Here is a 72,089-nt window from a genome sequence, read left to right as displayed (position 1 = left end):
GTTTTCTCTCCTCGATGAATGACGATCGGCGGGATCCGAGGCTGATATTACACGCTAAGCAACACCGAGTAAGTTTAGAGTACATCTCTATAACTGTACGTCTTCGCCGGCTGCGTGGGGCGATGTTCGTGGCCGCTTAGTGGGGCTAAACTTCGCCGTCTTAGTGGGGCGATGTACAAAACCGCTCAATGAAGTTGTTGTACAGAAGCATTAAGTCGCAGAGTTGCGCAGTTCGAACTTTTTTTTGGTTCGCCGTCTTAGTGGGGCGAAATGCAGACCGCTTTGTGGGGTCCACCGCTTTGTGGGGTCCGCCGCTTTGTGGGGCATTGAGAAGTTCCGCGGGGTCCAGATGTGCTGGACAATAGGCCTATTCTTTATTGTTGTTCATAGTGTTTGTGTGAGTGAGTGTGGAGTAGAACACGTGGTCTGTGACACCAGCTGTTGTTGTTATCATGGGTTCTTAAGCAACCAAGAGTGCGTCAGAGGGTGACGAGAAGTTTATGATGGAATTCGCTCCTGGCAGCGCGAGGTATTTATATTCTCATACAAAACTGTGATTTTTGAGGGTAAATTGGTTGCTGTAAAATGTTTAGATTCAAATCTTAGAAATTTTCAGAAAACACAGCAGCTTTGAAGAGCATGTGGAGAAGACCAGCCCACATCAGCAGCATTTAAGCTATGCTCTGGTGAATGGCTTCCCCCACCCCTTGCTGACACAAAATGTTTAGATGATTCTTTAGATTGCCCCGATCAACAACAGCCTGTGCTCCAGACCATTAATTTAACCAGTTGTTAACAGTAATCTGCATTAAGCTTAGGGTTGCTCAAATTCAGTACGATCACATATGAGATGAAGTAAAATAGGTAAATATTTAAACTAATAAAGTGCATAGAGGCACTTGACCTGTTTGAAAGACTATTGTCTTATTATGAGCCATTGTTGAGATATAGAGCACACCTATGAATACAACTAATATGTTGAACCCTGTATGAAGTAGCTGAAAACTACATGATGGAGAAGCTGAATTGAATATAAAAGTGTAAGTCTTTGCCACTGTGGGCAAAGCACGCAACCACTGTGTGAGGTTGCGTTGCGTCTCTTCTGAGCTGATGAGCAAGCTACACATTATCAGATCAGGAGCTGGCTGAGAACTCATCAAAGAGAGGGAAACCGAACTATGATAACTCGAGTATGTAGCGTATCCGTGAGTTCAGCGTCTTCTTTCAGATGCGCAGCAGTTTTCCTGTATCTGGACTCATGTGTGTAGAGTGTTCATAGCATCAGCATCATGTTTTTGTTTATTTGTTTTGTTGGGTTGAAAACTAACTAAATAAACTTGTGATCATACTTATGGATCACCATGGCACATATCATCAGCCATATGATTTATTTACGCAGATGAAAAAAGTGAGTGTGAATGTGCCTGACGTCGCAGTGTGTGTGTGCGCTGTGTAAAAGTAATTGTCTCCAATTGTGAGAGCGGTGATTCTGCAGGTCACCAGCTAGTGTAAAGAAAAAAAAAGAGAGTAAAAAAGAGACAAAATTTACATTGTAGATAAAAAATAATAATAGGAAAAAGGTTTTGTGTTTATCAGCCAAGAACAACTACAATCTCATTTTCTGCTTTTAAGAAAGGAGAGTTCACGAAAGACAGAGAGAGAGTTCTGTGTGTCGGTTAAGCAGTGATGATAATAATGAAAATGTCTTAGTTTGTCACTTTCAGATGAAAAGCAGACCTGAATCAATTTTCCACATGTAGCAGTCGGAAGAAAGTTATAGTTTAACATCATTGGAAACGTTCAGGCCAAGTTTCTGGCTAACTTATTTACAGCACCATGTGTCCCTCATCCTCACAAGCGAGCTCTCACTCCTCCCTGAAGACAAGGAATGCAGTTCCAAAGAGCAATAACATGGCAGATAAAGAGACAGCAGCAAAGTCCTGAGCAAAGAGTCCCAGCAAGCAGCAGAAGTGTGGACAAACAGCATCGGAGAAGAAAAACAAAACCACCATCCTGACTGATGGTGTGTTTCCAACAAGCTGCAAATTCACTGTGCTTGTGAAAAGAAGTTTAAGGAGAACTGAGGAGACTGTTGGAGTTTGACATTTGCCACTTTCTGAGTAAAATGGCAAGAAGAGACAGTGGAACACAGGACAAAGCTGAAGAAGAACTGCCGGCTGTTGGACTGTTGAAGTGGGACAACAGAGTGAGAGGAGGTAAGAACACAGAGAGTGCTGTTGTTTAATGTGGGAAATCCAAATTTGGGTTAGCCAACCTGGGGAAAAGAAAACTGGCTGCTTAAGTTGGAAAATTGTGAAGGAATCTGAAACACTGCAAGGAGAAACATATACAAAACTAGAAAGTGCATTTTCTGAAGAAACTGCAGTGTGAATGCTTGAATCTGAATGTATGCACTGAAGTGAATTAATTGCTGAATTTTAAGTTAAAAATGTTGAATGAGCTGGAAAATATAGAAATTTGCACCTGAAAACAAAAGTGCTGAACTGCTAAAAGCTGACAACCACACAGAAGAAGTTGGAAAATAGCTGAAAATGTTTTAAATGTAAATTAGAAAAACCTAAGAAATGAGAAAATAAAATTTAGAGTCAGAAAACCTCTGAATGAATATTAAAAGTTCATATTCTTTGAATCACTGAATGACTAAAATGTGATCCCTCCACTTGGATCCACACAGTTTAAAAACTTTACATATCTGCGCTTTCAAAGACACTCTGTTGGAAAGAGAACAACAATGGCTACGTTTTGAGGGTAAAATGATGGCTGTAGAGCAAACACTGTGGACACAGCAGCAGTTGAAAGAGAAGTGTTTAAGATGAATCTTGGCACAGTGAGACAGAGCTCGTTAGGCAGGCAGGTGTGAGCCTGGTTGCTATAGTGACTGCACCCAGTGGCTCCATACACACGCACAGACATGCACCTCACTTTTGCTGCTTAAAATGAAAAGAAAAGTCAGCCCGAAACAAATCATTCCCAAATGAAAAGTACAAGTCGTATTGACAAAATTCTTTCACCGTGAGCGGCAGCAATGTCTAGTCTACTGAATTCTCAGTTTTCATGCCTGTGGAGTTTATTATATAGACGTGGTGACAGTGTAAAGACAGCATGCTCTTCTGATTTTCAAACGAACCTTCTGAGCCATTTTAACATTGGAGTCTATGGAGGAGTTAGAGGGAGAAGGCTGCGCATTGGTGACATTTATGAAAGAACCATAACACCTAGTACAATAATAAACACATTGGGTGAAAGAGGACAGTGATGGCTACGTTTTGAGTTTAAAATCATACCTGTAGAGCAAACGCTGCGGACACAGCAGCAGTTTTAAGAAAAGATTTTAAGATTAATTTTTGACCTGCTTCCACTCTAGCAGTTGAGCTGTCTCACTCTAGCCCCAACATTCCGTCCCATACACACCCATTATAAACTCTGAAACGGGTGAAAAAACATCATGAAACTTAAACTGGAACTGAAGAAAAAGTATAATAGATATTGAAAAGATAAATACAAGTTGAATAGTTGAATGTCTTGTCTTCGTTTTAAAGTTTGAATGGTTGCTCAATGTCAACGTATGTGGAAGTAGTAGGAGTTTAAAAATGAGTGAGTTGAAGGAGAATTTGAAGGGTCTCCCCATTGAAATACATGGGAAATTTTTGTTGAAAAAAGTTGAATAATTTTAAAAATATAAATGTTAAAAATGAGAAAAATAGAAGCAGTCATGTCCTAAAGAAGAGGAATCTAACGGTCTTTGAATGGTTTTTCTAAGTTGAACGGTTTTGAAGGAGTAGGACTTCAAAAAACGTACGGAAGATGATATAAAAATAACTAGAAAAATTTGCATTTCCTGCGAAAATGCTGTGTGGATGCCTTAACGCCGAAGCTGTCTGCTGAAAATAGCTTAAAAAGCTGAAAAGTTGCAAAAAATTGTATGGCGGTAGAGAGCTGAAAATTCTGCTGAAAACAGGTGAAGAAGCACAACTTTTTGCTGAAAAGTGGGGAAAAGCCAAATATTCTACTGAAAAGGGGTAAAGACGGAGAAATTTTTGCTGAAAAGTGGTGAAAAGAAATTTTACAATGAGCAGGATTCAAACCTGGCCCTCCTGGTCTTAAGGCAGCTACTCATCTCACTGAGCCAAACTCATTCTCTCAAAGAAGAGGTGGATAGACTGACAATTCTGCTGAAATTAGCAGAAGCTGCTGGGAATTGTGCTGATGAGGGGCGAAAAGGATGAAAATTTTGCAGAAAAGAGGTGAATCAGCAGAATTTCTGCAGAAAAGAGGCAAAGAAGCAGAACGTTGCGCTGAAAAGAGGTGAATCAGCAGAGTTTCTGCTGAAAAGAGTTTTTTTTCTGAAAACAGCCAAAAAAAGCTGGAATTTGTGCTGAAAAGGGGTGAAAAAATGAAAATTTTGCTGAAAAGGGGTGAAGAAGCTAAAGTATACCAAATCAAAGTATTTGTGCCAAAACATAGTATTTCTGCCATATTGTGGTATTTGTGCCACAAAAGTTACTACATTACAACATTAATACAGATTAAAGATGAAAGAAACTGGCAACAAATTCCTCGACTACAAACCAGTCTGATACCACTTCTTTGCAGTGTTCACGTTTACTAAGGCACTACCCAAAGGGCGCCACAAGAGGGCACTCCAACACAAGAGATGACCTATGTACACTGATGCACTTAGTAACAGTCAGCCTCCTACTTAGCCACTACGTAATACAGCGATAACATAGCAGAAATACTGTGATTTTGTTGAAATACTATGTTTTAGGACAAATACTATGATTTGGCAGAAATACTATGATATAGCAGCAATACTATGTTTTGGTACAAATGCTGCGCTTAGGCACAAATATTATGATTTGGCAGACACTATGATTTAGCAGAGATAATATGATTTGGCAGAAATACTAAACTTTGGCACAAATACTATAATTGAGTGCAAGTACTTTAAGATAACAGAAAAACTATGATTTAGCAGAAATACAATGTTTTTGCAAAAACACTGTAATTTCACTCAAATACTTTGAAATAGCCGTAATACTATGATTTGGCAGAACATAACAGAAATTCTACGACTAAGTAGTAATACTATAACATAACAGAAATATTAATTGGGCACAAATACTATAATTTGGCACAAGTACCATGTTTTGGCAAAATCCCATAATTTGGCACAAATACTATGATTTGGCAGACACTATGATTTAGCAGAGATAATATGATTTGGCAGAAATACTAAACTTTGGCACAAATACTATAATTGAGTACTGTAAGATGAGAGAAATACTATGATTAAGCAGAAGTACAATGTTTCTGCAAAAATACTATGATTTTGCAGAAATACTATGCCTTAGTAGTAATACTATAACATCACAGATATATGATGATTTTGCAGACATTTTGGTTTTACACAAATACTATAATGTGGCAGAAATACTGTGTTTTAGCACAAATACTATGATTTGCTATAAATACTATGATTTGGCACATATACTATATTCAGCACATATACTATAACAAAACAGAAAGTCTACGACTTAGTAGTAATACTATAACATAATAGATATACTATGATATGCAGACAGTCTATGTTTTTGCACAACTAGCACAATATGGCAGAAATACTATGATTTGGCACAAGTACTATGATTTAGTACAAATACGATGATTTGGCAATAATACTGGGTTTTAGCACAAGTACTGAGATTTGGGTGAAATACTATTATTTAGAAGAAATACTATGACTTCGTTCAAATACAATGTTTTGGTTCGAATAATATGATTTACAAAAAGTACTATGATTTGGCACAAGTACCATGATTTAGTACAAATACTACGATTTCGCTCAAATACTATGAAATTGCAGTAATACTATGATTTTGAAGGAATACTGTGATTTGGTAGAAATACTATGCCTTAGTAGTAATACTATAACATAGCAGATATACTGTGATTTTGCAGACATTGTATGTTTTTGCACAAATACAACGATTTGGCTCAAATACTATGAAATTGTAGTAATAATATGATTTTGAAGGAATACTGTGATTTGGTAGAAATACTATGCCTTAGTAGTAATACTATAACATAGCAGATATAATGTGATTTCTGCAGACATACTATGTTTTTGCAGGAATACTACAATTTCGCTCAAATACTATGAAATTGCAGTAATACTATGATTTTGAAGGAATACTATGATTTGGTAGAAATACTATGCCTTAGTAGTAATACTATAACATAACAGATATACTGTGATTTTGCAGAGATAGCATGTTTTTGCACAAATACTACGATTTCGCTCAAATACTATGAAATTGCAGTAATACTATGAGTTTGAAGGAATACTATGATTTGGTAGAAATACTATGCCTTAGTAGTAATACTATAACATAAGAGATATACTGTGATTTGCAGACATAGTATGTTTTTGCACAAATACTACAATTTGGCAAGAAATACTATGTTTGGGCACAAATACTGTGATTTGCTATAAATACTATGATTTGGCACATATACTATAATCAGCAGATATACTATAACATAACAGAAATTCTACGACTTAGTAGTAATACTATAACATAACAGAAATTTTAATTGGGCACAAATAACATGATCTGGCACAAATACCATGATTTGGCAAAAAAATACAATGATTTGGCACAAATACAATCATATGGCAGAAATACTATGATTGGGTACAAATACTGTGATTTGGCACAAGTACTATGACTTAGTACAAATACTATGATTTGGCACAAATACTATGATTTAGCAGAAATACTATGTTTTAACATAAATAATATCTTTTGACAGAAATATCTGCTAAAAGGTACTATTTCTGCTTTTTAGCAGAAATACTGCAATTTTGCATAAATACTATGATTTGGGATAAATACTATGAATTGGCAGATATACTATATTCAGCACATATACTATAACATAACAGAAATACCTCCACCTACTAGTAATACTATAACATATCAGAAATGTCATGATTTGACACAAAAACCATGATTTGGCAAAAATACTATGATTACCCAGAATTACTATGATTGAGCAGGAGTACTAAGATGTAGTAGAAGTACTTTGATTTAGCACAAATTCTATTATAGAGGAGTAATACTTTAACATGGGAGAAATATTGATACACACACATATACACAGAGCCTAAAGGGAGCAGTGGCTGTTAAGAGTCTGGGCTTGGTATATCTAGGTCAGCTAAATTGGCTGCACCTGCTGTAATCAGCCCTTACACACACAGACACAGAGAGAAGTATGAGTCTTCTTCAGTGTATTTCTCACATTCAGGACTCCCCTTGAACAAATGGCCATAATTTCCTAACCGTAGGGGCTACAACGCTCATTCTGACACCGTTTTGTTCAGAAGAGATGGGGGAATCTGCAGGTCTTCATAATTCAGAGATAAAACATAAAGTATTGAAGATATATGACTTGTAATACACTGTAACTGAGTAGAGACGAAGCAAAACTGCCTTGACTTGCCCTCAAACAACGTTTTGTAACTCTAAATCTATATGGAGCATCAAAATCATTCTTTCACCGTACGAAACAGCAGGCTTTGGCGAACAGTCATGGAAATTTTCAGGTCTGTGTGGAAATCCATCAAAAAGATATGATGAGAGAAAAAAGTGCCGCATTTCCAGAGTTTGAAATCTGAACAGATCTGAGCGAATGATGAATTTCCTACCCTCAAACAAGTGTAACTCATCTCAGAACGGTAATAGGTGAGAAATAACTTCTTGAATTGTGAGCATCAGGAGTGTCTGAAGATATATTTGCACAAGCCTCATGTCTCAACTTTGTTTCGTTAAGGAGATATGACAATTTGAAAATGCCTCTCATTAGAGAATTCCAGCGCTGATTTTGAAGAAACTCTCCATTGAGCTTCTATGGAGAGTTTTGAGACTTTGTGTTACTCTGAGGAGATTTGCAAAAAATCTATAAATCCCACAACAATGATAGTGACATTTTCTGAAAGCCAGCAAGAATACCTACGTTTTGATGTATAATTTGTGGGGGTTGAGTGGAAATTGAGCGAGTAGTAAGAAGTTGTTCAGACATGAAGAGAAAATTCAGAAAGGACAAGTGCACACTCTGAGTTAATTGCATAGCAACCATAACAACGCATGTATTTTCTGAAAAATCCCAATTTTGCAACTGAAAACTTAAAGAGGTATAAAATTAAAACGGTAGAAGATCTGAAAAAGCTGAATCATACAGGAATAGCCCAATAATCTGAGAACATTTTAAAGCTTGAATGGAGTTTCTAGGTGAAAGTATGAGGAAGTAGTTAAGTTTCAAAAACAAGCAAGTTTTAGCAGAATTTCTGAAGAATTTTAGAACTTTCCCATTCATTCCAATGGGACAAAAAATTGCATAAAAAGCTTAATATTTTAAAAAGTGTAATAGTTAAAAGTACAAAAAGATATAGCACAAATGAGCACAAATAGCTGAATATTGTGAAATTTGAACTGAGAAAATAGCACAAAAACTGCAGAAGTAGTTAAGCGGCGAAGAACGGAGCAACTTGAAGAATAAAGTATAAAGAATAAAGAGAAACAGGAACTCAATAGTGTGGAAGCCCTTTTAGGGCATCCACACAACTAGAAAATTTGCATTTCCTGTGAAAATGCTATGTGGATGCCTTAACGCTGAAGCTGTCTGCTGAAAAGCTGAAAAAGATGAAAAGTTGCAAAAAGTTGTATGGTGGTGGAAAAAAAAACAAAAGTCGCCCTGAGCAGGATTTGAACCTCACACTGCTAGTTTAAAGGCAGCTATTCATCTCACTGAACCAAACTCATTCACACGAAGAAGAGGTGGAGAGACTGACAATTCTGCTGAAATTAGCAGAAGCTGCTGAGAATTGTGCTGATAAGAGGTGAAAAGGCTGAAAATTTTGCAGAAAACAGATGAATCAGCAGAATTTTTGCAGAAAAGAGGCAAAGAAGCAGAACGTTGCACTGAAAAGAGGTAATTGAGCAGAATTTCTGCTGAAAAGAGGCAGAACAACCTGGTTCTGCTGAAATTCACCAATCAGAGGTACTGCCTCTGTCTGCTTCATCAGGCTGTGTACTTGTCTGTATTTCTGCCATGGAGCGTTAAGAAGAATCTGAGGTCCATATTAGAAAAACTGCTAAAATGGGTTGAAAAAAATGACAATTTTGCTGAAAAGGGGTGAAGAAGCTAAAGTATACCAAATCAAAATATTTGTGCCAAAACATAGTATTTCTGCCATATTGTCATATTTGTGCCACAAAACTTACTACATAACAACATGAATACTGATTAAAGATGAAAGAAACTGGCAACAAATTCCTCCACTACAAACCAGTCTGATACCACTTCTTTGCAGTGTTCACTCTTTACTAAGGCACTACCCCAAAGGCACCACAAGAGGGCACTCCAACACAAGAGATGACCTATGTACACTGATGCACTTAGTAACAGTCAGCCTCCTACTTAGCCAAAATGGCAAAATCCCATAATTTGGCACAAATATTATGATTGGGCAGACACTATGATTTAGCAGAAATACAATGTTTTTGCAGAAACACTGTAATTTCACTCAAATACTATGAAATAGCAGTAATACTATGATTTGGCAGAAATACTATGTTTCAGTACAAATACTATGAAAAAGCAGAAATACTATGACTTAGAAGTAATACTATAACAAAAGGGATTCCTCAAAATTACTATGAAATTGCAGTAATTCTATGATTTGGCAGAAATACTGTACTTCGTACAAATACAATGCTTTGGTAAAAATACTATATTTTGATTTGAACTCTATGATTTGAAAAAGATGAAAGCATTGAAAAAGGTGAAAAGGCTGAAAATTTTGCAGAAAAGAGATGAATCAGCAGAATTTCTGCAGAAAAGAGGCAAAGAAGCAGAACGCTGCGCTGAAAAGAGGTGAATGAGCAGAATTTCTGCTGAAAAGAGGCAAAGAAGCAGAACGCTGCGCTGAAAAGAGGTGAATGAGCAGAATTTCTGCTGAAAAGAGGCAGAATTTCTGCTGAAAAGAGGTAGAAGGTTCTGTATGTAGAAAAAGAAACACGATGAACCATGTGTGAAATAAATAAAGAAATGAAATGAAAGAACAACCTGATTCTGCTCAGATTCACCAATCAGAGCTACTGCCTCTGTGTGCTTCATTAGGCTGGGTACTTGTATGTATTTCGGTCCATATTAGAAAAGCTGCTAAAATTATAAAACTTTGCAGAATTGTAATAAATGATCAATATAAATTACAGGTCTGTGATAGTGTATAAATTTGTAGTGAAAAAAAAAAGTTGAACAAGGTGGGATTGAACCCACAACCTTTGAGGTGCAAAGCCGTGTCATTACTGATTGTGCCACCTGGGAAGGGGGCGGGCGGCCGAAAAACAAAGAGATCAGCAATCAGAAATAGATCGCGTGAGAGGCAAAAAGCGCCGTTTTTTGGAGTTACAAAACGTCATGTAACTCAAAAACTAGGAGGGCTAGCAGCATGTACTGGGTGAATCAGCGGACTTTGGTGTATTTTGACTGCGATTTTCATAGCTCTTTGTACCTCCGTCGCGGAGATATGACGAGAGAAGAAACGGCTTCATTTTCAGAGTTTGAAGACTGAGAGAAGGACAGATTTTCATTAGAAAAGCTGCTAAAATCATAAAGCTTTGCAGAATTGTAATAAACGAACAATAGGAATTACTTGTCTGTGATAGTGTATTAATTTGTAGGGGGAAGAAACTGTCGACCAAGGTGGAATTGAACCCGTGTTCTTCAGGCTGCCGACCGGCGTCATTACCAACTGCGTCACTGGGAAACAGAGCAGTGGCTTGGAAAACAGGGACATGAACTGTCAGATTTAGATAGCGGTGAGAGGCGTAAAACGCCGATTTTTGGAGTTACAAAACGTCGTGTAACTCAAAAACTAGGTGAAATAGAAGCATCATTCTTCTACTGGGTGAATCAGCAGACTTTGGTGTACTTTGACTGCGATTTTCATTGCTCTTTGTACCTCAGTCGCGGAGATATGACGAGAGAAGAAACGGCTTCATTTTCAGAGTTTGAAAAGTGAGAGGAGGGCAGATTTCCACCCCTCAAACAAAGGTAATTCATGGCTCAACAGTAAGATGACTGTAAAAACTGCTCCACTTTGATTCAACAGAAATACTATTATGGAGGAGTAATACTTTAACATGGGAGAAATATTGATACAGACACACAAACATACACATACACAGAGCCTAAAGGGAGCAGTGGCTGTTGAGAGTCTGGGCTTGGTATATCTAGGTCAGTTAAATTGGCTGCACCTGCTGTAATCAGCCCTTACACACACAGACACAGAGACATGTATAAGCTTTCTGCAGTGTATTTCTCACATTCAGGATTCCCCTCGAACAAATGGCCATAATTTCCTAACTGTAGGAGCTAGAACGGTCATTCTGACACCGTTTTGTTCAGAAGAGATGGGGGAATCTGCAGGTCTTCTTAATTCAGCGATAGAATATAAATTATTGAAGATATATGACTTGTAATACACTGTAACTGAGTAGAGGCAAAGCAAAACTGCTTTGACTTGCCCTCAAACAACGTTTTGTAACTCTAAATCTATATGGAGCATCAAAATCATTCTTTCACCGTAAGAAACAGCAGGCTTTGGTGAACAGTCATAGGAATTTTCAGGTCTCTGTGGAAATCCATCAAAAAGATATGACGAGAGAAAAAAAATGCCTCATTTCCAGAGTTTGAAATCTAAAGAGATCTGAGCGAGGGACAAATTTCCTACCCTCAAACAAACCCAATTCATGGCCAAATGGTAATAGTTGAGAAAAAGATTCTTGAATTGTGAGCATCAGGGATGTCTGAAGATATATTGGCACAAGCCTCATGTCTCAACTTTGTTTCCTTAAGGAGATATGACGATTTGCAAATGCCTCTCATTAGAGAAATCCAGCGCTGATTTTGAACAAACTCTCCTATGACTTTCTATAGAGAGTTTTGAGACTTTGTGTTGCTCTGAGGAGATTTGCAAAATATGTGTAAATCCCACAAGAATGATAGTCAGCAGAATTTCTGCTAAAAAAGAGATTTCTGTTGAAAACACCTGAAAAAGCTGGGATTTGTGCTGAAAAGGGGTGAAAAAACTCACAATTCTGCTGAAACGGGGTGAAGAAGAGGTGTTGGGCTGTTGAGAAGAGTTAAATAAGTTGAACTCATATGTTTGGGTACAAATACGATGATTTGGCAATAATACTGCATTTTAGCACAACTACTGAGATTTGATTGAAATACTATGATTTAGAAGAAATATTATGACTTTGCACAAATACAATGTTTTGGCACAAATACTATGATTTGGTTCGAATGCTATGATTTGAAACAAATAATATGATCTGGCAGAAATACTATTATTTAGTAGAAATACTATGATTTACCAGGAGTACTATGTTTCTGCAAAAATACTATGATTTTGCAGAAATATTATGCATTAGTAGTAAAACCATAACATCACAGTTATATGATGATTTTGCAGACATTCTGGTTTTACACAAATACTATAATGTGGCAGAAATACTATGTTTTAGCACAAATACAATGATTTGCTATAAATACTATGATTTGGCACATATACTATATTCAGCAGATATACTATAACAAAACAGAAAGTCTACGACTTAGTAGAAATACTATAACATAATAGATATACTATGATTTTGCAGACAGCCTGTTTTTGCACAACTAGCACAATATGGCAGAAATACTATGATTTGGGACAAGTACTATGATTTAGTACAAATACTCTTATTGGCAGAAATACTATGTTTCAGTACAAATACTACGATTTGGCAATAATACTGGGTTTTAGCACAACTACTGAGATTTGGGTGAAATGCTATGATTTAGAAGAAATACTATGACTTCGTACAAATACAATGTTTTGGTTCTAATAATATGATTTGCAAAAAACACTATGATTTGGCACAAATACCATGATTTAGTACAAATACTACGATTTCGCTCAAATACTATGAAATTGCAGTAATACTATGATTTAGAAGGAATACTATGATTTGGTAGAAATACTATGCCTTATTAGTAATACTATAACATAACAGATATACTGTGATTTTGCAGACATAGTATGTTTTTGCACAAATACTACGATTTTGCTCAAATACTATGAAATTGCAGTAATACTATGATTTTGAAGGAATACTATGATTAGGTAGAAATGCTATGCCTTAGTAGTAATACTATAGCATAACAGATAAACTGTGATTTTGCAGACACAGTATGTTTTTGCACAAATACTACGATTTCGCTCAAATACTATGAAATTGCAGTAATACTATGATATTGAAGGAATACTATGATTTGGCACAAATACCATGCCTTAGTAGTAATACTATAACATAACAGACATACTTTGATTTTGCATGCATAGTATGTTTTTGCACAAATACTACAATTTTGCTCAAATACTATGGAATTGCAGTAATACTATGATTTTGAAGGAATACTATGTTTAGGTAGAAATACTATGCCTTAGTAGTAAAACTATAACATAACAGACATGCTGTGATTTTGCAGACATAGTATGTTTTTGCACGAATACTACGATTTCGCTCAAATACTATGAAATTGCAGTAATACTATGATTTTGAAGGAATACTATGATTTGGTAGAAATACCATGCCTTAGTAGTAATACTATAACATAAGAGATATACTGTGATTTTGCAGACATATGTTTTTGCACAAATACTACGATTTCGCTCAAATACTATGAAACTGCAGTAATACTATGATATTGAAGGAATACTATGATTTGGCACAAATACCATGCCTTAGTAGTAATACTATAACATAACAGATATACTGTGATTTTGCAGACATAGTATGTTTTTGCACAAATACTACAATTTTGCTCAAATACTATGAAATTGCAGTAATACTATGATTTTGAAGGAATACTATGTTTAGGTAGAAATACTATGCCTTAGTAGTAAAACTATAACATAACAGATATACTGTGATTTTGCAGACATAGTATGTTTTTGCACGAATACTACGGTTTTGCTCAAATACTATGAAATTGCAGTAATACTATGATATTGAAGGAATACTATGATTTGGTAGAAATACCATGCCTTAGTAGTAATACTATAACATAACAGATATACTGTGATTTTGCAGACATAGTATGTTTTTGCACAAATTCTACGGTTTCGCTCAAATACTATGAAATTGTAGTAATACTATGATATTGAAGGAATACTATGATTTGGTAGAAATACTATGCCTTAGTAGTAATACTATAACATAACAGATATACTGTGATTTTGCAGACATATGTTTTTGCACAAATACTACAATTTGGCAGAAATACTATGTTTGGGCACCTATACTATGATTTGGCACATATACTATAATCAGCAGATATACTATAACATAACAGAAATTCTACGACCTAGTAGTAACACTATAACATAACAGACAATTTAATTGGGCACAAATACTCTAATTTGGCACAAATACCATGATTTGGCAGAAATACTATGATTGGGTACAAATATTATGATTTGGCACAAGTACTATGACTTAGTACAAATACTATGATTTGGCACTAATACTATGATTTAGCAGAAACACTATGTTTTAACATAAATAATATCTTTTGATATAAATTTCTGCTAAAAGGTACTATTTCTGCTTTTAGGAGAAATACTGTAATTTTGCATAAATATTATGATTTGGGATAAATACTATGATTTGCTATAAATACTATGATTTGGCACATATACTATAATCAGCAGATATACTATAACATAACAGAAATTCTACGATTTAGTAGTAATACTATAACATAACAGAAATTTTAATTGGGCACAAATAACATGATTTGGCACAAGTACTATGACTTAGTACAAATACTATGATTTGTCACAAATACTATGATTTGGCAAAAAAAATACCATGATTTGGCACAAATACGATGATATGGCAGAAATACTATGATTGGGTACAAATACTATGATTTGGCACAAGTACTATGACTTAGTACAAATACTATGATTTGGCACAAATAGTATGATTTAGCAGAAATACTATGTTTTAATATAAATGATATCTTTTGACAGAAATTTCTGCTAAAAGGTACTATTTCTGATTTTTAGCAGAAATACTGTAATTTTGCATAAATACTATAATTTGGGATAAATACTATGATTTGGCAGATATACTATATTCAGCACATATACTATAATCAGCAGACATTCCCCCACTTAGTAGTAATCTCATAACATGAAATAAATATTATTGGTTTGGCCCCAAAACCATGATTTGGCACAAATACCATGATTTTTCAAAAATACTATGATTTAGCAGAAATACTGTGATTGAGCAGAAGTACTAAGATGTAGTAGAAGTACTTTGATTTAGCACAAATACTATTATGGAGGAGTAATACTTTAACATGGGAGAAATATTGATACACACACACACATACACAGAGAGCAAAGTGTACAGGGGCTGTTAAGAGTCTGGGCTTGGTATATCTAGGTCAGCTAAATTGGCTGCACCTGCTGTAATCAGCACTTACACACAGAGACACAGAGAGAGCTATGGGTTTTCTGCAGTGTATTTCTCACATTCAGGATTCCCCTCGAACAAATGGCCATAATTTCCTAACCGTAGGGGATAGAACGCTCATTCTGACACCGTTTTGCTCAGAAGAGATGGGGGAATCAGCAGGTCTTCTTAATTCAGAGATAAAATATAAATTATTGAAGATATATGACTTGTAATACACTGTAACTGAGTAGAGGCGAAGCAAAACTGCCTTGACTTGCCCTCAAACAACGTTTTGTAACTCTAAATCTATTTGGAGCATCAAAATCATTCTTTCACCGTAAGAAACAGCAGGCTTTGGTGAACAGTCATGGAAATTGTCAGGTCTCTGTTGAAATCCATCAAAAAGATCTGACGAGAGAAAAAAGTGCCTCAATTCCAGAGTTTGAAATCTGAAGAAATCTGAGCGAGGTACAAATTTCCTACACTCAAACAAGTGTAATTCATGGCCAAACGGTAATAGGTGAGGAAAAAATTCTTGAATTGTGAGCATCAGGGATGTCTGAAGATATATTGGCACAAGCGTCATGTCTCAACTTTGTTTCGTTAAGGAGATATGACGATTTGAAAATGCCTCTCATTAGAGAAATCCAGCGCTGATTTTGAACAAGCTCTCCATTGACTTTCTATGGAGAGTTTTCAAACTTTGCGTTACTCTGAGGAGATTTGCCAAAATTCTATAAATCCCACAAGAATGATAGTGACATTTTCTGAAAGCCAGCAAAAATACCTATGTTTTGATGCATAATTTGTGGGGGTTGAGTGGAAATTGAGCGAGTAGCAAGAAGTTGTTCAGACATGAAGAGAAAATTCAGAACGGACAAGTGCACACTCTGAGTTAATTGCATAGCAACCATAACAACGCATGAAAACGCTGAAAAATCACAATTTTGCAACTGAAGACTTAAAGAGGTATAAAATTAAAACGGTAGAAGATCTGAAAAAGCTGAATCAGACAGGAATAGCCCAATAATCTGAGAACATTTTAAAGTTTGAATGGAGTTTCTAGGTGAAAGTATGAGGAAGTAGTTAAGTTTCAAAAACAAGCAAGTTTTAGCAGAATTGTGGAAGTTTTCCATTCATTTCAATGGGACAAATTAAAGGAAAAAAGTGTAATATTTTAAAACGTATAATAGTAATAAACACCAAAAGTCATAGCACCCATAAGCAGAAAGAGCAGAACAGTATAGAGTTTGAACGGAGAAAATCGGCTGAAAACTGAGGGAGTAGTTAAAGTCCAAAAAACGTACGGAAGCAACTTGAAAAAGAAAAATAAAGAATAAAGAGAAACAGGAACTCAATAGTGTGGAAGCCCTTTTAGGGCATCCACACAATAATAAAGATTAGAAGAACAATACTGTGAATGCTTTTACAAGCATTCACACTAATAACACACACAAGCAGAACATGCATTAACTCTACTAACACAAACACAAGAGAGCTCATGAAGATTAGACAACATCTTGAGCATGTGAGTCTGTTCATCATCTTGTCCAAGTCACCTTGTGTGATGCAAAGACCAGTGGACTCATAGTATATTAGTTAAAAAATGATCAAATAATAGCAGAGAAGTGTGTAGGAAAGGCAGCTTTAAGAACATGCCCTGCTGGAGATGCAGCTCCACAGACATTGATTAAACCTGCCTAATAACACAAACACACATGCAATGAAAATCAGCTTGTTATCTCTCATCAGTGTTAAAATAGTGTAAATTTAACAGACACTTGTTATCAAATGCTGAATTTATCCAATGCTGACAGTTAACTCTCTAGGTTGCAGGACAACAGTTTAATTTTTGTGAAAAAAAAGAAAAGATTCTGGTTTGAACAACCAGTGATCAGACAATAAATTTAGTTGTTAATATAGTAAATTGGGAGATGCTTTCTGCCTGATTGATGCAGCACAACTAATTTACTGTATGAGGAAATTCTGTTTTTGTGATAATATTTTGAACATGCATTTCTGTTGTCCTGTCATCTTAGTGGGTTAATAGCTGATATGCAAATTAGTTGATGGTTCTTCGATTAAGGAAAGGTGATTGAATTCTAGCACGAGTGAAGGGGAAGTGTTGGAGTTTATTAGAGTGGAGACTCTAAAACACTGAGTTTGCTGTTGTGATGTGCGAGTGAATCCTTCACCCAGATACACAACTCTGAATACATAAGAACAAACTTCTTTTGTGAAATGCATGACAACATGTCACATGTTTTATGATGACGAGGAAAGAGAAAAACTGAATAAGATGGGTCTGTGGCCTAAATGAGTAAAAAGTACAGATTAAATTCATAGCTAATAAGACATTAGGCTTATGTTGTGTGTTGTGCGGCTGATGGTTGGTTTTGAATTAATCTAGCTGATGATTTTTCTTTTGTTGTGAAGTTGAGCCTGCCAATTAGTATGATGGTATGATAAACCATGCTAGTGGTATGATTTACCCTCCTGAGATGAGGAGCGTGTGTCATGACTTAACGAGGCCTTTTTATTTTGATACTTTCACAGTGCACTGAAAGTTTTGTTTGATGATCTCTATTTGAGCAGATCTGCACAATTAGAACAGAAGCGCTATACGACACGTCGTCGAGAAAATTGTTGCAAGTGGGCTTCTCCATTAAAATGGGCTCAGGAGAAAGTCACTTATCTGGGACAATTAGAAAATAGGTCCCTGCCCAAAAAAGGATTAAGCGAGGTAATCCGATCAAAAATTCTTTTCTTTTTGAAATGACGTCATTTTGCTGAGGAGTGGAAACTAAATGCGACGATAGGTTCCACTATCAGCAAAGAAAGAATGAATGAAAGAATGAATGAACAATGAGTGAGAGAAAATAAAATTGACTAACTGGTAAAAGCGGACAGAAACTGACAGACTGACTGACATCACTGTGTGAAGTTAACCCCCACCTGACAAAGGTGCAGATGAATCTATGTGTGTTTCTTTTTACAGGAGCAGGAAGATGACAGCAACATTCGAGGTTGCGTGAGCTTTGGCCATACCGATTTAACCTTTTAAATGCCACTTTCTGTGTCTGTGCATCTACCAGGGGTGTTATTCACTACCTTGTGTTACTCACAGAGGTAACAAAGTGTGTATACACCTGCGCAGCGCTAACATTTCTAAAGCATTACAGTTCTTCATGTGAGTTGATCATGTGATTTTTCCAGGATAGCTGGTTGATGTTTTTCTACGACAGGATTTCTGGGTTTATCTGTGAAGAAAACGGTGTTTACACGTTATGAGTCGGTGATGGTGTTACACTGTGTTGTTGGGAAAATGTTAAAGGTTACTTTGACGATGTGAATAACATGTGAAACATTCCCTGTGTTGAAACTAGTGTCACTTCTTTCCACAGCTATGGATGGCTAACTTTATGGTCTCTTTATAGCACCTCTGGAACCTGTCAACTTGTACCTGACCACCAGGATTGTCCATGTGTGTTGTTAATGTTTGTTTTTTCTAAGAGTGCATGCAGAGGATTCAGCGGAGACGGACAAGTAACATGAGAAAGCAAATAAGAGATGCAGTGTTTATGGAATAGTTTAATATGGGGCTCATTAGCTGGCCACTACTGAGCTCCTAGTGTTAAATACATGGAGTGACTTTGCTTAAGGGAAGTCACCGATTACATTAATGTTAACTGAGTACATGGGATAATCCGTGTCTGAGGCAAATTATGCCAATTATTGTATTTTTCTAATTTGAGAAAACCTGCACATGATACTTGTCCTGTTGATGCTGAATGCTTTATTACTCTTATGATACGATTGTTTATAAGTGTGAAGTTTGATTTCACTTCTAGATCTTGTTTTCCAGGCCATGATGGTGTGTATGCAGGCTCCTGGCAGAGACAGGTTTTAAGCAAACTTAATATGCAAAACACACTAACATCTTTTGTTGCAGGGTTACGGAGCTGCTCCAGAGGGGGAGACGCCCTGATGTTGCCTGGGACGTGATCTAGCTAACCTTTTTCTTTAAGACAGGACTCTAGGTTTGATGAGTTGACTCATGGGAGTGTCCATGCGTCAAGAGGAGGGGTCCAGAATTACATGAAACTATGTTTTCTATGTTTTCTAAACAATGCTTTTATGATTTTTGCAGTGATTTGTGTGATTAACAGTTCATTTACGGGTATTAAACCTATGCAAAGTGGTGCATCCATGTTCAGATGAGGCTTTAATGGTCCATAAATGAAGCTCACTGAACTAAAGAATGTGGTTTGATGATGATTGACATGCTTTCCAGATAGAGGTTTTTCCTCCTAGCAAGGAAATACAGGTGCAACAGTCAGAGTATTGCTGAAAGGAATCTCCTGAGAAATCTTCAGAGGCCCAGTGAGAAGCAACTCATTCCAGGCATAGCTGACAGCCCAGGCAGTGGTTGAGGTCAAAGGTCGAGCTGTTTGGGGCCCATCATGAGATCAGATTCCACAGCCACAGCAAGGACCACGAAGCTGCGTTGGAATGAGAGCTGTGCCAAGGGGGCTCTCCAGAGGCCAACAGAGGAGATTGTGGACAACAGACGGGCACCTGAAGGATGAAGGGAGCGTGCCAAGCTCCAAACGTGACAGCGCAGGCGGAGTCCAAGGATGGCATCATGATTCTGTGAAAAGCACAGGAACCAGAAGCTATGGTGGTGATGACAGCAGTTTCCTATGAACATCACCTAATGCTGTGTCACTGTACTGTGCATACGATGACACTCTGAAGACTGCTGGGATCATAACAGCAGTAAGATAACTGGATCCAACACCCTTTCCACAGAGGGTTTTCCTGCAGAGGATGGACAATGGAGGAGTCATAAATATCCCCCACAGGACAGAGGCCATAAAACTAGAGTGCTGAAGAGGTCTGCAGCTTTCACGATAGCTGAGACCCATGTTGACAAACAACAAACTCAACTGGTATGTTTGAATGTCTATTCTACATACATTTGGACTCTGGTCCTATGGACGGTGATGGAAACAACTGGAAGAGACATTTATGATGCCCTGCAGAACTCAAACCACTCTGCAGAGAGATGTGTGATTTACATGTCTTGCAGAGGAGCACCACCAAGCTGGAGTGTTTTTGAAAATGTTAATTTCTCTTTTGACCTTTAACAATTCATTTCTTCACTTGTAGGATGCAGTTTACCATTGAATGAGATCAATGAGAACTTGGATAACTGCTAATATATTTGTCAGACTGTGTACGTTGACATATGCTGAGTATAAAAATGTTTGTCTTGACACTGTCAGATATGAGGTGATCATAACTGAGTACTTTTCTAGCATAACTGCCAAAAAGGGGGGAATGTTAGGTTTTGTATCATGATTGTCATTTATGCTTAGAAATATTTACTCATATATGCTTAGAAGTATATACATATTTGTAGATTGAAAGAATGTCTCATCCTAGGAGGTCTGTAACAACTCTGTGTAGCACGAAGAGGGGAGTGCGTTCACTCCTCCTCAGAGTGTTCTGGTATAGATCACACGTCTCCTAGGAGAGGTCGTATCTTCTCTTGCTGATATATGGTATAGCAAACACACGTATATCTGTTTGAGCCTAAGAGCCTTTTGTTTAGATGGACCGCTAGACTCCTGGCACCAGCTTTGGGGAACCACACACACACACACACACACGGTATTCTTTGTTCACATGTATACCTATGTAAGATGTCATATGTTAATGAACCTATGCATATTCATGTAACCTCAATAAAAGGAGTGCTATGGGGAACCTGGCTGAGAGTCTGACGGAGGTCAAATGGGTGGAACGACACTTGGCTCCAGACAGGCCTCCCCGTGCACGGAAACATAAAGAACTTTGCCTACTCGTGTCTTGCTTGCTGTGTAATTACATTGTCTTCAACGTTCCAGCGAATAGGGTTAAGCTATAAACCTATCAGTGACCATGGTGGCCAATTAGAAGTCGGCCATCTTGGATACAACTGTTGTTTTTTCAATAGGAAGAGGGTCATGTGACACATCAAACTTATTGGTAATGTCACAAGAAAAACAATGGTGTGCTTGGTTTCAACGTAACTTTATTTTTTCATGAGTTATTTACAAGTTTCTCTTTGTTCACAGCCATTGACATGTCGAAGAGGTTAACACGTGAGGAGCGGATCAAAATTGTGTTGATATCTGGTGAACGCAGTAACCGGGTCATTGCAGCAGATTTCAATGCAAGACACCCTACAAGACCACCCATCTCCCATGCTACAGTTAGCAAACTGCTTGCTAAGTTTCACGAAACTGTTTCAGTGTTGGATTTGCCAAAATGTGGACGCAAGAAAACTGTCACTAAGAAACATCAGTGGCTGTCCTAGCTTCATTCAGCAAGAGCCCACAGCGTAGTGTAACAGCAGTCTGGCGAGGAAGGAGCGGCTAGCAGGTCCAGCGAGCGTGTGGTGTGGGGGGTTAGCCGAATAACCCGAAGCCAGTCGGTTAAATCCAATAACAGACCTTTATTCGCTGTCAGCAACATTACACCATACAAGCCAGGTCTCCACGGCTCTACTCTGTCCGTACATACATGTGTGGGGATCGGTAGTCGCCGGCGCCAGGCCGTTACAACAGTAAGGTGTTTCTTGGAGAATGGAACATGAGCAGCATGGAATGGCTGCCGCTAACAACACACACCCACTAGGAGACTCCCAAAGCTGCTACAATAGTAGGGCAACCCCCCCTAGTGGTGCTATAACCCAAAAGGGTTGTTACAGTAGCACTCGCCACATGTCACTGGAGAGTGGCATTAGTCGAACATCCCTTCGGCGGATATTAGCTACTCACAAATGGCACCCTTACAAACTCCAGCTACTGCAGCATCTCAACGAGGATGACCCAGATCGGCGCACAGAATTTGCAGAATGGGCAAAACAAAAATTGGAACAGGACCCTCAGTTCACGCAGAAGATTTTGTTCAGTGATGAGGCAAACTTTTATGTGAATGGTGAAGTTAACAAACAAAACCACCGCTATTGGTCCGACACTAACCCACATTGGATGGATCCCTCCAAGACTGTTGGAACAACAAAAGTGATGGTTTGGTGTGGTATATGGGGTACAACGATAGTGGGTCCATTCTTCATCAATGGAAACCTCAAGGCCACTGGATATTTGAAATTGCTACATGATGATGTGTTTCCCTCTTTATGCACTGAAGCTGGCACGTTCCCTGAGTTTTTCCAGCAAGATGGTGCACCACCACATTATGGGTGCCAGGTCCGAGCATTCCTACATGAACAGTTTCCTGGAAAGTGGATTGGTCGTCGTGGGCCAGTTGAATGGCCCCCAAGGTCTCCCGATCTGACCCCCTTAGACTTTTATCTTTGGGGTCATCTGAAGGCAATTGTCTATGGTGTGAAGATACGAGATGTGCAGCACCTGAAACTACGGATACTGGATGCCTGTGCTGGCATTTCTCCTGCGGTGTTGCTATCAGTATGTAAAGAGTTGGAGAAGAGGGTTGCACTGACAATCCAACACAATGGGCAGCACATTGAACACATTTTATAAGTGGTCAGAAACTTGTAAATAACTCATGAAAGAATAAAGTTACGTTGAAACCAAGCACACCATTGTTTTTCTTGTGACATTACCAATAAGTTTGATGTGTCACATGGCCCTCTTCCTATTGAAAAAACAAAAGTTGTATCCAAGATGGCCGACTTCTAAATGGCCACCATGGCCACCACCCATCTTGAGGAGTTTGCCCCCTCACATATATTAATGTGCCACATACAGGACTTTAATATCACCAACCATTCCCTTGTTATTACGGTGTATCCATATAAATGGCCCACCCTGTAGTAATGGGAACCACACCCACCAAGAATCAGCAGCTATGAAACGGACAGCAGCAAGGAGAGAATTAGAGGAGAAATGAAGGGTTTAAGAGCACATAAAATTGGGTTGAAATTTGGGGCCAACGGACTTGTGGAGGTTCGGAAAGCATCCAGAGCATCGCAACAAAAGGTGAAACAAAAACACACACACAAGCAGAGAAATGTGAGAGAAAAGGCCCCTTTTAAGGAAACGCCTTGTTTGAAAAAAAAAAAAAAAGAAAAGCTAAGGAAGAGAGAAGCTTTGCTGGATCTGCAGCTCCACTGAACACACATACAATTAACCTGCCTACAAAAAGTACACACATGCAATGAAAAGCAGCTTACACTCATGAACACGTGAAGATTTTTCAGCAAGGTTAAAGCAGGGAAACTTAACATACACCTGTTGTTAAATGGTGAAGTATATCCACTAGTAACAAATAAACTCTCTGGGTTGCAGGACAACAACTTAACTTTAAAAAAAGAAAGAAAGAAAATAAAGAGACTGGTATGACCAACCAGTGATGAAACAACAAATTTAGTGGTTAAGAGTCAAATTGTGAGATGTTTTCTGCTGATTGAACAACACAAGTGACTTACTGAAGGAAGGAAAATTCCCTTTTGTGAGTTTAAACATGATCTTCAGAATTTAAACATGTACCTGTGTTGTCCTGTCAACTTGGTGGGCTATGAGTTGATTATATCGTGAGAAATTAAAAAAAAAAAAAAAAAGACAAAAGGGGGAGAGAAGGCTGACACAGGGCTTGGCCCGGTGTTTCTCCCCTCTCCTTGTAACACAGCCAACACAACATCATTTTCTTGTTCGTCTGTTTTTGTTTTGTTTTTTTCTCTTTATGCTTGATTACAGGCTGCTTTGTCGGCTCTGGAAGCCGAGGCTGACCTAGACTACTGCTCTCCCCTCTACAATCTTTGACGTGGCCCTGACCAAACGCTGCAGCAGCTGGACCTACAACAACAACCTGAAAATGTCAACAGTGCTGCAGGAAAGGGATCTCATGCGGCGGAGACGGAGAGCGCTAAACCTAAGGCCCGTTTCACTACACGGGGGAAAATTGCCAGACAGCTTCAGCTGACAGAGCTGTGATGAGACGCCCGCCAAGCCCGAATGAAAAGTGAGGCCGAGCAACATAATGCTGACCTTGATATCTCTGCATTAACACTGTGCAGGGCAGTGATGGACCAACACGGATGATCGGGCAGCAGAGACAGGGCGTGACAGAGACAGAAGGAGCTACTGAAGTCAAAAGCCACCTCAGAATGGAAAAAACACAGAAGAAGATGCAGGTTTCACCTGCGGTAAGCATGGACATTGGAGAAAGGACTGCCCCAATTGGGGTCAGAACCAGGATGGACAGAATTTTGAGCAGCAGCAGCAATGGTCGCAAACAGACTGAAAAGGAGGAGGGCAGGACCCCAGGGCATGCTTCAGGCCGTGGTTTACCCAAAACACCAGAACAGGAAAGTGATTAACACACACACACAACTCTACACACACATTGACTCAGCATGAAGTGAAACACACAAATGAACACATGTGCACTCGTTGATTGAGTGAGAAATGACACACACACCTAAATCGAAACGCTGATTCACTGAGAAGTGACACACACAATTATACATGCGCACGCTTGTGCAATGAAGAGTGATGCATACACATATGCTCATGCAATGAAGAATGCTTTGCTAACAAATGCTTATGCTGATACGCAAAATGCTGCACACAAACACCCAAAAACAGAATCTGTTACGAGAAGCCATTGATTGCACAGAACGCATTTTATGTCACCCAGAGGGCACATATGTACATTTCAGGAACAAGGTCTAAAATTCTCTGCTTATGAAAACAATGTCTGTGTTTAGTGATAGGGTGAAAATGATGACGTGACTGCATGCTGCAGGATGTCTGTGTATGGTTGCTCAAGGCCTCGACTGAATTGTTTACTGTGCTTCCCATAGCCCTGATGAGGAGCAGTGGTACAGAGTGAAAATGATGAACTGACGGTGTAAGTTTTATTTTGGAGCGCTGCATTTTCTGTGATTGAGACTTAATTCAAGGAGGAACAAAAGGTGCTACAGTACCTGAGGTTCTTATTCCTACACAATATTGTCCCAGGAGGAAGCAAAAAAAACGTTTCTGTGAATTTCTGGTTGATTTTTGGGTTTTGCTTAGCACTAGGTTGATTTTATGAGTAAGGTTTATGTGGCTTTCTCTCTCTAAGAGAGAGAGAGAGAGACGGTTTTATGCTTGGACATGTCTGCAACGGGCCCTAGTATGTGTTATTTTATTAGTATTTTATTGGTTACGCTTGTGTTTGCTTTTGTTACAGTGCACTGAGATAAGAAATCTGAGAGGTGTGATCCACCGGTGGTGATATTTTGTGAGTTCATGATTTAAGAATCACCTCTTTAAACCAGGCCTGAAAGATTGAAATTTAAAGTGCTATGAAATATTCTTACTGAAAACAGTCGCAAAGTGTGCTTCTCCATGATTATAATGGGCTTTGGAGAAATTCACTTATATGGGACACTGATCACGTGAGATGGTAAGTCCTGAGTCTAAAAGGATTGCAGCGAGTCAATCCAGAACAAAATAATAAGGAATTGTTTTCCTTTAAAATGATAGCGTCATCTTGCTGGTGATGGATACTCGAATAGGTTGTGCGTGAGATATCAGCAATACCTGGTATGAACATGTGTGAATGAATGCATGTGACTCGACTGGGATGGACTGACGATGTAGACTAAAAGTTTTGACTGACTCGATACTAAGACAAAAACTGCACCGAGCTTAGGATTAGTAAATGTTGAGAAACAATTCACCCAGTTGGTAAGAGAAGGGTGGATACTTTGTTCTGTTTTGTTTTGTTTTTTTCAGGAGCAGGAGGACAAGAGAGACCAGAGGGGGAGACTGTAGCTTCACATGAGAATGTGGAACTGCAGACTGAACCCTTTGGCTCCTAATTTTGAGTTACTGATGTTTGCATTAAGAAAGTTGTGTTTTATTGGCTGTGTTTTGATTAGGGTATCACACTATTTTGTTGGGAATGTCAAATGCTACAGTGGAGAAAGCTTTTGATATCACTCATGACTGGAATATGTTACTTTTAACCATAGCAGGCCACTGTAAAAAGTCAATTAAATTTTATAGAGGAAAATAGCCACAACTTTAACAATATCTATGAATAATAGGGGAAGGGTAGATTTATCATGTTCAAAATAGAGTCATGTAATAACAAACACTGGTCTGCGTGATTTAGGTTCCCTCTTAAAATAGTCAATTATTAAAACTAGAATACAACCAACAAGGACACGTGCTAGGATGTGGTACTGCAAAGAAGAAGAGCAAAGCAATGAAGGAAAAACCATTGTGGTTAGTTTTGATAAATTCAAATTAAAATGTGCCATTACACTCAGAGGATCAATATGAAATCAAAATATATGCAAATTTTGTATGAAGCACATGACTGATAATTGTTCTGTCCTGAGCTTTTGTTTTTCTATAGTAACCACTTGACCACACCAACAGTTTTTCGCCACCAAAGGAGGGTAATTGCAAAGGAATATCACCAAAGTGGGAAAGGTAAGCCCCCATGGGGGTGATAACACCGTAAATGTTGCTTATGGTCAATTTTTTCAAATTTGACACTAAGTATAAAATTCTCAAAAAATTTAGAGACAGAGTGGAGCACTAGATAAACAAAATTTAGCAAACCACATAGGGATGGAGGTTTGGAATCTATAATATTGTGAAATAACACTCAATAAAACGTTGACCATGTTGATTATGTTTGTACTAGCGTGCAGAGATTGGCTAATCTGACCAGGGAATGTAATAAACAGGAATGTCAGAACAGTCGGTGTTAAAGTCACCTTTGACAGTCCAGACTAGGATGGTGTTGGACATCCTCAGGGTGGAGAAAGGGTTGGTGTGACCAAGGTGTGGTTTAGCTTGTTGTATGTATATTTCAAAATGATACAGCTCTGGATGGGCCAGTTACCAGGACATGGAAGGATGACAGTCTTTATTAAATGAGGAGAAGGAATTTTCTGGGATTGAAGATCCTCTGGGTGAGTGGTTGACTAAAGCATACATAAAACAAAAGCTATCATTTTGTTATTAATTGGTAATAGATTGATAATTGGCCATATTTACAGCTGTATTGACTTATTGTGGATGCAGTCTACTTCATGTTTAAGGACTCTAATTAACAGATTGAAAAACAGTGACATTAAGAAAAGAATATGCAGTGCCACACTATCAGATGCCAGTGACGGTTGGGCTCAGTGATGAATCAGGTGAGCTGGATTCATGGCTGAATTAAGACAGATTCCCCTGCTGTGGTCAGTGAGGGAAAGACAGGGGGGTGGGGGAGGGGGGGGGGGGGAACGAAGTTACAAATGTGAAGTTCATAATAACACACAGGTTTTGTTTCTAGGTAGTTCTGCGGATGCAGGCTCTGGGCGGAGCCAGGAGTTCAACAGATCTAACATGATAATTAAACTGATTTCATCCCCTAACACAGGATGGCAGGGGTGGAGCAAAGCTACGCTAGAGGAGAGTTTCTGATGTTTTCTAAGATATGATGTCACTAACCTTTTCTTTTAATTTCTAGCTCCAATGAATTGACACATGGGAGTGTGTCAAAAGGGGGAAGTTGAGTTTTAACATGAAACAATGGTTTCTATGATCATATTTACGACTTTATTTGTGTGTTTAATAATTTAGGTATGGCAAAACTTGAGATTATAATGACTCAAAAGTTCCCAGACTTTTTCTAGAGAACTAGTGAGAAGCATAAATCATTATTTTCATGTTTAAGTGTTAATGATTGAAATAAACTGAATCGCGTTTAGAAGATAAAATGCCTGTGTTCATGAGAAGCTGAGTATCACGCTTGAGGGGAAAATGCGGGACAGCACGCTGAATGAAACACATGGTTTTTGTGAAAGGAAGGAAAATGTTAAGATGGAAAATGTTTTAGAATTAATTTCATGCACACATTGCAAATGTGCTCATAATGAGTTGGCACTCAGTCTTTAGAAGGTCATAAGCATCGTTCAGCGTGACTGTCCGGACTGATAAATTGTAGGAAATGACTTTGAGTGGAGAGGGGTAAATGCAAACATGCTTACACACATAGATTATGATTAGAATAAGTCTCTGGGTCAGAGTCCTGAACATGATCTTCTGAAAAACTTTGAATCACTAGAAGAACAATGGATAACAACATTAGATTATCAAGGCTAGGCAGAGAGGTGTTTTGGTTTTCTGCCTTACAGAGGAAGGAAAAGACACCAGACGAGGTCACGGAGATACGAGGATCCTTCGCAGCAGAGACAGACATAGAGACTGCCAAGACAGCAACTGGGGTCAAGTGTCATGCCGTTTGTGCTCCGGCTAGTCACCTCGAGAGGATGGATCCCATAAGCACAGCAATAACCACGAAGGGGTTGGCGGAAATCCAGGAATACCAGAACAAAGAGGTTCGAGAGGCTCTTGGTAAAAAGGGAGGACACGGCTGTGACCCCAGAACACATAGATTTTTTAAATAGGGGCAGGATAATCCCCTGATCTGTGCGCCAGCTGAAGGGTAGTCCAACCCCTGAGGCCGAAGAAAGAAGAGGAGCAGAGAATCACCCGACTGGAAGACAATGGTAGCTGCAGAAATAAAATAAAGATTAAAAGCTCCTTGGACAGAGGTTGTACTCTGAGTGCGTGTGAAAGGTACAAGGTAGCACCAAGATGAGGTTGGGGAAAACTGGAGCACCAAAATAAAGCTGTGGGAGAACTGGAGAGTGATGGGAGTGTCATCTGTAACTACTGTTATTGTTGTAACCATTGTTTTCCTTGCATCTGAATTACCCAAACACAGAGGTCATCCCACATATGGACCATCCATCAAAGGGGGACAGAGGGCTTAAGGGGCAAGAAGAAATAGACCTTGCAATGGATTGTAAAGTGTAAGTGATCTCTTTAAAAAGAGATCAAAGGGGGAATTGTGAGATTATTATATTATCTTATGCCACGTTATACCCCTAATTAAAGATTGTGAAATCATTATGTAGTTTTAGGTTGCATTTAACTATTGACTTAGAAAAAGGGGATAACTATTACATTTATTAAACTGATTTATTACATTATACTGCTGCGTTATAAGAAATACTGTTTTCAGAGAATCATGGCCTTATTTCTCTGAATAGAAAAGAACATAACATACTGCACAGGAAGCCAAGGTCATAACTTAGGCTCACTGAGAGAGAGAAAGAATTCGAATGTTTAGGTTTTATGACTAGGTGGGGACTCATGAAGCTATAAGAATGTGAGAAATGCTCAGACACGTCGAGATCTGATGTTACCCTCTTCGTGAAATGACTGATGTAGGTGTGGATATGAAACCATATTATTATTTTTGGTGATGGATGTTCAGTATGTGCAGGATGTACCCTCTCACTCTATAACAGTGGTTAAACACATAGGCTCCAATAAATAAGCAGTTAAGAAACTGATAGTGGGAGCCTAGGTGGGGGCCTCCTAAAGCTATAAGAGTGTGAGAAATGCTCAGACACGTCGAGATCTGCTGTTACCCTCTTCGGCACATCTCCCATCCGGATGTATTGCGCAAGAGTGTTTGTATGGAACAAAATGATTGAGCATTTATACACCGAGTGTTGTTCTTCCTTCAGCCCAAAGATTAAAGAATTGAGAGGATTTAACACACCTCTCTACTTCACCCCATCCTAACAAAACTATCCAAATCTGTATCTCATTGTTTTACAAATCATTTAGTAAATATTATCAACAGCTCTCTACAGCCTGGCATTTTCCCTGTTTCTCTCACATGTGCAGTAATCACACCATTACTTAATAAAATGGAATTAGCACCAGAGGAAGGCAACACAGAGAGTGACAAAAACTTAACTCAAGGGACACAAGACCTTTGGCAAACAGGACTAAATCTTAGGCCTCTGTTTTCTGGGGTGGGCACGCTTTTGTCACCAGGATGTGTGACCTCAGATCTTCAGTACTCTTGGACAGGTGGTCAACATTTGAGGAGATAAGAAGTAGAAGTACTTTCATGCACACATTGCAAATGTGCTCATAATGAGTTGGCACTCAGTCTTTAGAAGGTCATAAGCTTCGTTCAGCGTGACTGTCCGGACTGATAAATTGTAGGAAATGACTTTGAGTGGAGAGGGGTAAATGCAAACATGCTTACACACATAGATTATGATTAGAATAAGTCTCTGGGTCAGAGTCCTGAACATGATCTTCTGAAAAACTTTGAATCACTAGAAGAACAATGGATAACAACATTAGATTATCAAGGCTAGGCAGAGAGGTGTTTTGGTTTTCTGCCTTACAGAGGAAGGAAAAGACACCAGACGAGGTCACGGAGATACGAGGATCCTTCGCAGCAGAGACAGACATAGAGACTGCCAAGACAGCAACTGGGGTCAAGTGTCATGCCGTTTGTGCTCCGGCTAGTCACCTCGAGAGGATGGATCCCATAAGCACAGCAATAACCACGAAGGGGTTGGCAGAAATCCAGGAATACCAGAACAAAGAGGTTCGAGAGGCTCTTGGTAAAAAGGGAGGACACGGCTGTGACCCCAGAACACATAGATTTTTTAAATAGGGGCAGGATAATCCCCTGATCTGTGCGCCAGCTGAAGGGTAGTCCAACCCCTGAGGCCGAAGAAAGAAGAGGAGCAGAGAATCACCCGACTGGAAGACAATGGTAGCTGCAGAAATAAAATAAAGATTAAAAGCTCCTTGGACAGAGGTTGTACTCTGAGTGCGTGTGAAAGGTACAAGGTAGCACCAAGATGAGGTTGGGGAAAACTGGAGCACCAAAATAAAGCTGTGGGAGAACTGGAGAGTGATGGGAGTGTCATCTGTAACTACTGTTATTGTTGTAACCATTGTTTTCCTTGCATCTGAATTACCCAAACACAGAGGTCATCCCACATATGGACCATCCATCAAAGGGGGACAGAGGGCTTAAGGGGCAAGAAGAAATAGACCTTGCAATGGATTGTAAAGTGTAAGTGATCTCTTTAAAAAGAGATCAAAGGGGGAATTGTGAGATTATTATATTATCTTATGCCACGTTATACCCCTAATTAAAGATTGTGAAATCATTATGTAGTTTTAGGTTGCATTTAACTATTGACTTAGAAAAAGGGGATAACTATTACATTTATTAAACTGATTTATTACATTATACTGCTGCGTTATAAGAAATACTGTTTTCAGAGAATCATGGCCTTATTTCTCTGAATAGAAAAGAACATAACATACTGCACAGGAAGCCAAGGTCATAACTTAGGCTCACTGAGAGAGAGAAAGAATTTGAATGTTTAGGTTTTATGACTAGGTGGGGACTCATGAAGCTATAAGAATGTGAGAAATGCTCAGACACGTCGAGATCTGATGTTACCCTCTTCGTGAAATGACTGATGTAGGTGTGGATATGAAACCATATTATTATTTTTGGTGATGGATGTTCAGTATGTGCAGGATGTACCCTCTCACTCTATAACAGTGGTTAAACACATAGGCTCCAATAAATAAGCAGTTAAGAAACTGATAGTGGGAGCCTAGGTGGGGGCCTCCTAAAGCTATAAGAGTGTGAGAAATGCTCAGACACGTCGAGATCTGCTGTTACCCTCTTCGGCACATCTCCCATCCGGATGTATTGCGCAAGAGTGTTTGTATGGAACAAAATGATTGAGCATTTATACACCGAGTGTTGTTCTTCCTTCAGCCCAAAGATTAAAGAATTGAGAGGATTTAACACACCTCTCTACTTCACCCCATCCTAACAAAACTATCCAAATCTGTATCTCATTGTTTTACAAATCATTTAGTAAATATTATCAACAGCTCTCTACAGCCTGGCATTTTCCCTGTTTCTCTCACATGTGCAGTAATCACACCATTTCTTAATAAAATGGAATTAGCACCAGAGGAAGGCAACACAGAGAGTGACAAAAACTTAACTCAAGGGACACAAGACCTTTGGCAAACAGGACTAAATCTTAGGCCTCTGTTTTCTGGGGTGGGCACGCTTTTGTCACCAGGATGTGTGACCTCAGATCTTCAGTACTCTTGGACAGGTGGTCAACATTTGAGGAGATAAGAAGTAGAAGTACTTTCATGCACACATTGCAAATGTGCTCATAATGAGTTGGCACTCAGTCTTTAGAAGGTCATAAGCTTCGTTCAGCGTGACTGTCCGGACTGATAAATTGTAGGAAATGACTTTGAGTGGAGAGGGGTAAATGCAAACATGCTTACACACATAGATTATGATTAGAATAAGTCTCTGGGTCAGAGTCCTGAACATGATCTTCTGAAAAACTTTGAATCACTAGAAGAACAATGGATAACAACATTAGATTATCAAGGCTAGGCAGAGAGGTGTTTTGGTTTTCTGCCTTACAGAGGAAGGAAAAGACACCAGACGAGGTCACGGAGATACGAGGATCCTTCGCAGCAGAGACAGACATAGAGACTGCCAAGACAGCAACTGGGGTCAAGTGTCATGCCGTTTGTGCTCCGGCTAGTCACCTCGAGAGGATGGATCCCATAAGCACAGCAATAACCACGAAGGGGTTGGCGGAAATCCAGGAATACCAGAACAAAGAGGTTCGAGAGGCTCTTGGTAAAAAGGGAGGACACGGCTGTGACCCCAGAACACATAGATTTTTTAAATAGGGGCAGGATAATCCCCTGATCTGTGCGCCAGCTGAAGGGTAGTCCAACCCCTGAGGCCGAAGAAAGAAGAGGAGCAGAGAATCACCCGACTGGAAGACAATGGTAGCTGCAGAAATAAAATAAAGATTAAAAGCTCCTTGGACAGAGGTTGTACTCTGAGTGCGTGTGAAAGGTACAAGGTAGCACCAAGATGAGGTTGGGGAAAACTGGAGCACCAAAATAAAGCTGTGGGAGAACTGGAGAGTGATGGGAGTGTCATCTGTAACTACTGTTATTGTTGTAACCATTGTTTTCCTTGCATCTGAATTACCCAAACACAGAGGTCATCCCACATATGGACCATCCATCAAAGGGGGACAGAGGGCTTAAGGGGCAAGAAGAAATAGACCTTGCAATGGATTGTAAAGTGTAAGTGATCTCTTTAAAAAGAGATCAAAGGGGGAATTGTGAGATTATTATATTATCTTATGCCACGTTATACCCCTAATTAAAGATTGTGAAATCATTATGTAGTTTTAGGTTGCATTTAACTATTGACTTAGAAAAAGGGGATAACTATTACATTTATTAAACTGATTTATTACATTATACTGCTGCGTTATAAGAAATACTGTTTTCAGAGAATCATGGCCTTATTTCTCTGAATAGAAAAGAACATAACATACTGCACAGGAAGCCAAGGTCATAACTTAGGCTCACTGAGAGAGAGAAAGAATTTGAATGTTTAGGTTTTATGACTAGGTGGGGACTCATGAAGCTATAAGAATGTGAGAAATGCTCAGACACGTCGAGATCTGATGTTACCCTCTTCGTGAAATGACTGATGTAGGTGTGGATATGAAACCATATTATTATTTTTGGTGATGGATGTTCAGTATGTGCAGGATGTACCCTCTCACTCTATAACAGTGGTTAAACACATAGGCTCCAATAAATAAGCAGTTAAGAAACTGATAGTGGGAGCCTAGGTGGGGGCCTCCTAAAGCTATAAGAGTGTGAGAAATGCTCAGACACGTCGAGATCTGCTGTTACCCTCTTCGGCACATCTCCCATCCGGATGTATTGCGCAAGAGTGTTTGTATGGAACAAAATGATTGAGCATTTATACACCGAGTGTTGTTCTTCCTTCAGCCCAAAGATTAAAGAATTGAGAGGATTTAACACACCTCTCTACTTCACCCCATCCTAACAAAACTATCCAAATCTGTATCTCATTGTTTTACAAATCATTTAGTAAATATTATCAACAGCTCTCTACAGCCTGGCATTTTCCCTGTTTCTCTCACATGTGCAGTAATCACACCATTACTTAATAAAATGGAATTAGCACCAGAGGAAGGCAACACAGAGAGTGACAAAAACTTAACTCAAGGGACAGAAGATGTTGGGTCTAAACTCAGACCCCGCTATATCCAGGACTTATTCCCGTGAAAGAAAAACAAGGCAATAGCGATCGATCGTTTTTACTTGCAAGGAAGGCCTCGTCGGTATCTCAGCTCATTATGAATGACCCCGACGATGGCCTCCTCTCGCTGCCTTTTATTGAAAACATTCAAACAATAGTTTACTAACACCTCCCCTCGTAACCCACCTTGGTTACAAAGACAAGGCACTGTATGCATGTGTGTGTGTGTGTGTGTGTGTGTGTGTGTGTGTGTGTGTGTGTGTGACCTCCTGCTGAACAAAAGGGTCATAAAAGCAGGAAGCTTACAACACAAGAAACAGATCTTTCAGATAGGATGTATCTACAATAAAATCTCCCCCAGCACAGAGTGGTTGGAGAGGTGGTCAGGATCAAAGAAATGGCTTTGAACCTACTGCTTGAAATAAGACTGTACAAATTTAAGAAACACAATGGCAACATTCAACAATTAGACTTAACAGAAGACCTTTGGCAAACAGGACTGAATCTTGGGCCTCTGTCTTCTGGGGTGGGCACGCTGTTGTCACCAGGATGTGTGACCTCAGATCTTCAGTACTCTTGGACAGCTGGTCAACATTTGGGGAAGACAAGAAGTAGAAGTACTTTGGAGAGGCAGCTCCACTGAGATCAGAGAGCTCAGAATTTCAAAAATCATCTGAAACAGCTCAGGTTTGGAAAGAAAGCTTTTAGATGTTTTAACACTAGGTTTGCTATCCTGCGCAAATTTGCGTAACTTCCCTAAACCCAACACCCCCTAGAATTACTGGCTTTTTTATTTTCTGGTGCAAGTCCCGAGGTGTTAAGCACCCCTGCTGAGATTTTCACAGGTCGTCAGCTTGTTTCTCCTCCAGCTTTTGTTGTGCAAACCACCCATTATCCTTGAGGCCTGGCACATTTGCATTTGCTCACTCAGAGTTGCTCAGATCCAAGGCAGGCCAAACCTCTGTGTTACAACTTTCAGAAATGCCTGGTAGAAATGCTTCAACTTACTCATGAGATTTTGACCACATTTCTTGCGGAAGTCACAGCTATACTGAATGCACGACCGTTGTTGCCAGCTGCAAGAAATGCTTGGTTCCCTACCAAGGTTCGTTGTCCATTCACACAGTATATTGCAACCAAGCCAGACAAATTTGGGATCAAGTTCTGGATGGCCACGGATTTGGACACCAAATATGTCTGCAGTGCATCTCCTTTCTTGGGAAAAGACCCCAGTCGTCAGAAGGGAGAGAGGCTGGCACAGAGCGTGGTCGTGAAACTGATTGAGCCGTTTTTGGATGATGGGAGAAATGTCACAACAGACAATTTCTTTACTGCACTGTCACTGTCACACAGACTGCTGCAACGCAAAACAACGTTACTGGGCACAGTGAATAAAGTCCGGCGTGAACTTCCTCAACTTGCAAAAGATACTGCAAAGCGAGAGGTACTCTCCACTTCAGTGCTTAGAAGTGGCAGTGTCTCCTTGACAATTTATGCACCTAAAAAAAACAAGACTGTGTGTGTTCTAAGTTTCATGCACCAAGACGTGACGATCGGTGACGGCAGAAAGAGGAAACCCAACACGATAACAGACTATAACCACATGAAGGTATGTGAATGTGTGTACAATTTTACACCAGTGCTACAATGTTTTCTGATGTGTGCTATACAGGCCTATAGAAAAAAACATATACTCATGACTCTCTCTGCTTTTACAGTGTGGTGTAGACGTGTTGGACCAAATGGCACGGATGTATTCCGTAAGATCAGCAACACGCAGGTGGCCAGTAGCGGTTTTCTACAATATGCTGGACCTGGCGGCAGTGAATGCCTACATTTTGTACAAGGCATGTACAGGGTGGACAGGCAAAAGAAGACTGTTTCTGAGTCTTCTAGCTCAGCAACTTCGTTGCCGATTCATGCAGCACAAGGAAATATTAGCACAGAGGCAGGCTGCAGCAGGAATTGCAGCAGGTTTACCTGTGCAACATGTCAGAAATTCACCTGTGCCAAATGCAGGGATGATGGACACTGGGTATGCAAACGCTGTAAAGTTTGAAACACTTTGAAATAAAACAGACTTGTGTACCCGTATATTGTGAATGTGTGTCTTTTGTATGTAGGTTGTAACACAGAGGTTTGGCCTGCCTTGGATCTGAGTAAACAAATGCCAGTGTTGCACACACACACACACACACACAAACACGCACAGCAAATCTGCATTTATTTGTCCCACAAGTGGAAAATCTGCATTGTCATTGCAAAAAAGTGGACAGAGCACGGTATAGAAAGTGCACTATACAAACAATCTGGAAACATATATATGGACACGCATATTCAAAAATATTGGTGTATGTATACACGCACACACACATATCTATCCATCTATATGTGTGTGCATATATATGCATATATATATATATATATATATATGCATATATATATATATATATATATATGCATATATATATATATATATATATATATATATATATATATATATATATATATATATATATATATATATATATATATATATATATATATATATATATATACATATACATATACATATACATATATACATATATACATATATATGATATAGATGTGTCTGTGTGTATAACTAGACTTTATGCATATTATATAAGGTGTGGCTATATAAATATATGTACAACTCTGTGTATATATGTTTATGGACAGGCATGCAATGTAGTGACAAGGATTGACAAGAACTAATATTACATATGAGAAATATTGCACATAGAAACTACCATGGTGTATTGTATGCTGCAGGTAAGGAAGGAAAGTAGCCTTGCAGGGAAGGAAAGACCTGAATCTCTCATGGTTGGGGGTTGGGGGAGGGTGTGTTTGCACAACAAAAGCAGGAGAACAATGGAGCTGAAGACCTGTGAAAATCTCAGCGGGGTGCCAAGAGGTGTTAAGGTCGGGGGGAATTTACACAAATTTGCGCAGGCTAGTAAATCTAGTAGTAGGGACTTGAACCAGGGAAAAAAGGCTCAGTAATTCTAGTGTTAAATAAAAATTATTTAAGCATTGTAGTGGGTTTTACGTGACATGTGATAAATTGGCAGCCTGCTGAGGGTGTACCCTGCCTTTGTCTCCTTGTGGCAGCTGGGATGGACTAACACCCTTTGCTGCCATGAATTGGATACAATGTATTCCAATTATGCTATCTGAATGTTTACAAACACAAAGTATGTAATGAAAGTGTAAGTGATGACCAGTTCACAGATGTAGAAAGCAGACATAAAAAGTAATTGTACTACTTAAACCTGACACATGAGTACAACTACATGTGGTCTGAAAAACAGCAGTTTTGTCACATTTTCATATCTAATTCGGGTATTTTAAGGGAGGCTGGAGGCACTGAAAGACTCCACTACCTGTCCCTGCTGAATCAAAGCAGAAGCAGAAAGGTTACTGGGTTGCATGATCACTTTAACCAGCTAGCCATCCTGTTATGGGAGGAACCAGTTAGAAGCTGTTTTCAAAGCAGCTGAGTAGAAAACATGAAAACATGAAATATACACCCCACCCCTTACAAAAAACAAACACACACACACACACACACATACACACGGGTGTATGTGGTATGGCGGGACTATACTACGTCAATCCGCCCGGCGGTGGTTTACGGGGACTACCGTTTCCAGAGGACTTAGAGCCAAGGGAGCGAGGTTAAAGTGTTCGAAAAAATCTGAAAAAAATTTGGGTCACTTCAGACCTAATACACTCCCTATAGAAGTCTAGATACACTGATACACACCAACCAGACTCTATTGTGTTTTGTGGAGACATTGTCCACTTGACAACGATGTGTTTTATGAGGTCCACAAAAACCAATATCGGGACTTTAAAGGGACAATGATGTCATTATTAAATAGCTCATCATTACCATGAATACACATCTGACAGGACACAGGATTACTGGGACATCATTTTATTAGTGTTCTTGGATCTGAACATTAATTTTAACCATAAAATTAATGGATCTGAACATTAATTTTAACCATAAATAAAAAAGAAATCTAACCCTAACCCTAACCCTATGGACAAAAATGCCCACGCTAACCACAGAAATATAAAAATATAGAAGTTTAAAGGTAAATATTAAGGGGAGAAAATATGCATTTATATTTTTTTATTTTAAATATAACCTGTCAAAAAAAATATATTAAAATAAGAACCTGTCAAAAAAACTAAATAAATTAAATAAAAAAATTATGAAATACAAACTACTTCTGTAATTAACAAGAACTTTTTTTTAAACAGAACATCAGGCAGCCTGCTGCACAATAACTCAGTTTTAACAACAGTTTGGCCATCTGACCAAGATGTAAAACCACATCTGGCTAAACAGTTATTTTAGTTCTTCTGCCTTTTTGCAGTTAATCCTCTGTTTCTTACAAAATCTCTTATGTTTTGAACTGTTCTTCCTGCCAACATCGGATCTTCTACCAATTTGCAATGACTGCATTCATTTTTGGTGGCCAGTTTCCCTTCGTTTATGTGGTCTTTAAAATGCCTCATCACTGCAGCAACCTCAGCCTTGGACCACATGTTTTTGGGAGCTCTTCGGGAATTGTGGGATTGAGCAGCATTTTTATCTGGAAGATATATAAAGTAGTAGTAGTTAAAACAAACAAACCAAACAAAAAAAAAAACCCAAAAATCATTTGCTTGTAAAAAGAATGGATGCTACCCTGTCCTAACTTCTGAAATGTGTTGGTACCATCAATATCAAAACGAGTTAAAATTCTCTTTGAAAATTTATCAAATTTCTAAAATGAGACAACATTTAGTGTTCCACTGTGAATAAAAGACTGAATAAAAAGTTGAATAAAAGTCTCTTGATGCATGCTCAATCATCCAGGTAAGTAAATCCCAAAACGTTGATTCTGTTAATCTGGATGTAGCGTTTTCAGTGGGAGAAACATTTTGTCACTCATCCAAGTGACTTTTTGCCACCACTCTGCAGTTTGCCATATGTTGCAAAGTGATGAAACAATAGATGATGAACAATTCAAGAACCTTAAAGCACAAACATCTAAGTGACGAAACATTTCTCCCACTGAAAAAACTACGTTCAGATGAACAGAATCAACCTTTTTACTTACTTAACTGGATAATGAGAATGCATCATGCAAGCACCATAGTATGTCCCATGAAGTAGTCTGTAGACAGGCCTCACCCAGTCATTAAATTGTTTGTCAGCTATACAATTACCCTTGAGCTTCTGAGAATAATAGACTATGCATAATGGCTGTGATGTGATGATTCCGTCAAATCCCTAGAATTAAAGCAGGAAGTCTACTTTAACACATATGGATATTGTTTGATTTTAAAATCCATTGTGGTGGTGTAGAGAGACAGAATTGCAACGCAATTACAAAGAACGTGTCCATAAGCTTAGAGAACCAACTGCACCCCTTACCTTCAGAGGGAGCAGCAGTCTCACTTGCTGCAGGCATTATGAGTGGTTCTTCATCTGCTGATTACACAATTTGATTAAGTTTTAATATTTGTAACAAACATTTTATCCACAGAAACCAAGCTAGTGGTAACTTACCACAATCTACAGTGTCTTGGAGCTGCGCTGTGTTTGTGGAATCAGCTACTGCATGTACAGGCTCACTGGTGCCACACGCCGACATTGTGAGTGCTGTGTCATCATCATCTGATTCACTCTCACTGTCCTTTGTTTCAGCATCACTTAATGCAATTTCATCTGAGAAATTGTGGGAAAAAAAAACCCAACACAAACACAAACCCCCCAAAAACCTCACATTAACAACGAGATGACAAAATACAGAACAAATACTGGAAATTATACTTTTTCCACAGTACATAGTTTTCTATTTAAGGCCACCACTCTGCAGTTTGCCAAATGTTGCAAAGTGATGAAACAACAGACTTCAAGAACCTTAAATCATGGACATTTAACAGAATGGTCTGTGCTTTTAGGTTTTAATTCTGTTGATAAAGCATAATATTCAACTACTGCCCTAATATTTGCTCCTTTCAATACAAACCTTCAATTTCGATCTCATCCAGTGATTTCCCCTGGATCTGGGAAAGATGTCCTTTTTCCAGTGTTAAAAGCAGTTTGGAAATCTTGGCCAGCTGTGTTGTGGGAACTGGTAATCTGTAGAATTCGCGGTGAACGCGGATATCATGACCCAGGAAATCTGCAACCTGATCAAGTTCATTGTTTTTCAAATTAAGGACTTGTGAGAGTGTGGCAACATGTTTTCTGAGCTGTGTCGATCTTAGATACTCAGGGTGCTTTGCTCCACACTGGTGTGCATGAACACGCAAGGAGTCCATTCCTCTGTAATGACTCATTGATCGGGGTCTTGCAAAGAGGTAGATATTAGTGGCACAAATACCACAGTCAGGCCTCCTACTAACCAGTAGTGACAGAGCATCCAGCATGCTTGGTGTTAGCAGAACTGGAACATTTCTGTCCCTTTTTCCCATTATTTCTATTCTACAGAAATAGTTACAGAGTCTCTGTTCCATTTCTGAGAGCCCCATGGAAACATCTGTGTGGAGTGCCGTTTTGTCTCTTTCAAGAAAACTTTTGAGGCGCATCTTTGAAACCTCTCCAGAACGTCTTCGATTGAACACAATGATTTGTGAGAGTGTAACTTGTGCAAGTTGGGCATAATTCTGAGCTGTGGCTTCGTTCTCCAAGCTGCAAAAGGCACTTTCTGCAGATTTTTGAAGGTAGTGATGGAGAATCCGAACATCTTCTGTAAAGGGCAATGTTGATGGCTTGTTAAACTTTGCCTCACTCAATGTGTTCAAGGCACGGTGAGACACCATCTCGGACCATTTGGAGACATACAACTTCTTGAACGCATCAGTGGACTTGATTAGGGCTTCATCCTCTGTCATGAGGGCACGACAATGGATAATGTCAGACATTTTATGCAGTGTATGTCCCAGTTTCAGCGCAAGGCTTGGAGTTTTGTATGACAGTGTCTCTTCATCAAAACCTGAAACTTTCTTTACTGCTTGCACAACTCTCTGGAAGTTAGCAGGCTTAATAGCTTCTTCGATGTTATGCACTGAGAATTCTGTACGCAGACACAACAACAAACGTCCCGCTTCACGAAGCTTCTGTCGTATATAATCATACTTAGTAGGGTCTTGTCCATGTTTATTGTAGAGGGACTGGGCAAACTGAATAACAGTAAAGTCATTTCGCACAGCTGAGGCAATCTCATCTTGTTTCATAACAGCAAGAACCTTCCACACTCCACTTGACACCTGCGGATAACACTGAGACTCCAGAGTTAAAGCCAGGCCGAGTACTTTGGTTCTTCCAGGTTCTTTATCCGTGTCATCTTTTGGTTTGTTAGGACATCTGCGGACATGTCTCCAAAGATCCTTGCGAACATACATCCCTTGACAATAAAAGCAATGAGCAAACTTTCCCTCTACTGCTTTAATCTTGGGTCTTCTCTTCACTTTCAGTGGTCCCACTCCACCATGCAACACTGCAGCATTATGCTTAAAATTTCCCTTATTTCTCAATTTCTCTAACAGGCTTTTACGCTCGTTTGAGTCTCTAGGCAGGGAAAATGCATGCACAACATCAGGAGCTGTTTTGTGCGTTTTCAGGTGGCGGGAAATTTTAGCTTGTGGTTTGCCACAAAAATAGCAGTAATTTCTTTTACTTAAAGTCATTTTTTCTGATTCAGTTTCGCAAAGCTCACTTTTATCTTCTGGCTTGTCCTTTGTCAAGTTGTGGATTAAATTCGTTGAATCTGATTGTTCATGCGCTTTGGAGATGTCATCTTGGCATAGCAGACCTTTTGATGTGCTTGGCAATAATGAGATGTCTTCATCTGAATCTTCATCATATGACTCTGAATCTGGCACATATTCTTCTTCTGATATGCTGTGGTTGCCATCATCATCGCTTGATATTTGATCCAGAACTGAATGTGGCAATCCATCTTCCCCTGAATATTCAGAAATTTCTTCTTTCTGGAATGTAAGAATAAAAGTTATTTTAATTGATCAATACTTTAGACAGGTAAAAAAAAATAAACTGAAAAAAAGTCAAGCCAAATATGAATGGGATACACACCTGTGTTGACTGGTGACAATTCTGATTTGACAATTTTGCAAGGCAGGATTTGTGCCAGACCCCTAAACAAACTGAAACACATTTTGATAGACTTCATTTAGCTTTGCAGTTCTATTTAAGTGAAGTAGTTTTTTGTCAAAGCATTGCAGTAATGTCAAATGCTGAAAAAAAACCAAAAAACAAACTGTTCACACTTAAGGATATTTTAATGACTACACATACACTGCTAACCCCCTCCCCCCCCAAAAGGACATCCCAGATGTGAATGAATGAATTATCCTTATTAAATACTTTGTTCTTCAGGTAGTTGAATGGCATGAAAGTGTGTAGTTGAATGTGTGTGGCCTCCAGATGCCTGTATGACTTCCCTACAATGCCTGGGCATGCTCGGGATGAGGTGGCGGACGGTCTCCTGAAGGATCTCCTCCAAGACCCAGACTAAAGCATCCGCCAACCCCTGGACAGTTTGTGGTGGATGGAGTGAGACGCGATGTCCCAGATGTGCTCAATTGGATTCAGGTCTGGGGAACAGGCGGGCCAGTCCATAGCATCAATGCCTTTGTCATGGAGGAACTGCTGACATACTCCAGCCACATGAGGTCCAGTGTCATCTCGCATTAGGTGGACCCCAGGGCCAAACGCACTAGCATGTGGTCTCACAAAGTGTCCGAGGATCTCATCTTGTTACCTAATGACAGTCAGGCTCTCTGGCAGGCACAGAAATGCCACCCCACACCATTACTGACCCACTGCCAATATGATCATGCTGGAGGATGTTGCAGACAGCAGAACGTTCCCCACGGCATCTCCAGACTGTCACATGTGCTCAGTTTGAACCTCCTTTCAGCTGTGAGGAGCATAGGGTGCCAGTGCCGAAGTTGCCAAACTTTGTGTTTTCTGGCAAATGTCAAACGTCCTGCATGGTGTTGGGCTGCAAGCTCAATCCCCACCTGTGGACGCTGGACCCTCAAGCCATCTGACCATTTGAGCAGACAGATGCACATTTGTGGCCTGTTTGAGGTCATTTTGCAAGGCTCCTCTTGTTCCTCCTTGCACAAAGGTGGAGGTAGCGGTCCTGCTGCTGGGTTGTTGCCCTCCTATGGCCTACTCCACATCCAGGTAACACCTCCATGCTCTGGACACTACACTAACAGACACAGCAAACCTTCTTGCCACAGCTCACATTGATGTGCTACACTAGATGAGCTGCACTACCTGAGCCACTTGTGTGGGTTGTAGACTCTGTCTCATGCTACCACTAAAATGAAATCACCACCAGCATTCAAAAGTGACCATAACACCAGCCAGAAAGCATAGGTGCTGAGAAGTGGTCTGTGGAGTTACATCGCATTGTTTAAGTGTTCCCTTTATTATTTTGAGCAGTTTATGTTATGGAATGGGGAATTGAGGACAATCCCAAGTATACCATTTTTACAAGGTCCTGCACCAAAGAGGTAATACTACATTTCTTTAATTAGATGTGACCACCCACTGATTAAAAAGGGAGCAGTGTTCATTTCAGCTAGTCTTAACTTGTTGAACTCTATTAATGCTTTTTACTATATACTGTACCTATTCACTAAGTGTCTCACCTTTGCACTTATAGCCAAGCCACTTGAGGGAGGAAACCAGTCCCACACACTGAATGCACTTGTCCAAAGATGATATTGTTGTGCACACCAGACGATGACTGTGACACTGTTAGCAAAATATTGCAACATTTACAGTCAGGTCCATAAATATTGGGACATCGACACAATTCTAACATTTTTGGCTCTATACACAACCACAATGGATTCCAAATGAAACGAACAAGATGTGCTTTAACTGCAGACTGCCAGCTTTTATTTGAGGGTATTTACATCCAAATCAGGTGAACAGTATAGGAATTATGACAGTTTGTATATGTGCCTCCCACTTCTTAAGGGACCAAAAGTAATGGGACAATTGGCTTCTCAGCTGTTCCATGGCCAGGTGTGTGTTATTCCCTCATTACCCCAATTACAATGAACAAATAAAAGGTCCAGAGTTCATTTCAAGTGTGCTGTTTGCTTTTTGAACCTGTTGCTGTCAACTGCCAGGATGAGATCCAAAGAGCTGTCACTACCAGTGAAGCAAGCCATCATTAGGCTGAAAAAACAAAACAAACCCATCAGAGAGATTGCAAAAACATCAGGCGTGGCCAAAACAACTGTTTAGAACATTCCCAAAAAGAAGGAACGCACTGGTGAGCTCAGCAACACCAAAAGACCCGGAAGACCACGGAACACAACTGTGGTGGATGACCAAAGAATCCTTTCCCTGGTGAAGAAAACACCCTTCACAACAGTTGGCCAGATCAAGAACACTCTCTAGGAGGTAGGTGTATGTGCGTCAGAGTCAACAATCAAGAGAAGACTCCACCAGTGTGAATACAGAGGGTTCACCACAAGATGTAAACCTTTGGTGAGCCCCAAAAACAGGCAGGCCAGATTAGAGTTTGCCAAATGACATCTGAAAAAGCCGTCGCAGTTCTGGAACAACATCCTATGGACAGATGAGACCAACATCAACTTGTACCAGAGTGATGGGAAGAGAAGAGTATGGAGAAGGAAAGGAACTGCTCATGATCCTAAGCATACCACCTCATCAGTGAAGCATTGTGGTGGAAGTGTCATGGCGTGGGCATGTATGGCTGCCAGTGGAACTGGTTCTCTTGTATTTATTGATGATGTGACTGCTGACAAAAGCAGCACAATGAATTCTGAAGTGTTTCGGGCAATATTATCTGCTCATATTCAGACAAATGCTTCAAAACTCATTGGACGGCGCTTCACAGTGCAGGTGGACAACAACCCAAAGCATACTGCAAAAGCAACCAAAGAGTTTTTGAAGGGAAAGAAGTGGACTGTTTTGCAATGGCCAAGTCAATCACCTGACCTGAATCCGATTGAGCATGTATTTCACTTGCTGAAGACAAAACTGAAGGGAAAATGCCCCAAGAACAAGCGGGAACTGAAGACTGTTGCAGTAGAGGCCTGGCAGAGCATCACCAGGGATGAAACCCGGCATCTGGTGATGTCTATGTGTTCCAGACTTCAGGCTGTGATTGACTGTAAAGGATTTGCAACCAAGTATTAAAAAATGAATGTTTGATTTATGGTTCTTATTCTGTCCCATTACTTTTGGTCCCTCAAGAAGTGGGAGGCACATTTGCAAACTGTTGTAATTCCTACACCGTTCACCTGATTTGGATGTAAATACCCTCAAATAAAAGCTGACACTCTGCAGTTAAAGCATGTCTTGTTCGTTTCATTTGGAATCCATTGTGGTGGTGTATGGAGCCAAAAATGTTAGAATTGTGTCGATGTCCCAATATTTATGGACCTGACTGTATTTGTTTTGGACAGTTGGAAAGGTGAGGTGTTTTCAATTCAGTTGCAGATATCAACTAATACACTTCATCCCAGTATAAAATTTGAAGGCAATCAACCTCTTCACTTTTTTCTACTGGAACCATTTTACTGGGATTAGGGGAATTGATTCTTTCACTTTGTTGTTATCTAGAATAGTTAATTGAGTTAAAACACTGCAACTTCTTAAAAACGGCACATGCATTCTTATCTGTGTGGAGTGGGTCAGAGTAAAAACCAAAAAACCAAAAACAAAATTAAAAAAAACAATCCTTCCTTATTTGCTTATCCTTGCGGCTGGAACCTATTCCAAATATGATGGGTGTACAGTGCCTCTCACCCGAGTTGTATCTGGGAACTACAGATTCCGCCCAAAGACATGCAGTTAGTGGGGTTTGCTGGACTGGTAATTCTAAATTGCCCATAGGTGTGAGTGTGGTAGAGTCTGTCAGTGTGATACCCTGCGACAGCCTCTCACTCCAATTAACAACTGATTCCTTTGCAATCATCCATCCTCTTCCACTTATCCTTATCAGGATTGTGGGGTAGCAGGTTTGGGGCCTATACCAGCTACCATAGGGCAGTACAACCTGGACAGATCACCAATTTAACATGGAAGGAGAAGCATTTGCATTCACACCAAAGGGCAGTTTTGAATCAACCTAACCCCATAAGCTACATCTTTGGACTGTGGGAAGAAGCCAGAGTACACAGCCAGAGAGAACCCATGCACTACAGCAGTAAAAAGTGCCTAAAACAAGTTAAGAAGTTGTATAGTACTATCTATCTTAATGTTCAAGCCTGAGTTTCAAACCATTTCAACATAGAAACAAAGCACATGCAGTCAGTTCTGCATGCTGTAGGTGAAACTGTCAAAAAATAAGAGAAGACCCCTCCTAAAACTAGAGTGATGTCACCATGAAGCAAACTTTGACGGAGTCCCCCAATAACAGTGTGGTCCTCCTAAGTCACATTTGGGTGGTTAACACACACACACACACTCAGATGCTATCCAGACTTGCACTTTGAAACAATGAAAAGGACCTACAAGCCACGGTCCATGTAAATCACATTACACCCAGGTGACTGCCAAACACACACACACACACAGCATCCATAAAGAATGATGATAGATTAAATTATTAGTTCATTAAGTGGTACACTGGATTATATTTACCCTTTCAGGCTCTGGATGTTTCAGGTCCAGATCATTGGAATGCAGTTTGGTTGCGGCTTTAGGCAGCTCACAGTCTTCTGAATCTGGCTTGTCTCAGTCTTCGTGTGTAACAGATAGAAAATGAAGACAAAAGAACAGTAATCTGACAATTACTAAAAATGCATCATTCAAGAGGATGAATAAACCATTTCACTATCGGCAAATAACATAAGGGACACATCGTGCATGAGAAACATTCATTAAAATCTGTCCTAGGTCAATGTTACCTCTTCAGAATCTTGCGCTGAAGAAGAATGCATGGCTTCTGAGCCTTGCTGAGGCATTTCTTCATCATGATCCTGCAACAAAGAAAAGATGGCACAAAGATTAGGCCAAGTGCTCTTCTTGCAACAGTACTGGGCAGGCCTGTGCTTCTGTTTTTAATTTGCATGTGTGGGGGGACCTTTCCACTCAAGTGTTTTCTTCTGAAAAAATACTGGCTACAATAATTAACAACTGATTCCTTTGCAATCATCCATCCTCTTCCACTTATCCTTATCAGGATTGTGGGGTAGCAGGTTTGGGGCCTATACCAGCTACCATAGGGCAGTACAACCTGGACAGATCACCAGTTTAACATGGAAGGAGAAGCATTTGCATTCACACCAAAGGGCAGTTTTGAATCACCAGTTAACCTAACCCCATAAGCTACATCTTTGGACTGTGGGAAGAAGCCAGAGTACACAGCCAGAGAGAACCCATGCACTACAGCAGTAAAAAGTGCCTAAAACAAGTTAAGAAGTTGTATAGTACTATCTATCTTAATGTTCAAGCCTGAGTTTCAAACCATTTCAACATAGAAACAAAGCACATGCAGTCAGTTCTGCATGCTGTAGGTGAAACTGTCAAAAAATAAGAGAAGACCCCTCCTAAAACTAGAGTGATGTCACCATGAAGCAAACTTTGACGGAGTCCCCCAATAACAGTGTGGTCCTCCTAAGTCACATTTGGGTGGTTAACACACACACACACTCAGATGCTATCCAGACTTGCACTTTGAAACAATGAAAAGGACCTACAAGCCACGGTCCATGTAAATCACATTACACCCAGGTGACTGCCAAACACACACACACACACAGCATCCATAAAGAATGATGATAGATTAAATTATTAGTTCATTAAGTGGTACACTGGATTATATTTACCCTTTCAGGCTCTGGATGTTTCAGGTCCAGATCATTGGAATACAGTTTGGTTGTGGCTTTAGGCAGCTCACAGTCTTCTGAATCTGGCTGGTCTCAGTCTTCGTGTGTAACAGATAGAAAATGAAAATACAGTGCATTTTTGAAGAGGTTTTTGAAACATTAAAGAAACTCTATGAGAATGATAAGTTTCAAGCTAATGTCTTTAAAATATTCACTGTCATGTATAGAGAATATAGAGAAAAATAGTCTGTGTGATTTCTTTAATCTTTTTTAAGCCATTGCTAAAGGAGTAAAACAATCACCTGTAGCAGCAACGAACTATCACTAGGGCCCATTTATCCCCGAGGGACAAAATTTAAACTGAATCTAACTAAAGAGGTTAGAATCACATTAAACATCAATCACTGTTAACATTTAGAAACCGAAAGCCATTTTTTATTTCTGCATACCTGCTGATATTTTTTTAGTGCTTTTAGAGGGCTCTGATGTGGCAGCAATCACAATTGCCTGTTTTCCATTAGTACCTACCCCGGTTTTTCCAGTGGGTTATAGTACCATGTAGTTTTTCAGTAACTACTGCACCAAGGTTCCAAGTGATCCAAAGTGATCAGAAAATTTGACATAGACAGACTGAATGCCAACAGGTGGCTGGTCAATGGTGTCACTCGATAAGTTATGAGTGCGGCTCCTTCATGAAAATCCAAGCCATCATTTTTGAAACTCTGAAATGTTTGAAATGGCTACCAAAATTAACAGCATGATCCCTGAATTGAACACTAAAGTATAGACTGAGCAGCAGGCATTGTGTCACCTTGACATCCATGCTTGCTGTGGCATTTATATCACTGGATGCTCGGCTGCATTGCTATAGTGACCCCAGGCACAGTAGGTGATACTCAATTTCAATGGAAAACTAGATGCCCTAAGTCACGTTAAGCCAATTTGAGTAGGTACAAATGTAAAAATGGCTTACGGTATGCAATTTATCAGTTCCAAAAAGTACAATTGTAGAAATACCTTGCATCTCCAGGGCCAATCCGAGTCACCATAATTATAGTCTATTTCTTCGCCTGGACTTATGTCTCTGCTTGCAAATAAGCATAGATGGGGCTTTCCATTGATATTTAATATTTTCATCTTAGCACTTGGACTGATGTGGTTGTCGTTGACAAGTCTGCCTAATGACCCATCTTCTTGAGATGCATCCACACTGTGGGGTTAGGCAAAAAAGTATTAGCTTAACTAGTTTTTGTTAGGAAGCTTTTTTTTCATAAATCAAAAGCAAAGTGTAATTTAATCTTAATCAAACTACACTGATATAATACGCACCACCAGAGTTTTCCATCAAACTTGAATTCAAACATGAACACCTTCAGGCTGTCATGATAAACTCTGTGTCTCCGCTCACATTCGTCTTTTGTTATGAGTTTACCTCTGTATTCCAAAAGGAAGTCTCCTTTTTGGAATGGAACAGTCGTGAAAATGCCCCGACCTGAATTGCAGAGGCATACCAAGTGAGTGACAAAAGACAAAGTGACAAACTCCAAATCTAATCCAAACTAAAGACCAACTTACCTTTGAAGGCATTTATGTAGTGGATATCAAGTCCCAGTTTGTCCCTTCCAGCAGAAACATGACAGACTGCATCCTCCCGTGGAGGAATGCGTCTCCTTCGCATGTTCTCCTGTACGTTTTGATTGCCTGTATTACCAAAGCATATAAAGTATTACGATTATCGTCATCATTGTCATCATCATCAGTAGTAGTAGAACTAGCAGTAGTGTAGTTTACAGCATAAACACAGCTGATTTATTCATAGTCCTAATTTATGCCTTCTTTTAAAATGTTAAAGGCCTAGTTCTCAAAATGGCGACATGTGACATTTCTGCAATGGCGACTGCAGAGAGTGATACAAGTACTGAGAAAGCTTAGGCATCAAAACTGTAAGAAGTTTTTTCTTCAGGCATATAAATAAATACACGATTAAATACACTTATACCCCTTGCTTTTATTTTAGGGCTGTTAGCAGAATGGACAGACATTGGACAAACTGCCCGAAATTAGATGACAGCGACATCAGGGATTTTGACTCAGACTGCGCTGGTTTAATTGTTAATCACGTTAGTCGCGATGTCGGCATTAACACGTTTAAGCCACATTAATGCTTTAACACCGAGTAAATCCTAACACGGGTTACCCCGCTTTATCGCGTTGACGCGGTTAGTCATCAGCCCTATTTTATTTACTCAATGACAAACGCTGAGGCAGTTTTACTTCTTCAAAAACTAGCTAACAGTCCATAAAGCATATATTAAAGCAGTTTAATATAAGCCTGTGCACCTATAATTTCATATAGTATTAAAGTCATGGTGCATTTTACATTAAAAAAGGCTTACCTTTGTGCTTTTAATCAGTCTTCGTATTGCCGTCGACATGTACTTGTTAAAGGGCACGCGCGCGAAATCATTTCCGGTAGGTACCGCCTATATATATAGCCTACCAATCACAATGACTTCCGGCCGTGTGTATTGAAAATGTGTATTAAATTGTAGTACTTACACACATCCAGTCTAACTCGAAACGTCGCTGTGCAATAAACTGGAATACACAAAAATCAGGTGAGTGGTATAGGTGGACTTTTAAGAAAATCAGAAAATCTTTTAATTATAGTTTAATAAATGAATTTACACTACAGTTTAAGCAAATACAGGTCAAAAGATAAATAATGACCTCAAAAGAAGTAGAAAAAATTATTATTTAGACACTTAAAAATGCATTTACAATTCATGTTTTAGGGGGACACATGAATACACACCAAAAAGTCGAAATGTCCCTGTAGCCCAGGTACAGTGTCAGGTCAACTGTCCATCCATACCACATAGACGCATGCACACACACACACACACACACACACACACACACACACACACACACACACACACACACACAGTGTTTTAAGGTAACAACTAGCAGATGAAGACAGCAAAAGCAGAAAGGGGCCCTGAAAGACACCAATGCTGGTGCAGGAAGGTAAAAAAACATCCAAAACAAAGATGGATCATAGAAATATTCTACTCATACTTCATAGAAGGAAATATGAGGAATACAAGTAGGATGGTGTAGATAAAATACAATTACGTAGTGGACAAGCATGGTGTACGCACAGGGAAGGAAACAACCCAATTCAATTTTTGACAGTAAGGCAGTAAGTTAAGGATAATATTTATTTGAAATCACCAAGGCTTCCAGAAGACCTTGGAAAAGAGCGATTAAGAAAGAAAGAGAAACAAGAGAAAGTGTGTGTGTTTGTTAGTGTATATGTGTGTGAGGGAGAGCTATAGAGCAGCAACCAGTCCAGGATGTATCCTGCTATTCGCTCTATGACAGCTGAGATAGACCCTCTAATTGTTAGTTTTTCACATATTGTCATAACACAACACAAGACTTACAACTGATGTTCTTTCTATAATAAATGAATTAAATTGTTTCTTTGAACAGTACTGAACTGGTGGCAGTATAGCCATTATGGAGTGATACAGAGGAATGCCCATAGGTTAATGGCAGATTTTGTGTTTAAAAAACATAATTAAAAACCAGGATTACAATGTAGAAAACATTTTTTAAAAGAATCAAGTAAATATTAGTGCATTACACCCTTAACTTCACATTCAGCTGATGTCTCTCTACCTATATTCATAAATTATTTCATTCTAAATTACTCCTTATTTTATGTCAACAAGGTGAGCAGTGTTTCTCTTTGACTGACAAACTGTGTCGCCGGCCTCTAGCTACATACATGAAACACTAGTAGTTGGAACAGTGGTGTCCACTGTATTCAACACTGCAGGCTAACATGGTTTCCTCACATCGGCACCTGCTCCTGTGTATTTTTAATGGATTTATTCTAAGTTGATGAGAGTGCATCAATTTTACAGGACGTAATTACACACTAATCTATGACAGACTGTATCTTTAAAATAAAAATGTGTATAACAACACCAATGATAACAAATCCATGAAAATGATGGTTGTGAAAGTGATACGACACTGCAGCAATTTTAGAAACAATTACAAAATTAATGTAAAGGACCAGACCTGAATATAACAACCACAAACTGAAAAATACTGGCAGGAGCCAGTGCTACCTCTCAGCCTCTTAGCAGATGCACTGAGGGTATAAATTATAAAATCATCTGAGAGGTAAGTACTTCATTTTCCAATAAAATATAATGTATTTCAGAACCTCTGTTCCCTTAATGTCATAGCTACTGTGTCCCCGTTAAAAATGGAAAAGTTAGTGTGGACATTTGTGCATAATATTTTACAAGACTGAAAGATAGCACCATGACTTCATCAATGATAGTTTGTTTTCTTGATGCATTACACAAACTGTACCTGAGCAGTGATGCTGGTAAGTGACAGGGCCGTCTTGTTCACACTGACATACTTGAGTGCCTATGAGACTGGGACCACTTAGTGACTTGAAAAAAAGGCATAGCGCTTGGCTTTGCTTAACACAAAAGCAAAAACCTGCCGTTACTGCCTCTGCACAAAATGGCCTAATATAACTAGAAAAATGCCACAATCGCTTCCAGTGCGTATAGTTCGTGACAGGTGGGGATACTTTCAGTGCACCTCCTTTTCACTCAATGTCATTGGATCTAAAAATTGATGACAATAAACAATTTCCATTTCTTTTTCTATTTCTACTTGCATATGTGAACTTAAAGTCACATACAAACTAACTGTATTTATATAGTTTGAAGCTCGAAGTGCAGTGAAAATTTGGCCTGTGAACAGTTGAAGTGGAACACAGAGCAGAACACCATCAGTTGGAAACAACAAAAATGAGTAAAGTGTCATAAAGGACATTAGTAAAACACCACTTCTTCACCTTTGTCCCTCTAAAACAAAAAGACAACTTTCTTCATAGTCAGTCCAAGATTATTTATTAAATTATTACTGATCATTTTGTCCTCAAATTTGGTTGGTTTCAACAGATCAATAAAATTGGAAACGTTATATATATTGGTATAATAAAATACATACTGGCTATCCACACAAAAACAGATACTGTCACAAAACCCAACAAAGAAAACAGAAGAAAGCTGTAAAACTGGCTAAAACACACAGTAGCTTATAGTGAGATGGAAAAGAAAAGCATTCAATATAAATTTGACTGATTCAGGGTGTCCAGAGTTTATTCAATGTTAGACCCCAAGTGGACAGAAATGTTTTGGTTCACAAAAAGGTTTACTTTAATTTCCCAGAGGTGTTAGTTTCATTTGGGGAAACCTGCATTCATGTGAGAATGAAGAAGTCACTTGGATGAGTGACGAAATGTTTCTTCCACTGAAAACACTACGTTCAGATGAACAGAATCAACTTTCTGGGGTTTAATTTTATCATTATATCTTTATTTCAAGTTCAGCTCTGCATTTACACAGTTTTTTTTCCAGGGGCATAACTCAGCAACAAAATCCATGAAAGGAATACCTCGTTGACAAAGTGAAAACTAAATCAGTGATAGAAGGATTACAATAAAATCTGTTGAGTGTGTTGTAATTAATATTAATATGCAGAAAACAAATAAGCAAGAGCATTAGTTTAAATGGAATTTCTAAAGGGAAAACAGAAGTCACTGATAATCAAACATAAGTGTCTGTTTCTTTATTTAATGTTACTAATACACATTTTTAACCAGTGTTGAACTAAGATCTTGCATTAAAAAATAAAAAAGGACAGTAGATGGCAGTATGAAACTATACTATACTACTCTACTACCAACACTTCAGTGATGTTCATGTTTTTATTTGAACAGGCTAAAAATTGCCTGTTCTAGTTGTTTGATTTCTTCAAAAATCCTCCTGCCAGCATCGGCGACTACTTCACTGATTCGTATCAGATGATATAATGGATTAAACTCCTCAGCTTCATCTCTGGCCTCATTTTCACACCAGGACTGAATCTTGCGTCTTTCTTCCTCCACTTCTCTCTCACACTTCTCCTTTAACTTCTTCATCTCCCATTCTTTCTCCTCCCTCTTCCTCTCTCTCTTCCTCTCCTTCTCTCTCTCCTTCCTCTCCCTCTCTCTCTCAGCCTGGAGTTGTTCGTTGTATTTCTGCATCTGTTTCTCATATCTTTCCTGTATTTCTTTCTCCATTTTTTCCATTGTTTCTCGTATTTCTTCTTCTTTCTCTCTCAGGATGCGCAGTTTGTCCTCTTCAATCGCCCTCTCAGCCTCTTGGAACATCTCGTTGGTGTAGTGGCTTCCTCCGTTCTTCTGGACTATCTCTCTGATCTTCTGGATCAGCTCAGTGACCTGAGAGCGCTCCTTCAGTTTATTATTGAAGACGTGGTACTGACCGTTACATCTGGCCACGAGTTCCTGCAGGTCTGAGCTTCCTTCTAAGAACTCTTCCATAGTGGTGCCTTCAAGTTGGTCCCCATGGGTAAAGAGAACCATGCTGTATTTGTCTGCATCAGTGCCAAAGACTTTTTGAATCTTTTGCACTGTCTGCTTTTCTTCTTCAGTGTATCTGCCCAGTCTGACGACCACCAAGAAGATATGGGGTCCTGGAGAAGCATAGGAGATGCACTGGCATATATTTTTAGTAGTTCTCTTCTTATCAAACCTGGTATCAAACAGCCCCGGGGTGTCAATGACAGCAACACGATGTCCATCTACTTTAACTTTGCCTTTTAAACACTCTTCAGTCATAGACATGGCATTGAATCTGGATTCAAAGCACTCACAACCCAGAATAGTGTTTCCAGTAGCACTCTTTCCAGTTCCAGTCTTCCCCATTATCACAATCCTGACCTCATCATCATTTGTCCTGCCAGAATCTGTGTAGAAAGATCAGAAACAATGAATTAGGATCTACATCAGACTGTAAATACACGAGTCTTTACTTCTGAACATTAACCAAGTTCTGGGATGGATTTTCCTACATTCCAAAAATGTCCTTGTTTTTAACAAGTACCCAAAAAAGATGTGTTACAACTAATAATCCTGTGAAGTCAGAGTCATCATCAGTAATATAACCCAGTGTTATCACAATATGTGCATTATTAATTATTATTTTATTTGTTTGGGTTTTTTTAAATTTACCTCACATACATGAAAAAATCCTAAATCATAGGGTTAGGATTAGAGTTTGAAGCTAGGATTAGAGGGTTAAAAGTGATTTCAAAACTATAGCCGCTTTCTATAAAAGGCTTTCTCTGCAAAGGCTGCATGATATTTAATTAAATTTCATTAAATTCATTCATGATCACTGTTGTAACACTAAAACAACACTGCTAAAAAGATGACTTAACAAGCTTGCTGGCCATGTTTGGGATGAAATTATTCCTTTCCTAAATAGTGCAGTGTAGATACTTTCCTGGTGTTGAGTCAGAAGTGAAAGTCACAGACTGTGCTGCACCTCCTTTAACAGAACGTATCAACTAATCCACTAGGGCTGCCACGATTAGTCGACTAGTCACGATTACGTCGACGACTAACTTAATAGTTAACGCCCCAATTGAAGAGGCAGGAATAAGTAGTAGGATTTAAGAGTGTAATAATGGACTGAAACAGAAGATGGCAGCAATGCATCTACAAGGATGCCAGCTGCCATTACACACCAAAGAAGAAGAAGAAGCAGTCTCCGTTATGGTAGCTGTGTCCAAATTCAGCTGCTGCACCCTTCAGAGGCTGCATATGTAGGCCAATTACGTCACAGCAACATGATGAAGGCTGTCCAAATTTGAAGACTCCTCCAAATGCGTCCTCCTTTTCCCCAAATTTGAAGGCTGGGTTGGCGTATCCTTCACGGACCATCCTATCCCAGAATTCATAGTGCGGCCCAGCCAATTCCAGTTACCAACAATGGCGGCAGCTACTTAGTTTTAATATTACTCATTCTGGGTCACAAAATAAACTTTTAAGACATTTTCAGGCGAGAATGGAGCTGTGTAAACTTCAAATATCTGCTCAATTTATCAAGACACCACATTTTAGCAAAAGTGCTCCGACGTTTTCAGATACAAGCTGACCGGGAAGTCAAAGCTCACTAGAGCCGGCGAGAACAGCGAACTCCCGGCACATAGTTTTTAGACCCCTGCGGTCTTTCACTACTCAGGTTAAACATGATATATAAGTCACTTAAAAATGTTATTCTTTGGATCTTTTCAGTGTTTTATTTGTTCCTGAGTAAAGTTACAGTTTTCACACAGCTTAGTTTATTAAACTCCACCGACACAATCTGCAAATTTCATTAAAAGTTTAATAAACTGTCATCTTGTCTTTATTTTTAGTTAGCGCATACCTTAAACACTTGCTGTAAGCTAATGATAGTTATATAAGAGCAGATGCATGCTGGTGCAATAAGCTGTACGTTTTGCATCCAATGGATGCATGATCTGATTAGTCGACTATCAAAATAATCATTTCTGCCAGCCCTATAATCCACACCCACTAATAACTGCTTTGGCCGCGGAGTGAAAGTGAAACTAAAGTTTTGTGGTATTCTTTCATTTACAAGATTTTTTTAATTTTATATATATATTATACATGTATATATATATATATGTATATACTAATCAACATGGTTATAAAACTGGATAACCATGTTGATTAGTATAGATTTTTTTGCTTTCAGGTTCGCTTTCTACTAGGATATCTGACCAAACTCTAACTTATCTGCAAAGCCAGACCCTTGTCCCCGCTCCCATCCCCATTTACAAGAAACAGCAACACTTTTTTAGAACTACAGACCCTGCAGCACAAACCAGTTCTTACATGATGTTTTCACTATGTTTCACATCTGCTGTTTCTCATAGAAATGTCCGTGCGACAGGATATATTAAAATGTGTTCACGTTTAAGCTCCAAAACTTAATAATAATAAGTTAATAATAATTTCACTTCTATTTATAATGTGAGAGGCCTGGCATCATTAATTAACATCAATTCTTGCAAAATGATATCTTATAATCACAAAAATATTTTTAATAAAAAATGAAAATTAATTTTAATGAAAAATATTCAGCAAAAAAGATTTTTTTTTACATATTTATTAATGCAGACAGATGCAGAGTTTTTAATACATTTGAGTCCATATCTGGTTTTAGAAAAATCTCCTTGTAACTGAAATAACACCATAAAACTTTAGTTTCATTTCACTCTGTGTTCAGTACAGTCAGTTGTAGGTGTGGTTTGTCTCATACTGCCTGTTGAAAAAGGTGCGGCACACTCTCTGCCTTTCACTTCTTACTCCAATTCAGGTAGCCACACAACACTGTTTAGACTGGAGATCGACAGAAGCAATTACAACCCAAACATGGCTGGCAAGTTTGGTAAGTCATCATGTTAGTCATGTTTTCTAGTGTTACAACAGTGATCATGGCTGATTTAAAAATAAGATAGAAAGACAGAAACAAGATCATTGAGGTTAGTATGAGGCACAGACCTGTGATGGTGTAAATAAATGTTTTAAGTCCGAAAGGGAGTAGGTAGAAGTGGAATGTTTATCAAGACCTACCCCATTGTGCAAAAATGAATAAAAAATAAAACCTCAGTTATGCACAACCTACCTACATGCTCATTAGCTATAGATATGTATTTAATAATAATAGCAATAATAATGGGCACTAGGAACACAAAGACAAAGACTCACTGTTTTCCTTTGGTCATTACTATTGTCCATAGTGCTCCTTTCTAACCATGCCAACCTGCTCCTTATTTAACCAAGTCTCTGAGACAGCAGTTTGTGAATTTAGCTCTGAGATGTGGAAGAGAGGTCATAACTTTTGAATGTCCATAGTTAAGATTCCTGCTATTAAATATATTATCCACTGTAACATTATAGTTACACAGTTCATAAGTGTAGAATCTACAGGCGATTAGTGATTATATGTACCAGAAAAGAAAAAAAAAAGATCTGGAATAATTGCATTTTCTGATAGCAGAGTGTTAGGGTCATTACTGAGGATGACTATGATTTCACAGGATCAACAGCAATAAGTACAATGTATTTCCTGCTTTCTACACAGATTTCTACAAAAATAATGAGGTGAGGATTGTGATGGTGGGGAAGACTGGAATTGGAAAGAGTGCTACTGGAAACACCATTCTGGGCCGTGAGTGCTTTGAATCCAAGTTCAGTGCCAAATCTATGACTGCAGAGTGTTCCAAAGGAAAAGCTACAGTGGATGGACATCGTGTTGCTATCATTGACACCCCAGGGCTGTTTGATACCAGGGTTGATGAAGAGGAAACTCAGAAAAATATATGTCAGTGCATCTCCTATGCTTCTCCAGGACCCCATATCTTCTTGGTGGTCATCAAACTGGACAGATACACTGAAGAGGAAAAACAGACGGTGCAAAAGATTCAAAAAATCTTTGGCACTGATGCAGACAAATACAGCATGGTTCTCTTTACCCATGGGGACCAACTTGAAGGCACCACTATTGAAGAGTTCTTAGAAGGAAGCTCAGACCTGCAGGAACTCGTGGCCAGATGTAACGGTCAGTACCACGTCTTCAATAATAAACTGAAGGAGCGCTCTCAGGTCACTGAGCTGCTCCAGAAGATCAGAGAGATAGTCCAGAAGAACGGAGGAAGCCACTACACCAATGAGATGTTCCAAAAGGCTGAGAGGGCGATTGAAGAGGAGAAACAACGCATCCTGAGAGAGAAAGAAGAAGAAATACAGAAAGAAAAGGAGAAGGTTGAGAGAGAAATACGGGAAAGAAATGAGAAAGAGATGCAGAAATACAACGAACAACTCCAGGCTGAGAGAGAGAGGGAGAGGAAGGAGAGAGAGGAGGAGAGGAAGGAGAGAGAGGAGGAGAGGAAGAGGGAGAGAGAGGAGAGAGAACGGGAGATGAAGAAGTTAAAGGAGAAGTGTGAGAGAGAAGTGGAGGAAGAAAGACGCAAGATTCAGTCCGGATATGAAAATGAAGCCAGAGATGAAGCTGAGAAGTTTAATCCATTATTTTTTCTGTTTGATGGATTTAAAAAATTTGCGAAGATCTTAAAAAACACTTTTAAAATTTGACTCATGCATTGAATGACAGTCAGGATCTTTTTATATAGAAACTCATGATTACCGCTCTGTATCATTGTTTTAAACTTTTTCTTAGACTTCCCCTGCATGTCTAGACTCCCTAATATGATGTTACAGATAGCAACATGTTCAAAAGTCGTAATATTTTGGGAATTTTATGTGAGATTCCTGTAAAATTTGTCAATCTTCTTTCTGAAGTTTTGAAGCTTTCTCTTTTTTTCATTTACAGCTCGCTGTTTTCACACCGCAGATCCTGTGGACATGTTGAATTTCCTTTTTATGTTATCTTAGTGATTTATTAGTTGGAGTTCATACTGTGGGATTTTGGGACATTCACAGTATCCAGTCATTATTTTAGTTAGAAATATCTGTATGTATGTATCTTTGTAACTTCTCTTGTTGCCAATGATGATGTTTTTGTTTATGAGATTTACTTTACTTAATTTTCTTGGTGAATGAATCCGTGTTTGTTCCAACTTTTACCTTCCCCTTGACTCAGTTGTTTGCGTTGCCTTTTGCCTTCACATGTATGACTCGCAGCCTGACAATAAATTTAGATTTATGAACTTTGTGCCATGACCTCTAGAACTGTCATGTCAGTCAAGGTCTGTCAAGGCTGTGTGCAGGCAGGAGTGGTGATATGGAGGACCCAAGGGGCAGACACTCAGCGGCAAAACGTGAACTCAACACAGCTTTAATGCTGAACTCAAAAAGGTAACAAAACTGAGAATCCAAAATAAACTAACTAACTAACTAACACACACACACACACACACACACACACACACACAGAGGGAGCAATCAGGGAATGGAAAGCAGGCGGGAAACACAGCTGGCAAATCAGGCCTAACGAGACAAAGGAAGCAAAACCAGACACATTAACATGAGACACGGACTATCAAAGTAAAACAGGAAACACAGACTGAACTTATAGACAGACTCACAAGCAGACACTGCAACAGAGACGTGGGAACAGGGCAGACACAGACACTGACTGGACATAGAATAGAGGGAGTAAGGAAACCAAAACCTGAGAACTACATAATCAAACACCAAGAAGAACTGGGGGAAAAATAGAAATGCAAAACAGAAACCAAAACCTTCACAAAAATAAACTAAGAAGAGAACACAAATAAAGGGTACAAAACAGAAACCACTGGGTCAACGACCCTAGCCACAAAAAAGAGCATCTTCTTCTCTCCCTTTGTCATATTCCAACTTCAACAGTAGATGTAGGGTGGACAAAGGCACTTCCATGCTCACAAACCATTTTATTTTTGACAGTGTGTTTGTTAGTGAATATGTGTGTGAGGGAGAGCTATAGAGCGGCAACCAGTCCAGGATGTATCCTGCTATTCGCTCTATGACAGCTGAGATAGACCTTCTAATTGGTAGTCCTTTCACATATTGTCATAACACTTATTTATTACAACTGGCCAAAAATACTCACGACTGATGTTTTTTCTATAATAAATGAATTAAATTATTTCTTTAAACAGTACTGAACTGGTGGCAGTAAAGCCATTATGGAGTGATACAGAGGAATGCCCATAGGTTAATGGCAGATTTTATGTTTAAAAACATTCAGCTGATATCTCTCTATATATATTCATAAATCAATTCATTTTAAATTACTCATTGTTTTATGTTAACAAGGTGAGCAGTGTCTCTCTTTGACCGATAAACTGTGTCGCCGGTCTTCGGCTACATACATAAAACACTAGTAGTTGGAACACTGGTGTCCACTGTATTCAACACTGCAGGCTGACATGGTGGTTTCCTCACATCGGCACCTGCTCCTATGTATTTTTAAATAATAATAATAATAATAATACATTTTATTTATAGGCGCCTTTCAGACCCTCAAGGTCACCTTACAGTAGCACATAAACAATACCATAAAAAACATTAAAAAAGATGTATATATAGCAAACATGGTAGATAAAATTTAGACATAAACAATCATAAAAGTATAAAAGAAAATATAAAAACTGAGCAAGGTAAAAATGGCCTAAGACAGATCAGGTGTATGCAATTCTGAACAGATGGGTTTTGAGTAGTGATTTAAAAGAGGTGAGACAGTGTGTGGTCCGTAGAGCAAGTGGAAGTGCATTCCAAAGTCTCGGGGCAGAACAACTAAAGGCTCTGAGTCCCGTGGTAGTCAGGCGAGCAGGTGGAACTGACAGAAGGGAAGCTGAAGAAGAGCGGAGTGTACGAAGGGGTGAGTATGTATGGAGAAGATCGGATAGATAAGGAGGAGCGAGGTTATGAAGCGCTTTGAAAGTGAGAAGCAGGATCTTGAAATTGACACGGAGGTGAATTGGGAGCCAATGGAGCTGTTTAAGAACAGGTGTTATATGTTCAGTGGATCTAGTTCTGGAAATAATACGAGCAGCTGTATTTTGAACCAACTGCAGTTTATGGAGGGATTTATGAGGTAGACCATAGAGAAGAGAGTTACAGTAATCCAGACGAGATGTGACAAGAGCATTGACAAGTATGGCGGTACTGTGTGGTGTGAGTGAGGGACGAAGACGGTTAATATTACGGAGATGAAAGTAGGAAGACCGAGTGATATTATTTATATGTGCTGTGAAGGACAGAGTGCTATCCCGCACAGTACAGAGATGGTCGCAGGAGAGCGAGGAGGCTCTTAAGGATTGTTTTGAGTCGACTGTGTGGGAGGTGATCTGTGACGACCACGGAGAGGACATCGACAGCCTTACTACATGCATTACGGACTATATTAATTTCTGTGTGGATAACACCGTACCTACCAGGACTGTACGGTGTTTCTCCAACAACAAACCTTGGATTACCCCGGAAATTAAAGCTGTCCTCAAGCAGAAGAGGAGGGCCTTCAAATCCAAAGACAAAGAGGAGTTGAAAAGGGTGCAGAGAGAGTTGAGGGGACTGATAAGGAATGGGAAGGATAGCTACAGGCAGAAGATGGAGAACCAGCTTCAGCAAAATAACGTTGGTGAAGTCTGGAGAGGCCTCAGAACCATCTCGGGCCACAAACATCAGAACTCTCTGCCTGGGAGGGATGTGAGGTGGGCAAATGAACTGAATCATTTCTTCAACAGATTTGATTCAGCCATGAGGCAGTCTCCAACATCAGCTGCAGACTCAACCACCCCCACTGCTGCTGTTCCACCTCTGACACCTCAGACACTTCACACCTCCTCTATTCACCCTGCTCACTCCTCCCCACCCCCAACAACAGCATCCAATACACACTCAACACAAGGCTCCAGCCTGTCTCTCTCAACCACCCAGGTTAGGAGGGAACTGAGGAGGATTAATGGCAAGAAGGCAGCGGGTCCAGATGGCATCAGCTCGAGGGTCGTCAGGTCCTGCGCGGACCAACTGTGTGGTGTGATGGAGCACCTCTTCAACCTGAGCCTGAGGCTGGGAAGAGTCCCACAGCTCTGGAAAACCTCCTGTGTTGTACCAGTGCCAAAGACTTCACGCCCCAAGGACCTCAACAGCTACAGGCCGGTGGCTCTGACATCCCACCTGATGAAGACCCTGGAGCGGCTGGTCCTGGCTCAGCTTCGGCGCCTTGTGAGCTCATCACTGGACCCACTTCAGTTTGCCTACCAGCCTGGCATTGGAGCGGATGATGCCATCATTCACCTCCTACATCGCTCCCTCGCTCACCTGGAGACCGCTGGGAGCACTGTGAGAATCATGTTCTTTGATTTCTCCAGTGCCTTCAACACTATTCTTCCCTCGGTTCTGAAGGACAAGCTGGAGAACTCTGGAGTGGACCATCACCTCACTACCTGGATTTTGGACTACCTCACCGACCGACCACAGTATGTGAGGACTCAGGGCTGTGTGTCGGACAGGGTCGTCTGCAGTACGGGGGCCCCACAGGGAACGGTTCTGGCTCCGTTCCTCTTCACCATCTACACTGCAGACTTCTCCCACAACTCCACCCAGTGCTTCCTGCAGAAGTTCTCTGATGACTCTGCTATAGTCGGCCTCATCACTGATGGGGACGACAAGGAGTACAGAGGACTGACTCAGGACTTTGTGGACTGGTGCCAGCTGAACTACCTCCAGATCAATGCCAGTAAAACCAAGGAGCTGGTGGTAGACTTCCGCAGGCACAAACATCCTCCACTGCAACCACTGAACATCCAAGGTATGGACATTGAGACTGTGGACAGCTACAGGTACCTTGGTGTTCATCTGAACAACAAACTGGACTGGACTCATAACTCAGACGCCCTCTACAGGAAAGGGCAGAGCAGGCTGTACCTGCTGCGGAGACTCAGGTCGTTTGGAGTGGAGGGCCCACTCCTGAAGACCTTCTATGACTCTGTGGTGGCCTCAGCCATCTTTTATGGTGTGGTCTGCTGGGGTGGCAGCATCTCTGCTGGGGACAGGAAGAGACTGAACAGGCTGATCCGAAGGGCCAGCTCTGTTCTAGGATGCCCTCTGGACCCAGTGGAGGTTGTGAGTGACAGGAGAATGGTGGCTAAGCTGTCATCCCTGCTGGACAACATCTCCCACCCCATGCATGAGACTGTGACAGCACTGAGCAGCTCCTTCAGTGGGAGACTGCGGCACCCACGGTGTGGGACGGAGAGATTTCGCAGGTCTTTCCTCCCCACTGCTGTCAGACTCCACAACAAAGACTTTAACTGATCATACACACACATCCACAAATGTGCAATAACACAAATGTGCAATAATCTTTCTGGCACCGTTGTATTTTTCACTCTGTTGTATATAGCATTTGTATTCTATTTTTATCCTATTGTATATTTTATTCTATTTTATTCTAGTGTATATAGTATTCTATTTTTATTCTATTCTGTACAGTGGTGTACTGTATTTATTCTTATTTTATTTTATTCTAATTGTCCTTCATAACTTTTGCACTGTCCACTTCCTGCTGTGACAAAACAAATTTCCCACGTGTGGGACTAATAAAGGTCATCTTATCTTATCTTATCTTATCGAGAATGACACCAAGACTCTTAACCTGAGGGGAGGGTGTGACAACAGAGTTATCAATGGATAATGAAAGACTGGTTGGAACTGTAGTCAGTTTTGATCTGGTGCCTATTAAAATGAATTCTGTTTTATTGCCATTAAGTTTAAGAAAGTTGTGCGTAAACCAGACCTTGATTTCACTTAAACAGTCAGAAATGGATGTGGGTGGGAGAGTAGCTGTGGGTTTGGAGGATAGGTAGAGCTGGGTGTCATCTGCGTAGCAGTGAAACTGGATGTTATGTTCCTAAAAATATTACCTAGGGGTAGGAGATAGATGATAAAAAGTAAAGGACCCAGGACAGAGCCTTGGGGTACACCGGAATTAACTGGAGTAGATACTGATCTGTGAGGGAGTAATTGAACAAACTGTGAGCGGCAAGAGAGATAAGAAGTAAACCAGGCGAGTACTGTACCATTGATGCCAATAGATGCTAATCTGTGAAGGAGGATGCGGTGGGAGATAGTGTCAAAAGCTGCTGTAAGGTCAAGGAAAATGAGGATGGAGATGAGTCCAGAATCAGCTGCAAGCAGAAGATCATTGGCGATTTTTACTAGGGCTGTTTCTGTACTGTGACATGAACGGAAGCCAGACTGAAACTGTTCGTACAAGTTATTTCCAATGAGATGATGATGAACCTGTGCAGCCACTATCTTTTCAAGAATTTTTGCTAGGAAAGGGAGATTTGAAATTGGCCTGAAATTATTTAGATTGGAGAGATCTGAACCATTCTTTTTCAGTATTGGAGTTATTATTGCAGTTTTAAGAGAAGAAGGAACAGAACCAGATATAAGAGAGGAGTGTACGATATTAGCAATCAGTGGGGCAAGAGACGGGAATGAGAGTTTAACAAGATTTGTCGGCAGTGGATCAAGTTTACATGATGATGACTTTAAGTTAGTAATTATGGAAGATAGCTGAGTTATTGTGGGAAGTTCAAAATTGGATAGAGAGGATGACAGCTGAGAAGGACAAAAAATGCAGATAGAACAATTGACCATTTCACAGGACGAGGGCAATTGTTGATGAAGATTCTCAATCTTGGTGTAAAAAAAGTCCATAAATTTGTTGCAAATTGCGGCAGAGTGTGTATGTATGGCAAAGGTATCTGGGGGTTTAAAAATATTATGCAATGTAGAAAACAAAGTGCGAGTGTTTCCTTCAGCAGATTCAATAACAGAGGTGTAGTAAGCAGATTTAGCATGATGAATAGCTTCTTTATAGTGTTGTATATGGCTGAGATACATGTCCTTGTGAATAGTAAGTCCTGTTTTCCTGGAGAGACGTTCTAGGCGGCGTCCAGTAGCTTTAAGTTGGCGAAGTTCAGATGAATACCATGGCGCAGAGCGAGAGAAAGAAACAGTTCGAGTTTTTTGGGGAGGCAAGGTATCTAAGAGGTTGATAAGTTCATTGTTATAGTGAGATACCAGGTCGTCTATGGAAGCTGAGGCATCAATGGTAGGTAAGTTATTAATGCCATGGGAAAGAGTTGATAGATCAATGCCCCTAATATTTCTAAAAGTAATTGAGCGGTTTTGTTTATTTTTGTATAGTGGGAGACTAGCATTGAATAAAACTAATTTATGGTCTGAAAAAGGCATGTCCAATACAGCACAATTTTTAGGGGTGACACCGATACAGCAAACAAGATCCAAAATGTGTCCTTTGGAGTGTGTGGGAATGTCCATATATTGGTGTAAGCCAAAATTGTCCAGACAAGATATAAAATCTCTTGTGGCTGAATTTGATGTGTTGTCCATGTGGATGTTAAAATCGCCCAGCAGTAGTATATTTGGAGATAAGAGTAGGGTTTCAGCGAGAAAGTTAGAAAAATCAGTTAAAAAGTCAGAGTTGATTTTAGGTGGACGGTAAACAGCAACTAATACTGTGGGGGTTGGTCCATTAATTTGAATCAGCATGGATTCAAACGAGGAGTAGGCAGGAGCAGAAAGAGAGGTTACCTTGTACTTGCTGTTGTACAGGATCGCAAGGCCACCCCCACGTCCCGACACACGGGGCTGGCAGGTGTAAACAAATCCAGGCGGAGTAGTCAGGTTGAGATCGGTGAAATCATTTGGATGCTGCCAGGTCTCCGTCAGACATAGAAAGTCCAGGTTATGATCATTAAGAATATCATAAACAAGAGGTCCCTTGTTGGAGAGGGATCGGACATTAAGCAATCCGACGGAAACGGGATAGTCGCCGCAAGCTTTGCAAACCGACCGGGCAGGGCTAGCAAGCACACTAGGGTCAGCAGTCCGTCCACCAGGCTTCCTAGTGGAGCGGCGGTGAGATGACCACAGGGATGGTATCGAATTCCTGCTGTCAATCCTGTAATTCCGTCTGGATCCGCGGTGGACATACTTTCGACGCGGGCGCCAGGCGATGGCAGGGTGTAGCAGTGAAGCCGGCGGAAAGGTCGAGAGGTGCTGGAAGCGCAGGAAGAGTAGCTCTGATGTCGAGTACCTCAGCGTGGAGGAGACGGGCCGGAGTATGGACTGCAGAACAAACCCAGCGAGAAGAGCCCGGAAGAGCAGCAACTTAGCAGTAGTCATAATGTAATACCGGCTATCCGAAGACAGCGCAGCGGCTAGCAGCTGATGCTGACAGTTGGTGCTAACAGCTGATGCTAACAGCTGATGCTAACAGCTGACAGTAAATGTGTCCAAAGCACACCGGCCAAACAGGTCAGGCAGGGAAGCACTTTACCTGGGAGACAGTAGATTCAGAGAACAAAACAAACAAACTTTTGAAACTATACTAAGCAGTAAGTATAGATGTATACAGAGGGGAGCAGCGGCAGCCAAACGCGCCAGCGTCCACTCCTCCTTCCTGCACTCCTCCTCAGGTAATTCAGGTAATAAAGGATTTATTCTAATTCGTAATTACACACTAATCTATGACAGACTGTATCTTTAAAATAAAAATGTATATAACAACACCAATGACAACAAACCCATAAAAATGATGGTTGTGCAAGTGATATGACACTGCAGCAATTTTAGAAACGATTAAAAAATTAATGTAAAGGACCAGACCTGAATATAACAACCACAAACTGAAAAATACTGGCAGCAGCCAGTGCTACCTCTCAGCCTCTTAGAATGGCCAAAATGGCCTAAAATAACTAGAAAAATGCCACAATCGCTTCCAGTGCGTATAGTTCGTGACAGGTGGGGATACTTTCAGTGCAACTCCTTTTCACTCAATAACATTGGATCTAAAAATTGATGACAATAAACAATTTCCATTTCTTTTTCTATTTCTATTTGCATATGTAACCTTAAAGTCACATACAAACTAACTGTATTTATATAGTTTGAAGCTTGAAGTGCAGTGAAAATTTGGCATGTGAACAGTTGAAGTGGAACAGAGCAGAGCACCATCAGTTGGAAACAACAGAAAATGAGTAAAGTGTGATAAAGTACAGTAATAAAACACCACTTCTTCACCTTTGTCCCTCTAAAACAAAAAGACAAATTTCTTCATAGTCAGTCCAAGATTATTTATTAAATTATTACTGATCATTTTGTCCTCAAGTTTGGTCAGTTTCAACAGATCAATAAAATTGGAAACGTTATAAATATTTGCATTATAAAATACACGCTGGCTATCCACACAAAAACAGATACTGTCGCAAAACATAACAAAGAAAACAGAAGAAAGCTGTAAAACTGGCTGCCTACAGTGAGATGGCAAAGAAAAGCATTCAATATAAATCTGACTGATTCAGGGTGTCCAGAGTTTATTCAGTGTTAGACTCCAAGTGGACAGAAATGTTTTGGTTCACAAAAAGGTTTACTTTAATTTCCCAGAGGTGCTAGTTTCATTTTGGGAAATCTGCATTCATGTGAGAATGAAGAAGTCACTTGGATGAGTGATGAAATGTTTCTCCCAGTGAAAACACTACGTTCAGATGAACAGAATCAACTTTCTGGGGTTTAATTTCAAGTTCAGCTAATGAAGAAGTCTCTCCGAGTATTTTATGGGATGCCCTAAAAGAGGTTATACGAGGAAAACCTTTAGGCTACAGCACCAACTTAAAAAAGAAGAGAAATGAGCACTTAAGAAAACTCCAGGCGCAATTACAGTACCTTGAAGATGCCCATAAAATAAGTGCAGATATAAATTTGAAATTAGAAATACAATAGAAGAAAAATGAAATTAATGAAAGTTTTTCATGTGAAATACAAAAAAATATGGCTTTTTTACAACAAAGATACTATGAGGTAGGAGGCAAATCTGCAAAACTATTGGCCTATAAATTAAAAAAACAACAATTAGAAAATATAATTCACAAAATAAAGGATCCTCAAACAAATAACATCGTGTACAAATTGGAAGACATTCAGCTAGCTTTTCTAAAATTCTACAAAGAACTATACACACAACCTAGAGTGGATGATAAAGGTATGATATCCTTCCTGGACTCACTTTGCTTACCAAAGCTGACTGAAAACCAAAATATAACCTTAATCAAGGACATATACGAAATTGAAATTTAAAAAGCTATCTCAAAATTAAAACCCAATAAATCTCCAGGCCCGGATGGATTTCCATCAGATTGGTATAAGGAAATGAAAGAGTTATTGATCCCCTTGATGAAAACAACGTTCAATTATATCTTAAAGACGGGAGTAATTCCCCCATCTTGGAATGAGGCATCTATTTCCTGAATAGCTAAAGAAGGAAAGGACAGGCTTGACTGTGGAAATTACCGCCCTATTAGTGTTCTTAACCAGGACTATAAGATATTTACATACATCCTTGCCAAAAGAATTGAAAATATTCTTGTTCAGATAATTAGCTTGGATCAGACTGGTTTTATTAAGCAGAGACAAATGCAAGATAATGTTCGCTGAACATTACATGTTATTGATTATGTAGTTAAAAATAAAATTCAGATGGTCCTTATGAGCTTAGATGCTGAAAAGGCTTTTGATCGGATTAATTGGGAATTTCTATACAAAGTTATGGGCAAGTTTGGATTTCATCAATCGTTTATCATGATCATCCAAGCACTATATAAATCACCAAGGGCAAGAATCAAAGTCAACGGGGCGCTTTCTAATTTTTTCGATCTACAGAGAGGGACACGCCAGGGTTGTCCATTTAGTCCTCCACTCTTTGCCCTTTTCATAGAGGCCCTGAGTCAAAGTGTTTGTTCTGAAGGCAGGACTGTGATGCAGTTTTCTGCCTCACCACTAGAGGGCGCGGCCGTTTTGTGAGTAATGTTTTGACTGGGATGGGAAATGGTGTTCATGGAGGCAGTGTGAATCACAAGTTATGCTTGATGATATCAGAAATCATCATAACAAATTGGTCCTTCGAGCCGGATGAGGTGATTACAGAGTGAAGATGGATTATGACCCCCAGAGAGCAGGTGCACATCCACGGAGGGCTGTGCGACCACCAGGATGGATGACTCAGTATGAAGGCTACACACTGCCACCCACTGTTACATTGGAGCAGCAGCAGACTAGAGAGGGATACGCCAAGATGACGCCCCTCACCCAGACTCCTGGTTCTATTGGAGCTGCAGTACAGACCCCAGTGGCATCCAGCATTCCACCGGAGTTCATGAACATTGTGCAGCAACTGCAGGAGGACAACAGGCAACTTCAGCTGATGGTAGGAGACATGAGGAGGCAGATGGATCGCAATGTCACCACGTTGGAATCCACCCGCTTACGTTCTGCCCAGCAGCCAGGGGGCTACATTTCAGCTGATGACACTTGGGTCTCCACGCCTCTAACCCCACAGCCTTTCCCCCTGAGACCAGAGCAGCACAATATATCCTACACACAGGATGCAGCTGAAGAATGGCCAGTACCACCACCTCCAGTTTTTCTCCCGAGAGATCATCCTGATCTACCAGAGGTACAGTCTGTTCCACCTCCACCGCTACCAGCCATTGCACAAGAGCTTAGCCAACGCTTACAAGAGCTACAGTTACAGCAACCCTCAGCCACTGAAGCTCCTGACTTTCAGTCTCGTGCACCACAGTCCACCCCCTTATCTCGATCACTAGCTGGACCTAGTTTCGACGCAAACATGCTCCCCCCAGAACAAGTGTTGGCTCCCACTACAGCCATAGCTGTAAAGGAGAAGACCTACAGAGGGCCATCTCCCTCCATCCCAGAGTTCACAAAGGGTGATCCCAGGCAGTTTGCTAGATTAAGGCTTGCCCTAGACAATATTCTCCCCTGTGATTCAACCGAGAGGTTCAAATATCAGGTCTTATGTGACCACCTTAAATTTGAGGAAGCTCTTTTAATTGCTGACTCCTACAGTAACTCACCTCACCCATACTCTGACACGATGGCCTCGCTCACTAAACATTATGGTCAGCCGCACCAGCTGTCACTGCAGAGAATAGCAGAGCTTATGGATGAGCCCAGCATCCGCCCGGGTGACACAACTGGATTCAGAAGGTTTGCACTGAGAGTCCGTGCTCTGGTCGGCATGTTAGAGCTACTTGGGGAAGATGGACACATAGAGCTGCAATGCGGGTCCCATGTTGCTAGACTGACACAAAAGCTACCCCAAGACCTACGTGCTGCTTTCCGCCGCTACCTTTACCCACAGAAAGATGGAATACCATCATTGAGAGACTTTGCAGAGTGGCTGGAGTATGAGCTGGTCATTCAAGAGGGCGGAGATCACACAGAGAAGGTAGAGGAGAGCTCGAGAGACAGGAGCAGCATGAAAAGAGATAAAAGAGCCACCAAAAGGACTACCACCGTGCTCCATGGTGCAACACACAACACTGCCCCCCAAAGGTCCTCAGCCACAACCCCTTCCACTTCTGAAGTCCAAGACAAGCCCACAGCTTATTGTCCGTATTGTAATAACACTCTGCGCTTCCTAGATCAATGTGTCAACTTCAAGATGCTGACTAAGGAGCAGAAATCAACTTGGATTAAGTCCAACAATCGCTGCTGGCGTTGTGGGCGGCACCACCAGGCCGCTCAGTGTCGACTTAAAGTGCAGTGCAAGACATGCAGGGGAAAACACCTTGAGGCCCTGCATGAAGTGAACCTCAGACCTGCTGCACCCAATCCACCAATGGAACACGTCGCTGAGCTGGGGTGTAAACCATCTACTGAGGTACTTTATCTAGACCGGCGTGCTGGCTGTAGCCAAGTGCTTCTGAAGATAACCAAAGTGCTGCTGCAGAATGGTGAGCACACCCTGGAGACATTTGCCATATTGGATGATGGATCTGAGAGGACGATCCTTCTCCCTGAGGCCACTCAAAGACTGCAGTTACAGGGCACAGCAGAGAGTCTTACTCTACGTACGGTGAGACAAGGATTGAGAACCTTGCATGGCGCATCAGTGACAGTCAAAGTCTCCCCTGCCAGCCAACAATCCAGAACATTCACCATTGAGAGAGCCTTCACAGCTGATGATCTAGGCTTAGCTGAACATTCATACCCTGTGAAAGCACTTCAACAGAAATATAGACACTTGAGAAGGCTTCCCTTGCAGCCCTTCACAAATGCCCAGCCACTCCTTCTGA

At 40.0% G+C, this 72,089-nt stretch overlaps 3 protein-coding genes and 1 long non-coding RNA gene across 6 annotated transcripts; 1 reads left to right on the top strand and 3 right to left on the bottom strand.

The window, feature by feature from the left end:
* Positions 1–39,908: 39,908 nt before the first annotated feature.
* LOC134617149 (uncharacterized) lies at positions 39,909–44,355 on the bottom strand. The gene is made up of 6 exons (XM_063462343.1): positions 44,334–44,355; positions 42,742–42,812; positions 40,673–42,638; positions 40,210–40,368; positions 40,075–40,131; positions 39,909–39,930 (listed from the first exon to the last, which is right to left on the bottom strand). Exons 3-6 carry the CDS (start codon positions 42,333–42,335, stop codon positions 39,923–39,925), a joined length of 1,887 nt encoding a protein of 628 aa, XP_063318413.1. The 5' UTR covers positions 42,336–42,638; positions 42,742–42,812; positions 44,334–44,355; the 3' UTR covers positions 39,909–39,922.
* A 4,209-nt stretch (positions 44,356–48,564) lies between these two features.
* LOC134617230 (uncharacterized) lies at positions 48,565–50,945 on the bottom strand. 3 transcript variants are annotated; one of them, XR_010573350.1, is made up of 4 exons: positions 50,073–50,232; positions 49,827–49,989; positions 49,515–49,707; positions 48,565–48,595 (listed from the first exon to the last, which is right to left on the bottom strand). It is a non-coding gene; the product is annotated as an uncharacterized LOC134617230 (long non-coding RNA). The 3 variants fall into 3 exon arrangements; XR_010573349.1 differs by lacking the exon at positions 48,565–48,595 and adding an exon at positions 50,894–50,945 and having other exon boundaries at positions 49,324–49,707; positions 50,073–50,198; XR_010573348.1 differs by lacking the exon at positions 48,565–48,595 and having other exon boundaries at positions 49,324–49,707.
* Positions 50,946–54,306: 3,361 nt separating this feature from the next.
* LOC134617229 (uncharacterized) lies at positions 54,307–67,119 on the bottom strand. Its single transcript, XM_063462431.1, has 3 exons — positions 66,526–67,119; positions 65,071–65,217; positions 54,307–55,335 (listed from the first exon to the last, which is right to left on the bottom strand). The coding sequence occupies exons 1-3, from the start codon at positions 67,117–67,119 to the stop codon at positions 54,307–54,309; spliced, it is 1,770 nt and encodes a 589-aa protein (XP_063318501.1).
* Positions 57,772–60,055, top strand: LOC134616570 (GTPase IMAP family member 4-like). Its single transcript, XM_063461442.1, has 2 exons — positions 57,772–57,841; positions 58,538–60,055. The coding sequence occupies exons 1-2, from the start codon at positions 57,826–57,828 to the stop codon at positions 59,545–59,547; spliced, it is 1,026 nt and encodes a 341-aa protein (XP_063317512.1). The 5' UTR covers positions 57,772–57,825; the 3' UTR covers positions 59,548–60,055.
* Positions 67,120–72,089: the final 4,970 nt, after the last annotated feature.

The sequence above is a fragment of the Pelmatolapia mariae genome, linkage group LG18, assembly GCF_036321145.2.
Source record: "Pelmatolapia mariae isolate MD_Pm_ZW linkage group LG18, Pm_UMD_F_2, whole genome shotgun sequence".
NCBI lineage: Eukaryota > Metazoa > Chordata > Actinopteri > Cichliformes > Cichlidae > Pelmatolapia > Pelmatolapia mariae.
The sequence above is the reverse complement of the archived record's forward strand: the minus strand, read 5'-3'. Positions and strand labels throughout refer to the sequence as shown.

Excerpts from the sequence above, each read along its gene's own strand:
- LOC134617229 (XM_063462431.1), bottom strand. The coding sequence starts at position 67,119 with ATGACTACTGCTAAGTTGCTGCTCTTCCGGGCTCTTCTCGCTGGGTTT. Across the intron at positions 65,218-66,525 it reads TGTACAACAGCAAGTACAAG|ATAGTGGCTGCACAGGTTCA; the intron begins GTAACCTCTCTT and ends ATTCTTGAAAAG. Across the intron at positions 55,336-65,070 it reads CAGCTGATTCTGGACTCATC|ACAAATGATGATGAGGTCAG; the intron begins TCCATCCTCATT and ends GATTCTGGCAGG.
- LOC134617149 (XM_063462343.1), bottom strand. The coding sequence starts at position 42,335 with ATGACTTTAAGTAAAAGAAATTACTGCTATTTTTGTGGCAAACCACAA. Across the intron at positions 40,369-40,672 it reads GGATGAGATCGAAATTGAAG|ATGAAATTGCATTAAGTGAT; the intron begins GTTTGTATTGAA and ends ACAATTTCTCAG. Across the intron at positions 40,132-40,209 it reads CCAAGACACTGTAGATTGTG|CAGATGAAGAACCACTCATA; the intron begins GTAAGTTACCAC and ends TTGTGTAATCAG.